The sequence below is a fragment of the Akebia trifoliata genome, chromosome 15 (assembly GCF_017979445.1).
Source record: "Akebia trifoliata isolate Shusen 1 chromosome 15, ASM1797944v1, whole genome shotgun sequence".
Lineage (NCBI taxonomy): Eukaryota > Viridiplantae > Streptophyta > Magnoliopsida > Ranunculales > Lardizabalaceae > Akebia > Akebia trifoliata.
This window is the reverse complement of record NC_141389.1, coordinates 5,483,737-5,538,445: the sequence shown is the minus strand read 5'-3', so window position 1 is coordinate 5,538,445 and position 54,709 is coordinate 5,483,737. Positions and strand designations below refer to the sequence as shown.

At 35.0% G+C, this 54,709-nt stretch overlaps 5 protein-coding genes across 17 annotated transcripts in view; 1 reads left to right on the top strand and 4 right to left on the bottom strand.

The window, feature by feature from the left end:
• The first annotated feature begins 9,439 nt into the window (after positions 1–9,439).
• Positions 9,440–11,442, top strand: ABCG23 (ABC-2 type transporter family protein). Its single transcript, XM_086425987.1, has one exon. It carries the CDS (start codon positions 9,468–9,470, stop codon positions 11,418–11,420), a length of 1,953 nt encoding a protein of 650 aa, XP_086282113.1. The 5' UTR covers positions 9,440–9,467; the 3' UTR covers positions 11,421–11,442.
• Positions 11,443–12,738: 1,296 nt separating this feature from the next.
• Positions 12,739–20,087, bottom strand: LOC147384078 (NADPH:quinone oxidoreductase-like). Its single transcript, XM_086426393.1, has 5 exons — positions 19,925–20,087; positions 19,653–19,844; positions 14,946–15,242; positions 13,079–13,179; positions 12,739–12,999 (listed from the first exon to the last, which is right to left on the bottom strand). The coding sequence occupies exons 1-5, from the start codon at positions 20,034–20,036 to the stop codon at positions 12,805–12,807; spliced, it is 897 nt and encodes a 298-aa protein (XP_086282519.1). The 5' UTR covers positions 20,037–20,087; the 3' UTR covers positions 12,739–12,804.
• Positions 20,088–27,941: 7,854 nt separating this feature from the next.
• Positions 27,942–45,695, bottom strand: LOC147384076 (NADPH:quinone oxidoreductase-like). The gene is made up of 4 exons (XM_086424865.1): positions 45,589–45,695; positions 37,104–37,285; positions 36,846–37,037; positions 27,942–28,261 (listed from the first exon to the last, which is right to left on the bottom strand). The coding sequence occupies exons 2-4, from the start codon at positions 37,213–37,215 to the stop codon at positions 27,960–27,962; spliced, it is 606 nt and encodes a 201-aa protein (XP_086280991.1). The 5' UTR covers positions 37,216–37,285; positions 45,589–45,695; the 3' UTR covers positions 27,942–27,959.
• On the bottom strand, positions 38,407–45,594 carry LOC147384077 (NADPH:quinone oxidoreductase-like). The gene is made up of 3 exons (XM_086424864.1): positions 45,403–45,594; positions 45,145–45,336; positions 38,407–38,872 (listed from the first exon to the last, which is right to left on the bottom strand). The coding sequence occupies exons 1-3, from the start codon at positions 45,512–45,514 to the stop codon at positions 38,568–38,570; spliced, it is 609 nt and encodes a 202-aa protein (XP_086280990.1). The 5' UTR covers positions 45,515–45,594; the 3' UTR covers positions 38,407–38,567.
• Positions 45,696–54,514: 8,819 nt separating the features above from the next.
• LOC147384075 (clustered mitochondria protein-like) overlaps positions 54,515–54,709 on the bottom strand; it is a 6,161-nt gene continuing 5,966 nt past the window's right edge. For all 13 annotated transcript variants that reach the window (XR_015172898.1, XR_015172897.1, XR_015172895.1 and 10 more), the window contains one exon: positions 54,515–54,709. This exon is cut by the window's right edge and continues 101 nt beyond it. The gene's annotated coding sequence lies outside the window, so the exon portion shown is untranslated.

The following is a 54,709-nucleotide window of genomic DNA, read 5'->3' as shown; positions in this document are numbered from 1 at the left end:
CCATTATGAAATTTCTAACCCCATGTTTATAGGTTGAGTAATCATGGACCGTCCACTTTGTATAAATCAATTTTGAATAGGGGTGAACTTGATTCGATTTGAAGTCAAATTGAAATCAGAAACAAGTCAACTTCCATTACTGAACTAAAGTCGATTTGATTCGATTCGGTTCTATGGATTACCAATAATCTATAAATTGAAAGTAATATTTTTTAATGAAAAAACAAACATATAATAAATATAAATTTTCATACAATAATTATTAATCTATTCATAAAAACTCATTAATTTATTTACAAAAAAAATACTAATCATGTCCTTACTCTTAAAATAATTTTTAATAATTATTATTTACATAGATATATAGTATTTATTGCATAGGAGTTCAGTTCTTGATTTGGTTCGATTCTATACAAGCTTGATCCGAGAACTGAATCAAATTGATCGGTTCTCCATTTTCGTAATTCGGAACCAAACCACAACTTATTCCAAACCAAACCACTCCAAAGCTATCAATTTGGTTCGGTTCTCGGTTTGAATCGGATCAAGTTGCACCCCTAATTTTGATGGGGTTAGAAGTTTACTAAATGAGGTATTAAGACACCATGCAAAACTTAGGGGTTATATAAAAAGAAACTTTAAGTATTTTTTTTCGTTAAAGAAAGCCTCCTTTTTATGCCTCAACCCGGATCGATCATTCTTGTAAAAAGTCAGATTTTACACATAAATTCATCAGATCAATTGCCTAGAGGTTGATAATTCTAAGAAAAAACAATAAGGTGCTTATTTAACGATACATTGCATATCCAAACTTGCCGACTTTTGAATTGTATTCAAAATCTAATTAGTTTCAATCGGATAATTACTAATCTTGATCAAGGATTTGAATTCTGATAATAATAAGATTTAATCATGTAATTGATTTTGAATCAATTCTCTCTCTAAACCAACCAATAATGTGTTGGATCAATCAGTCCCAAACTTGCTGATGGATCCAACTCACCAATTCAACTTGGCAATTGTTGAGTCAAATCATCAATTCAGCTGAGTCAGCTTGAAAAAGTGTCAATTCAGGTTGGAAATGTGACCGAGTTATTTGGTTAGATCTTATATGTATGGTAATTTTGTGATGAGTTGACTCAATTTGGAGATTATGAGGCGAGTCGAGTCAAGTTCTGAAATTTTAAAACTATGACGTGCACACTTTATGTTTCAAAGTTTAAATTCTCAACTTGAATGGCAAGATTCATGAATTTAGGTTTTAAAAAAGATTCCCTTTTTTAATGAAAACGTGGAACATGGGACTAACGTGAACATGTGACCGACTTTTTTTTTTTTTTTTTTTTTTTTTGAGAAGGGCAGACTAGTCCAAAATTTTGAATTATTTAACTCATGATCCCGTTGACAGAAAAAACGTACCATTTAAGGCCTTCTTTCTTAAATATTGTCCAAATAAGAACCTTTGGAGGTTTTGTTTTTAATAAAATACCAAAACACTTTTAAAGAAATATCAAATGATTAAAGCAGTCACCTATCCCTCCACGTTTTGGTGAAGGAAACCATATCACACTTGTCCCTAGTCCCAAATGTTTTAGTAAATATTTGATATCCTTATCATAGACTTATTTTCTTTAACATATTTCGAACACCTCAACACTAATTTGTCTTCTTTCATTAGGTTGGGGTATCAGTACGATACCTGTGAAAAATCCTCCGACGTTCAAGTTAGAAATTATTGATTATTGTGGAGGTTTTTTACAAGTTTCACTTCTCGAAATTAGATTGGTACCTCGATGAAGATAATGTTGATGATGATCTTGATCGACAAGTCTTCTTTACAAGGCTTCAATGGTTTAAGATAATTGAAGGAGAAAAAGGAAGAGGGCCTGTGGTGCCTATCAAAGATCCTTTAAAGATTAAGTTAGTAAAAATGATGATGGTAAAAAAAAAATTAATAATATGAAGAGTTAGATAAAGAAGAAGATGAATAATGAAAATATTGGGTAATGTTCTTAGGAGAAAGTAGGGTGATAATTTTTCAACCCCTTCTCAATCTTTGAGTGAGAGGTTTTATAGTTTAAATCCAGGGATAGGTATTACCACATTATTTGTCCAAATGTAGTGTCACATGAGACATGAGTTGGATGAGAGCTGATGACTCTATCCTTGAACTTTGTGTCCATCCTTTATTAATGCTTATACTTGAGTTTGATTAATATTGTATCAAGTCAATTAATACTAAGTTAGTATAATCAATTGTTTTGGAGTAGGTGAGTCAGAAAATATCACGCCCACCTCAGATTTGATAAACACTCTTAGATATTATAATAAATGGAGAGATTTGGCATATGAGAGGGTTCAGATCACATTTTATTCTTTTTCATATTTGAATATTCATACTAAACCTGATTTAGTATTTTACCAACCCGATAGCTCATTTTAGGCTTATTCTTATGCATTGATTTGAGATCTAGCTTGTGCCTTTATTCCAATCAGCTCAGTTTTTAGCCTCGACAATCTTTGATTGTGCTCCCTATGAATAATACCGAGCTAATTTATTGAAAGTAACATCATCGTTCATGTTGTTTCCCATTTGGTTTAAGACGTTGGGTGATACTTTACTGAACACCCTATATGAGAAGTGTTGACTTTGAGTCCCCATTGGTTCTAGATTGGTATTTTTGACTAATATTTGTTTTCAAGGACAAGTATTCCTATCTCAATAATATGTCCAAAAAAAAAAAAAAATCTCATTCATTTTTTAGGGTTGTTTAAATTCGTTCGGTAGATGAAGGTGGATCATCATGTCATTTCAATTGCAGCCGATTGGAGTAAGGACCGTCTAACTTGAGTTGGTTCACCCTTATCAAGAAGGTAGGATTGTGGGTAGTGGAACGCGTGGCATCTTTTTAATTTTCGAGAAGACAATGCAATTAATGCGAGTTCAAATTCCCAAAAGTAATGATGGGAAGTTTGGGTAAGAAAATTAATCTTTATAAATACCCTTTCTTCTCTCTTCCATTTTGATGTTGAAGTGTTGTTTCTTTACAAGGTGAAGGAATTTCACATCTCAAGAGTCATTCTCAGGGAAAATTTCGACCAACTTTCTAGCGTTTTAAGAGAATTAATGGTCAAATATTTCAACCTCACCTTTCTAAACTCATCTTCTTAACCCTGTCTCTGATCTCTTGTTTTACTTGTTCCCCTTTATCTTCTCTATTTTTTGAATTTTGATTCTGGGTTTGGTTTCATTTTCTTTTTTCTTGTTCTTCTCAACTTTCTTCATTCAGTTCATTTTTTTTTCCCTTGTCTTCCTTCCTTCTTTGTCTTCAGGGTTTATGTCGTTTGTTTCAATGTGATCCTTCTTTGAATTCTTTTATTATGTTTGTCTAGGTTCTCAACATTTTTGGGTTTATCCACCTAATTTTCCTTTCAATTTACACATTTTATGATTCTCGAGAATGGATTCAGATAAAGTTAGATTGATCGTTCCAGACTTAGTTGAGGTTAAGGAGTGTTTTGAAATCCTGAACGATGTAACCCTTAGGTGGTCTCACTGTCGTGAGGAACCTACCTCCTCGTACCCCTTTGGGGTTGAGTGTTGTCTAGGTCAGATATACGTCGATATCATATTTCCCTTGTCTAACCTTTCTAAAGACCTATTATGTTACCTTAGCCCTACATTTTTCCAAGTCAACACATTTTTTTCCAGGTGCATAGAAGATCTAAATGCTCTATATGACCTTAAAATAGGTTTTGATATAGTGTTGCACCTTGATATTCTCTAGAAGGAACCTAGGCAGCATGACTTCTTCTACCTAAGCCCAAGGAACAACCAGTATGCCTTAGTTTACAAGGTAAAGGATATTGACAAGATGTGGTACAAATACCTCGTGATTGTTTTGTATGAGTGGAATCCATTCACCCAAGATGGCCCCGATCGGTAATTCCAATGCCTTTTTTCCTTTTGTGTAGGATCCCAATTATTCAAGAAATTTCTTCTTTCTCCCAAGAGAAACAAAATGATGGACTGAGCATTGTGCCTCTCTAAAGTTTCTAGACAAAAACTTGATTCATTTACTAAAGTGTCTTAGACCCATAGTGTTGAAGTAGAAATAGAGAGGTTGAGATCACTTCGTCTTGGTATTTTGATTGCCGTCTCCTCTTCTTTCTCTATTATAAAAGTCCACCTTCATTTTCGTGGAGAGATCAATATTGACCCCTTGGATTGTATTATAATTAGCATTTCTTCCAATAGAACTTCTAGTATATCTAATAGTGTTCACTTGACTACGTCGGTGTTTAACACAAAATTTGACATGGCTTCTTCCTACCAACCTCCTAATCCGTCCTAACTATTGGGTTCCATCCTGAGTCTTGTCATTCCCAAAAAGTACAAGGCATGCGAGCCTTTCAAGCAAAGAATAAGAAACTCACAAAAATATCAGTTAAACTTGCTCTCATTCCTTAGAAGTCTAAAGACAAGGACAAGAGTTGAACATGAAGATGGTCGACGGTGGTAGTGTGGTTGAGCATCTAAACGAATTCAATACAGTCACAATATAGTTGGAATCCTTTGAGATTATCTTTGAAGATGAAATCAAGGCCCTATTGATTTTATTTGGATTATCAAATAGTTAGGATAGTCTGGTAATGGCTATGAGCAATTCTTCTGGTTCCGAAAAATTGAAGTTTGATGATGTTGTTGGCGTCATCCTAAACAAGGAAGCTCGTAGAAAATCCTTGGGATTAGCTGATACTTCAGGGAATACATTGAGTGTTGAGGAAAGAGGAAGGAAGTCCAACAGAGGAAACCAAAATAAAGGTCAATTAAGTTCAAAAAGGGCAAGTCCAAAACACCACAGGAAAAAGGAGATGGCTACTAAAATTGCGGAAATAAGGGTCACTTCAAAAAGGGACTACAAATCTGTAAAAAAAACCTGCAAAGATCGAAAATCAAGAAGGTAAAGAATTTATTAACCTTTCTGATGGTAGTGATTATGATGTTTTGATCTTATCTATTGCTACACACGATGACAGATGGGTAGTAGATTCTGGAGCATCATTTCATACTACTTTCCATAGAGACATTTTATAGAACTATGTACAAGGTGATTTTGGTAGAGTTTATCTCAAGGACAATAAGCCTTGTAATATTGTTGGTAAGGGTGATGTGTAGATAAATCTGTCGAATGGGACGTCTTTACAGTTGAAAAATGTAAGACATGTTCCACAGTTAAAGCTGAACTTGATTTCAGGAGAAAAACTTATAGAGTTGGGGATACTCACCATGTTCTTAGGTGAGTCCTGGAAGATGATTAAAAGATCTATGATGGTAGCTCGTGACAAGAAAGGGGGGACCCTTTATGTTACATCTAGGACCTACATTTTTATAACAATGACTTCTACAAGCGTGAATGCTAATACTTGGCGTCGTAAGCTTAGACATATAGGTAAGAAAGACATGAAGATAATGTATTCCATGGGTAAATTATCTGGCCTAAAGGAGATAAACTTAGACTTTTGTGAAGACTGCATCTTTGGAAAACATAAGAAGTCGAGTTTCTCAAAAATTGGAAAGACTCTAAAATCAGAGAAATTAGAGTTAGTTCACACTAACGTGTGGGGGTCAGCCAAAGTTTCTTCTCTTGATGGTTCTCGTTGTCATTTTCATTGATGACAACACAAGAAAACCCTGGATTTGTTTTCTAAAGAAGAAGTCTGATGTATTTGGCATGTTTAAGAAGTGGAAATCATTGGTTGAGAATGAAACTAGGTTGAAGTTGAAGTGATTGAGGTCACACTATGGTAGAGAGTATTATAGGGATCAGTTCGAAGACTGGTGTGTGCACAGATTGAGATTAAAAGAAAAAATATATTCCTAAGAAACCTTAATAGAATGGCATCGTAGAACACATGAATCAAACCATTGTAGAGCACGCCAGGAGCATGAGAATACATGTTGGGTTGCCTAACTCTATTTTTGGGCAGATGTTGTGAATACTACTGCATACCTAATCAATAGAAGACCTTCTGTCTCTTTGAAGTTTGGTCTATCAGAAGAAGGTTGGGCAGAAAAGAAGTAAATTTATCCTATTAAAATTTTTATTGTTGTACCTTTTTTGTCAACAATGATTTTGATGAAAGGAGCAAGTTAGATCTTAAGTCTAATAAGTGTGTTTTCATTGGGTATGACATTGATGAATTTGGCTATCGATTTTGGGATCTAAAAAATACAAAAAGTCATTAGAAGTAAGGATTTCATATTTAATAAAAATGTAATATATATGAAGAATGTGGAAAAATAAAATAAGCTCATACAAATTTCAGGGATGATGGGCATGATGAGTTTGATGATGCACCATCTAGGGATGTGTTTAGGTTGGTGGATGAAAACAGACAAGAGAAACTGAAGACCCTTTTACTCAGGTTCCTCTATTTGAACTTAGAAGATCTATTAGAGCTACATAATGAAAGACTCCAGCTTGATGTATTTCTTCTATATGTTATTTACTACTGCTGACAGACAATTTTGAACTAGAGTGTTATGATGAAGCTATGCATGTTGAAACCAAGGTTAAGTAGGAGTAGGCAATAGATGATGAGATTGACTCATTATCTACGAACTAAACTTGGGATATAGTTGAGCTATCCAATGAAAAGAATTCTTTCCATAATAAGTAGGTTTACAAGCTAAAAGAAGAAATGATAGGACCAAGAGATACAAGGCCAGATTAGTTGTGAAAGGATTTCAGCAAAAGGATTTCAGAGGTTTTTTTCTCCTATTGTGAAGTTGTGTACCACCAGATCTGTTTTGAATATTATTGCAGCAAAAAATTTACATTAAATGTGAAGATAGTTTTTCTTCAGGGTAACTTGAATTAAGATATTTACATGAAGCAACTATAAGGATATGAGGCACCAGGAAAGGAAGAGTTAGTATGTAAGTTGAAGACAAGTTCATGAGTTGAAATAGGCACCTAGACAATGGTACATCAAGTTTAAGAACTTTATGTTTGGTAGTGGGTATACAAGGTGTAATGCTAATCATTGTTGTTATTTCAAGAAGTTTGATGACTTTTACATCATTATTCTCTTATATGTAGATGATATGCTTGTTGTAATGCTAATCATTGTTGTTATTTCAAGAAGTTTGATGACTTTTACATCATTATTCTCTTATATGTAGATGATATGCTTGTTGTAGGATCAAGCATGGCTGAAATGACAATGCTGAAGGAATAATTCTCTGAAGAGTTTTCTATGAAGGATTTGGGTTCATCAAAACAAATTCTTGGTATGCGGATCAGCAGAGATAGGAAGAACATAAGATTGAGATTATCTCAGGTACAATACATTGAAAGAATTCCGAAGAGATTCAACATGGATCATGCAAAATTAGTGAGCACTCCTCTATCAAGTCATTCTGTACTTTCAAGAAGGCAAAAACCAATTATGGATGAGGAGTAGGAATACTAGTCAAAGGTATTATATGCTTTAGCAATTGCTAGCCTTATGTATGCTATGGTTTGTACTAGACCAAACATTGCATAAGTAGTGAGAGTTGTGAGCAGATTTATGAATAATCCAGGCAAGGAGCATTAGTAGGTTGTACAGTGAATTATGAGATATGTAATGGGTAGCATAGATCTATCTTTATGTTATGATGAAGCAAAGATCAATATGCAAGGGTATGTTGATTCAGATATGGCAGGAGACCTAGATGGCAGAAATAGCACTACAGGTTATGCATTTACATTGGGTAGTGTAGTAGAACATTTACAACTGCAGAAGCGTGCAAGAAAATGATATGACTTCAATCTCTTTTGAAGGAGTTGGGTAAGGTGCTGGATGATTGCAAGTTGCATGGTGATAGTCAGAGTGCAATTCACCTAGCGAAGAACTCAACATTTCATTTGAGAACGAAGCATATTGATACCAGGTATCACTTTATACGTTCAGTTCTGAAGGGTGGGTGTTTACTTTGCAAAAGATTCACACAAGTGTGAATCCTGTAGATATGTTCACCAAGGTAGTTACTATTTAGATGTTAAAGACTTATTTAGCTTCTCTTGGTCACCAAGCTTATAAGACATGGATGATTCATGTCAAATTTATTATCGAGGCATTACTTATCAAATGCAACATGTTTAGTGGGAAATATTCTTGATCAGTTTCCAAGTGAGAGATTGTTATGGTTTGTGGAGTCTGATAGTACTGATCAATAAGGAGATATTGTAAATCAAGCCATGCCTTTACATTGGTTGAGCTCGCTGAGGGGTTTGAAGGGAGTTCGCGGGTAAAGTCACGGAAATAAATTTTTCCAAAGGTATTTTTGTAATTTCACTAATATTATGTAAAATCTTAGTTAGGTTTCTTAGGGTATTTATATATCTCATTTTGATGAAATGGTGTAATCTGTAACTGCGAGTATTCACTTCATAGTGGAATTGATGTGATCCGTGAATGTACCTCAACCTAAAGGGAATCACATAAAATCTCTATGTTTTTCTTTGTGTGATTACATCTTGTATTTTATTTTTTCGATTTGTTTTCTTGTTTTGATTTCACTTGTTTTCTTAACACCAAGATTATAGTCATGACTAGGTCATCAAAATTGTTGATATATTCTCTTTTTTTCCTTTTTGATTCACAGAAAATATAAAATTGCTGTCCGGAAAATATTTGGCACCAAACCCAACTGGAACAATGCATAAAATAAACGTCTCACAATACTCATAATAAAATGGTTAATGTATGAGGAGTTGGTTGTAAGGATGGTGACACGATGGACCTCCCACATACTATCAGTCTATACACTCTGTGGGCCACCCCTTAAAACATAACACAAAATAGGTTAACCTTTTGGTTTGTATGTTAGGTCCAATGAAAATGATGGACGTTAGCATTAGAAATTCTCCATAATTTAATTAGAGAGCTGCTATTGGAACCCCAACTTTTACTCATTACACCCCAAATTAAAATTTATAAATAAATTTAAAAAAAAAAGAGTCAATGGCTGAGAATAAGTAAAAATTGGGGTGCCATCTTCAGTATCTATTTGTTAAAGTTCGGATTTTATATGAGCCTAATCCTATCTATAAACTGTTGAAATTGTATGAATGCTTTATAATGCCTTTTAATGTTGAGGTAATACCTTCAACCAAGCTTTTGTAGTGTTTGAATTATGTGTTTTAATCTTTAATTAGTGTTTTATAAATAATTTAATAAACTGGGGTGTAAGTAGTAAAAATTGGGGTAAGCTTGGGTGACAAAAACCTGTTTACAGTCAACCTTTCTGATCACCAAATTGCTACCAAACTCATCAGCCATCTTTAACATTGGTAGCTGGATTTACCACTCTCAACATTCAACTTGGTTGGTTCAACCTCCCATCTTCCAAACCTGAACTTTAACCTCTGAACCTTCAAATATCTTCCATCTCAAGAACAAACTAAGCTAAAACAATGGCAAACTTTCTCCAGCAAACACACCTCGACGATGATTCAACGATACTCTACTCGACCTCCAACTCGCCACATGAGTCCACTACCCCATCTTCTTCATTTTACCACTCACCATCTCCATATCATCGATCCCTTGTAACATACAAACTCACAGTAAGAAATCTCTCTTACACCATTCATCACAAGAGCCCCATACTCGCTTCATTCTATTGCCCGGCGCAGAAGCTTAAACCCATTAACATACTCAAGTCAGTCTCTTTCATCGCACAAAGCTCAGAGATCCTTGCAGTTGTTGGTCCAAGTGGTGCTGGGAAGTCCACCCTTCTTCGAATAATCTCTGGCAGAATAAGAAACAAAGAATTTGACCCGAAAAGCTTATCACTTAATGATCATCCTATAACTAATCCTACTCAATTACGGAAGTTATGCGGGTTCGTGGCACAAGAGGAGAATCTACTTCCACTTCTCACCGTAAAGGAAACATTGATGTTCAGCGCCAAGTTTAGGCTTAAAGGGATGAATTCAAAAGAAATGGAAGATAGGGTTGAGAGCCTAATGCAAGAGCTTGGTCTTGTAAATGTGGCGAATAGTTTCGTTGGAGATGAAGAGACGAGAGGTATTTCGGGCGGAGAACGAAAACGGGTTTCGATAGGGATCGATGTGATCCATGACCCACCGATTCTACTTCTCGATGAGCCCACTTCGGGGCTTGATAGCACTTCGGCCTTTCAAGTTATCGAGCTACTTTCCTCCATGGCAAAGACGAAGCAAAGAACCGTAGTTCTTACGATCCATCAACCAAGCTATAGAATTCTTCAATACATCTCTAACTTCTTGATTCTCTCTGGTGGTTCAGTAATCCACTATGGTTGCCTTGAATCACTCGAGGAAACTATAACCAATATAGGATTCAAAATCCCTGTCCAACTAAATGCTTTAGAATTTGCCATGGAAATTATCGAACCATTGGAAGATTCAAATTCTAAAGGCTATTTGTTGGCTGAAAATTCCAAAGAAGCATCTTCTTACTCGATATGGCAACGAGAAGAAGTTGAGGTTCGAGTTCAAGATGTCGATAATAATAGACAAAGAGGCTTTTTTTATTGTCGGCGACTTGTTGAGATAATGTCTCTTTGTTTAAGATTTTCAAAGATTATTTATAGGACAAAACAGCTTTTCTTGGCAAGAACAATGCAAGCACTCGTTGGGGGTTTTGGGTTGGGTAGTGTCTTTCTAAAGGTAACGAGAGATGAAGATGGAATCGCAGAGAGATTGGGTCTATTTGCTTTCAGTCTTAGTTTTCTACTCTCGTCTACAGTCGAAGCGCTTCCGATATACCTTCAAGAGCGACATGTTTTAATGAAGGAAGCTTCGAGGGGGGCCTATAGTGTTTTCTCGTACATGGTAGCTAACACTATGATCTTTGTGCCATTCTTGCTTGCCGTGGCAATTCTTTTCGCTGTCCCTGTTTATTGGCTTGTTGGTCTTAATCCTTCCTTCACCGCTTTCGCCTTCTTTTTGTTCGTCGTTTGGCTGATTGTATTGATGGCTAGTTCTCTAGTACTCTTTCTAAGTGCAGTCTCTCCTGACTTCATTTCTGGGAATTCTCTCATTTGTACAGTTTTAGGAGCTTTTTTCCTTTTCTCTGGCTATTTCATTCCTAAAGAGAACATCCCAAAGTATTGGCTCTTCATGTACTATGTTTCTTTGTATAAGTATCCCTTGGATTCCCTACTAATCAATGAATATTGGAGCATGAGAGGAGAGTGTTTTTCTTGGCAAGATAAAGATCGTTTGAATTGTTCGATTACAGGTAGAGATGTTCTAAGGATCAGAGGACTAGAGAAGGACACGAGGTGGATGAATGTCGCGATCATGTTTGGGTTTTTCTTGTTTTATCGTGTACTCGGTTGGATTATTCTTGCCCATAGGGCGTCAAAAACAATGCTGTAATAGTGTAACATTTGTAAGTAATCCATCATCAATATATATTGATACACACATGAAGGTGCCAGTTTGCTACATTGGTAACAGCGACCTACGCTCAAAAACCTGCATTCATCCACTAAACCGCACACGTATCTTTAGTATTACAATTGAGAGAAGGCAGAGTAAAGTAGTTCGACATCAAAATTTGGATTTCACAAATGCCCCCACCTTTACATTGGAACTCAATATAATCAGGGTCATTTTGATCAAAACGAAAAAAATTACAACCTTAGTTTTCAAAGTTACAAAAAAATATCATTTTTGTATTACTTAATTTTCCAAAACCTGTTAATCAATATTTTAAATTACAAATAAACTCTTTTAATACATGTGCATCTGCACATGCCACCTAGCATATAATAAAACACAATGGTTGTCCTCCCAATGCTTTATCTCCCTTTAAAGAAGGGGTCAAATTCAATCCTATACGCATTTCGAGAAAAACTTTCAACTTTATTATATTTTCTCCTCTTCCTTCCAAGGATATCCCTCATGGTTTTAAAACTCGGTTTCACATATCGTCTCATCCATGCCTAATACCGAGTCGTCTCGGATGAGTTTTTCAATACATTTGAGATGTCTCGTCCAAAATTTTCAAAAATGAATGTGAGGTATCAAATCTCGTTCGAAAAATTGACTTGTGCGTCCATCTCGTTCATGCTTGATACAGAGACGACTCGGACGATACGTCTCAATCTCTAACGAGTTTTGAAACTATGATATCCCTTCAACTTTCTACATCATCGCTTTTCCTCTTTGCTCTCTTTTCCAAATACTGTCCCTCTAAGTTAAGTGTCTTTCCTTTTCTCCCCCTTTTTTCCAATCATACCTCTCAAACTTCATTGCCTTCCTTCTTCTACCCCTTTGACACAAAAGACAATGCCCGTGCCAATAGGCACAAACAAACTCTAGTAGATATAAAGACAGCCCACAATACAGTGCTTAGAAACTTGGCTTGTTTGGATCAGATCCTAATTCCTCTCCTAGGGAGAGCTGAAGGATGTATGAGCTTATAATAGTTGTTAGGATGAGCTAAGATCTGTTGTTGGGCTAGAGTGGCATTTGGGAACCATTATGGAGAACTACTGTATGCAGAATCTATAATTATTTATTGGTAAAAACAATTATTAGATTCTAGATTATGGAAATATCGCAAAATGTTCTCTTCTAGGCAAAATGAAGAACCAGTCGACATATTTTGCACTCCTGTGGCAAATATTATCTCTTGAAGTACATTTTTGGGCCTCACTAATAAAATAATATTTAAAAACATAATTGTACATTAAAATTAAGAAAAATATATAACAAAAGACAAAATCTGACATCCAAATTAAACTACAAGGTATCTCTATTTCTGTAAAATAACAACAATTAACAGGAAAAATAAAGCTAAGATCACAATAAACATTACAATATTGCATCCAACCGATGCATATATCATGTATCTATCCCTTCTCTTTTCCTGGAGCATTTTCTTCATATATTTAGCATCAAATTCATTATTTACTACCACATCAGCCCATAAAAATGAATCAGCACGACTCTGTAAACAAAATATCTTTATTAATAACGATAATTTATTAATTGAAAATTATTCTAAAAAATAAATAATTTATTATTACCTGCCAGGATGGGTACTTGTAAATTTTTTTGTCTTTGTCATCTTTGCTTGTCTCAGTGACTAATGTCATATCTTGCCCACACGAATGATGTTCCATTTTGACTGGATTATAATTTTCAACAAATTTAGTGTGAATAAATTAAACCCATAAATTAGCAGAGAATCACAACTTAAACTTAACAAATAAAACATTAATAGATATAACTAATGAACTGTTCACATCCCCACATGAGCACAAAGCTAAAAAAAAAGTGGAGCAAATCTAAAAGTTACTTTAGGTTCAACTACTTCTAACATTGTTACTGAGAATGCATTTTTTCATAATAGATAATATAGCATAAAGTAAGGAATAAATAATAAACAAAAATTACATAACAAGCAAAATCAACATAACCTTTCCACGTTGGATTGATAATTTGGTAGTTCACGATTTTATTCTTGAGATAATCGCAATGATGAAAAAGAGTCCCTCAAGCAATCACCAAAGGGAGAAGAGTAAGGCTTGAGTTTCCGATAAAGTAGGGAAATTTGTTATATTTCTTAAGTGATTATATTGCACATTGAATTGAAACTATAGCCCAAGCCTACGTTTGCAATCCCAGAGTTTGTTCTTTTTCTCTTCTAGGTCTACTCAAACTCTTATAATCAATCGATACTAGTTATTGTCATTTGGATTTCCTAAATCTTCTTGGTTTCAGGTTCTAGTCATCAATAAGCTCTAAAGGTGGTAAATCCAATCTTTGTTTCTTGATAGTTCTAAAAGGGGTTACACTAATGCTCACCGCCTACGCTTCAGATTCCCAAACACCATATTAATGTCATTCTTTGTGTGCTTGGGTGATAGCTAGTACTATTGTGGAAAGAACAATAAAATGCAAACTAGATAATGTGCAATTAATATGAATATTATTAGATAACAAAACACTTCTTCACTACTAAATGTGCGTAGAACTGTTAAGAAAACAGGGGCAATAGAACCAAGTAAACAAATCAGAAGAAAGAAAAATAAGGCGTAAGCACACACAGAAACACAGATTTTACGTGGTCCCCTTAAGATTGAGGTATGCCCATGGATCACACTGATTCCACTATGAAAAGAAAACTCGCAGTTATAGATAACACCTTTCAGGGGAATAAGCATCCATATATAATCCCTTTGAACTGTTGCTAGAAAATGAAGACACCTATCATATCTTTAAACAATTAATTACTTCGATGTGCGTTCACAATTAGAGTAATAAATATCAAAATACGCATAACGCAAAGCCCTATCCCAAGTATTTGGGGTTGGCTAAATAAATCTTATTCCTCCATTCCACTTCATCAAATGTCAAGTCTTTGGTTATGTAGGTATTGATTATAGGGGCAATGACCATCTATGAATGAACGACTATAATGAGAGAGAGAGAGAGAGAGAGAGAGAGAGAGAGAGAGAGAGATGCCAAGTCTTTTGTTATATATGTATTGATTATAGGGCCATGACTCATCTATGAATGAACTACTGGCTGAATGTGTGTGTGTGTGTGTGAGAGAGAGAGAGATGTATGTCAAGTCTTTCATTATATATGTATTGGTTATAATGGCCATGACTTGTCTATGAATGAACTACTGGCTGAGAGAGAGAGAGAGAGAGAGAACCCATCAGTTATAAACACTAGAAAGATTGTAAAAAACTATAATATACCAAAGGCATGATAAGATCAAAATGGCATTAGAGTCCTAAATAATTGCCCTCTGGGTCACAGCCAAAGATCTTTTAAGAACCGCGAAATCAAATGGCATTTGATATGACATTCACACATAATGGCATTGCATAATGCAAATAACAAATAATGGTGTCCGAGTTGCACAATTCGTTCTAAACTTACCATTTTGAAGTCTCAGAGTAAATGCTTGCAGCGACAAAAGAACTTGTTTTAACTGTTCCTTGGTTTCCAAGTTGATTAAGTTTCCATCACGATCGAACTTCTTTGGAGGATTGTATCCATATACAAACATTTCTGGAGTATTTATGAAGTGAAGGTCAAGACAAACCCCAATTTGGCGCAGATGGTACTGCGACCGTGCTCCACCTAAATCATATCCTATGCTTATAATAGCAGCTGTCTTATCAGCCCATACATTTGGAGGGCAAGATGCCCAATCGATGGCATTCTTCAGTAGGGCTAACATCATGAAGCCGGAAAAAAAGGGAAGGAGTTAGTAACAAATCCAAGCCACAGAGTTCATATGCTACCGATACAGGATTTTATCAATCAAATGTTCTAAAATGGAAACCAAAACACAATATAATGAGAAAAAGGAAATGAAAGTACTAAGATTTATCTTTATCTATGCAAGTAAATTAAAATGTTTGACATATATGGATCCTAAAAAACCGTATACTCCTATAAAAAAATCATTGTTTGGCAAATTGGACATTATTTAGTATTTATAGGATACACAAATAGGACATTATTTTGTTTTGTTTCCCTCCTTCGATGGAGAAGCTCAGTTTGGCGGGATCAAGAAAGCTACATAAATTTAAACAACCAAAAGGAAAGTTCTACAATATTTGCACCCATTAACACCTTTAACATATATGTTTATGTTTGTGTCATTAGAATGGCTCTCTATTTTAGTCAATGGCAGTCCAATATGCTTTTTTAGATATTCTACAGGGTTAAGATAACCCACCATGTAGAGACACTATGTAGATTTATCTTGATGGCTGAAGAGGGGAACCAGAAGGGTTAGGTATAAAGGAAGGAGACCCAATAGTTACACATCTTCAACAGGTAGATAATACATTGGGGTTCATAGACGCATTATTAGGGCAGCTTAGGTATTTGAGAGACATACCATGTTGTTCAAGGTAGTATCAAGACTTAATATTAACCACTCAGGAGATAAGGTGTTCAAAGTGGGAGACACAGCCAAACATAGTTTATTTGCAAGGTTTACAGGGCTAAGGAGAACTTTCCATCCTTAAACCTAGGAAGCTCCAATGATCAAGTTAGTATTCAGGTGAGAAGGAAGAAGAGATGAGGAAGAATGTGAATAATAATATCAGAGAGTAAAATTTTTTGAAGTTCAATTTAGGAGTGAGTAAAAATTTTTAAACCCTACTTTAGTATTTGATTTGTATATTTATAGGCAGATTTTGGAGGACAGGCGTCACCTTATGTATTGTCCAAATATCTCATAAGCTGAACTATAAATAGAAAAAATTGATATTTGAAAAATACGTAAATGGTTTACGGAGTACATCCATCACATGAAATGTGGATACTTGAATTTGAAGTATAAGGGTCTCAGATCATTAATACGATAGAAAGAAGATATTTTATTTAGAGGCTTCTTGATAGAGAATGTCCAATGGTCTGCCCCTTAAATATATTTTTTAATGCCCTTAAGCTATCTTCGAGAAAAAAATTTAGTCCCTCCCTTCTAGTGCCACATCAATAGTATTGTAAACCGAAGATACCATGTTAAGATTACTAAAGCGCATTTAGAACTCCTTCATTTTGGAAAAAAAATATATTACATGAGACTAATCCTAAGCTCGACGCTATACTTGGAAACATGGTAAGACAACTTCAAAGAGAACTTGCTTCTTCTTTATCAAGTCCTTTAACACTCAAATCTCAACATTTAATGATAAATAACTAAGGACTTGTCAAAGGAGTAGAAAATGCAACATTCTCTATCAAGAAAACTCAAATTAAAATATCTTTTTTATATCGCATTTAATGGTCTGAGACACTTATACATCAAACTCAAGTATCTAGGACTAATGTGATGGATACACTCCATCAAACCACTTAACTTTTTTTCAATTACCCATTTGTCCAACTTATCAACTAACTCATAAGACATATGGATCATACATGTGTTGACACTTGTCCTCCAAAATTTATCTACTAAAGAAGGATTTATAAAATTTTATTATTTCTTTGTTGAAATAGAGTTCAGATAATTTTACTCTTTCTGATATTATTGTTGAGTTTAGTCTCACATCGAACACAAATTGCCTTGTTTCTCTCCTTATAAACTCCTGGGCTTCTCCACTCATTGTCAATTGATTTTGAGTTAGACCCCCAAATTTATTATGGTATCAGAGCGAGCCTTTCTCTCCTTTAAGTCACCCAGTCCATATCTGCACGTGCTTTGACCAAGTCTGGCCCACACGTGGGAGAGTGTGTTGAGTTTAATCCCACATCGGACACAAATTGCCTTGTCTCTCTCCTTATAAGCTCCTATGGCATCTTCACTCATTGCCAATTTTTGAGTTGGACCCCCAGATATATCAATTATTGTTCAAATTCTTCCTTATCTCTTCTTTTTTTTTTCACTTGAATAATAGCTTCATCATCAAAGCTCCCTTTGGCAAGCACTACACTAATGTCTCGCTCCCACATTCTCTCATTTCCTTCTTGATAACAACTAGAAGATTTGAAATCTTCAACCATCTCTTTAAAAGTATTTAATGAAAATGATGATGAAGCAACTCCTAGCAGCTTAATCAAGTAAAGAGTGTCCAATCTATTAGTCTTGATCTCAAGATGTGTGTGGAACAAAATCATCCACAATTTTCAACTCTACATGGATAATGTCCACAGAAGATGCCACGATCTTGTTGATTGGCCTACTCAGGCAAGGGACAGGGTTGTTGAGATCAAGGTGTTGAAGTGGAACTATCATGTATGTCGGATGGAATGGCAAGGGAAGTTGTTAGTTTATTCTCGCATCAGCTGGGTAGATGGTCAAAGCCTAGGCTATAAAGGCAAGCTTAACCCTATCTTGTAGAACACGTTTTAAAGTTGTGCACAAGGTTTAAAATATCGTATCGATTGAATGTGTCAGTTACTGAAAAAACTGATACAGTATTGACCAATTCAATTGATACAAAACCAATAACTTTTGATACTTTCCTGAAACATTCAATGTTTCGTATCGATCTTGGTGATACCAATACGTATCGAATAATACATTTTGATATTTTTAACTATGGCCCTGCTGGGTAAAACTCAAAAAGAACAATATCTTACAAGTGTGGGTCAAGGCATAAAAAATGGTATCAAAGCCAAGGATGGCTCATCCTATTGGGTGGGGAGAATGTCACGATCTTGCTGGTGCGCCTATCGAGATCAAGCAAAGGGTTGATAAAACTGGAGGTTTAAAGTGGAATTGTTTTATGACCTGGATAGAATGGTATGGAGAGTTGTGAGTTTAGTCCCACATCGACTGGGCAGAAGTTTAGAGCCTAAGATACAAAGGCAAGCTTGACCCTATCTTGTAAGATGCATTTTAAAGTCATTTGGGGTAAAACCCAAAGAAGACAATATCTTACGAGTGTGAACTAGGGGGTGCTATAGAAGAGTCTGTAACAGATGGCCATGTGTTTTATACTCACAAAGAGGACTCGTCTTAATCATCTTTGGTATAGTAAACTAACAGATGGCCATGTGTTTTATATTCACAGAGAGGACTCGTCTTTAATCATCATTGGTATAGTAAACTATCTGTATACCACCTCTTAGCATGGTTTTTAAACTCGTCCGAGACCGAGACGTATAATCCGAGTTAACTCGGTATCAGAGCTGAACGAGACCAACTCACAAAGTCATTTTTTGACCGAGATTTATGACTCGCGTTCATTTTTTTATTTGACTCACGAGACCTCTCAAACGTATCGGAAAACTCGTTCGAGACGACTCGGTATCAGGCCTAGAAGAGACGAAACGCGAAACCAAGTTTAAAAACCATGCCTCTCAGATTTCAAACTATCTCATGAGACAAATGAGAGACAAGTCATCTCGGTCTTGGACACTATCAAGACAAATGGATACCACATCTTCACACTATCTCTTGAGACAAACAAGATGAATCGGACGGCATTTTGAAAATCTCAATAAAACTCGGCCAAGCCACCTACACCCTGGATTTTATATTTTTAATTAAAATAATTATATTTCTTATAATTTTAAATAAATAAAAAATGTTATGACTAAGCATATTTTAATCCACCTTATTTTACTAAAATAATTACAATTGTTTGCATACAAATACATATTAATAAATAATAGTAGACCATTAATAATTTATCTCGACGAGTCATCTCGTCCAAGGAACTCGGTCTCCTCCATAAACGAGATAAGACATCCAAACCAAGATTTGAAACCACAACTTCCACCCAATAACCTTAGCAAAAGAGTCAAATTTCTGAACCATTTAAGTTCCACTTAATAAACTATATTAATATTAACCTATTAAAGATTCTTTTAAGAAAAATACCCGAAATACCCTCTTTAACAACTTTACAAAGTGGTTTTATCTAAAATAAAAAATAAAAATTGTTAGACATTAATAGGCATGAGGATGTAGGTGGCCGATCAACAGGATCACCAATCAGAAGGATAACCCCAGATTAGACACGTAGGTGAGAAAACACCGTCTGTGCAGAGAAGAAATCTACACATGAATTGCAGAAAAAACATTTTCCCACCACTTTCTCTTTTAGATAAAATCAAGATTTAAAAAAAGAAAAAAAAAAAAAAAAAAAGAAAAAAAAAAAAGAAAAGAGGAAAACGTACGGGCGACGGAGAAATTGTACTCTGGGGAAGCAAAGAGAATGCTGTCCGATTCAAGGATCTTATGGCGAAAGGCCTCGACCACCGGAGGATAAGTCCCGTCTACCTTGAGATCTGTGTTGATGAAAGGAAGAGACTCGATGTCTACGTATTCTAGTTGTATACCGTTGATGGACTCTTGGCAGAGCTTGATTGCTACAATCAGTAGTACCAAATCAAAACCCAAAGCACAAATACTCTAAACTCTAAAGAAGAAGAAGAAGAAGAAATGGTACCAGAGCGAATGAGGCCGCGATGGAAGGAAGATTTGCGGAGGGACCCACAAAGAGCTACGATCTTGATCATGGGTTTTGCTACAGTTACTGCTGCTACGTTGCTCGCCTCCATCTCTCTCTCTCTCTTTTAAAGCCACTAGTTATTAGTTTGAGAAGTCGAGAACCTTCCAGGCCCAGGATGGTTTTGATGAAGAAATTTTACTGGGCACACTAACCTTTACTTTCAACACACCAATGCTTTTGAAATTTAATGAAAGTCAACCTATAGATTGGTGTGTTAGAAGTAAAAGTTTGTGTGTTAATGGAAATTCTATTTTAACGAGTGGAGTAACTAATTGCAGATCACTTGAATCGATTGCACTCCATCACTTCAAAAACCCTCCTCCGTGCACTCCCATCTTTGATTGGACTCACCATTAGCTGACTTTCTCTGTCACGTGGCCCTTCTCTCTTGAAGCTAGAAGGTGGAATGCCCAACATGTATCTAAAGGGTTTAATTTGTAATTTAAAATATCGTTTTTAAGGAAGATTTTGAAAATTATATAGTAAAAAATATATTTTTGTAATTTTGAAAATTAACTAATATGACTTTAGGATGGGCAATTACAATGTTCTTGATTTTTTATCAAAATAACTCAAATTATATTAAATTTAAATATTAAGGTGGGGGGCATTTTTGGAGTCTAAGTTTTGGTGTCCAACCATTCTACTTCACCTTCTCATTATAATAATAGATAGGACCAACCAACATATCACAATTTGCCCTTTCCACCCTAATTTGCAAAAAAAATCCTCTCTTTAATCATTTTCACATTTTAGTTTTCTACTTTTTTGGGTAGTTATTTTTGGCAAGACCTTGTGGAGGACCTTCCCAAAGTCTTAGGTTCTAATCCCTTCAACTCGTTCTTATACTAATATGTTAATTGTTAACAACTATCGGTGGTGATTCTTCAATCATAATGATTGGGTCTTGATAGAGTCATGAATTAATTTATTTTAATTCTTGTTCATTCTTCTTAAGTTGTCAAACAACCTGAGAATCAACTATTTCTTGAAGAAATTTATGTTTCAAAAGTGAGTAGACTTAGATAAAGGTCGAGTACAGATGGATCATCGATCCATTAAGAATCGCTATTAGAGAGAAAGAGAAAAAGAAAGATTAACGGACTGTATGAACTCAGGGTCTGTAGATCTAGTCCATAAGAAGCTTTGCTTAATTTTTCAGATGCTCTCTTTTGATGGATTTCTTCAAATTGAAAATTAGAAAATAATTTAAAAGAGGAAAATTCATAAATCAGAATACATCAAAGATGAAGATTGTGATGTTGATGATAAGATCTATACCACTTTTCGACCAAGAGATGCATGATGCACCCCAATTACTGAAAATGAGAATCAAACAAAGAGAAATCGTTCTATAGAAAAACAAGTTTTTCTTACTTTCAATCAAGAAAGAAAATAAAGGGTGATAAGATTAGTGTAGACACGTGATTTCGTCATTACGATGATCACATCTACAATGGTTTGGAGTCGTCACCATTCATTTTTGTAAGTGGGTGTGAATGGTCACCCGATGTGCATTTTTTAGAAAATGTGACATTTTTGGTGTTTAGTGACTCTCGATGGATAGGAACTAATTGAACCTTGAGATTCGGGGTAAGCGGCTCGGTTGGAGAAAATGGAAGGTGTTAGGCACCTTTTTCTCCCCACTAAATAGTGGTAACCTCAACTCAACTTGGTTATTTTAATTGAAAATACAATAATAAAAATGATGTGCCACGTGTTGATAATGTGTACCCTAAGTAGGGATTTATTTTTTGTTTGATTATAGGATCATCCGATTGAAGGGGATGATCCTTATAAACCTTTACCTTGAGAAGAGAGGAGAGGATAATTGAAGAGGGAAGAGGAGAGGGTAGAGAGAGAGAGGGGGGGGAGATTGCCTTGAACCCACCTTAAAGCTTCTTTCTTCTTTTCTTCTTCTTCTTTGATGTCTTCTAAGGTCCTTAGTATTTAGGAAAATGTTTTTTTTTTGTGTAATTGAAGGAGTAGAGAAGAGATGAGAGAGGTAAATGGAGTATCGTAATTTTTTTGTGAGACTTGGAGGAGAGAATTGGGAGTATTTTTGTGGTGAGAATTGGAAATAATGGTTGGTCGTAAGCGTTGGGGGGAGAATTTTTGTAGTGAAAAGTTGGGGCCATTTTTGGAAGAGGAAGGAGGGTATTTATATATGTTGAGAGTTATTTTAGGGATCTAAATGGGGTGAAGTAAAGAAAAATGATAGAATAGTTATGAGTTTGAGAGAGAAGTGAGTGTAATTTAGAGGAGATTGAAGGGTATTTAGGGAAGGATGGTTAAATGGGTGAGTTTTGACCCAAATGATTTGGATCCTACCCAACCCATTTAGGTGGAGTGTTTGGTGAGGTGAGTTTAAGATGGTGGTTGTGATTAAATGATTTTTGATTTAAGAGAATAGAAGATTTAAAGAGGTGGTTGATGATATTTTGGGAGGGTGAGGGAGATGATGCCATGTGTCAAAGTGGGTGAAAATGAAGGGTGAAGATAGGTTGATGGGAGAGGTTGAGTGTTTGACTTGAGGGGATAGTGTAGGTTTAGGTTGTAGATGTGGGTTTTGTAGGGAATGATGAGGGTAGATTAGGGGAGGTATAGGTTAGGGGTGGGTAAATGTGTTTGATTTGAGAGAAAAGGTGATGGATTGATGTGTGGGTAGATATGTTTAAAGCAAATTAATGGGGTAGGTAGTTGGTGCAGGGGAGGTGAGATGGGTGCTGACATTTGTCATCTTCGATTATCAAGATGGTGATTGGTTGATCTGGGTAGTGGTTGATGGGTTAGGGTTGTGGGTTGGATATGCATTGGATATGGCTTTGGGCTTAGGGGCTTTGGAGTGTTTTGGGCTTGGGTTATGAAATAGTTTTGGATTTTAGGAATTGGTTGGGGGTTATTTTGGAATGGATTTTGAGGGTGTAGGTTGGTATTAGATTTTTAGGTGATGTGAGATTGAGTTTAGGTTAGGGGGGAGGTGAGAAAAATGGATTTTGAAGAATTGAGGGTTTGTGAGCCTTAGGTGGGTTTAGATTTTTTTGGATTCGGAGATGGAGCGGTGGAAGGTATAGGAGGTGGTAGGCATCTCAAGTCTCGTTTTTTTTAATTTTATTTATTTTTTTAAAGATTTTTGAAATCATTGGTTTGATCGAGATGTCACGTGTTGGCAAATCGGGCTTTTTAGGCCCGTTGGTGAACTTTATCGAAAATTTGACGTTTTTTTTTGAAAAGCGGAAGCGTGAATATTGGGAAAGCGTAAGGTATAGGCCGAGTCCTTTTGGTGGCCTCCTAAACCATTGAGAGGTCTTAGGGGCCTCGGTTTGGTCAAAATATCACTTTTCAATAACTTGGGCCCTAAGGCCCGTTAGCACATTTATTTGAAAATCTGTATTTTTGGGCCTTTTCGAGTAGTGGCCCGTTCAAATTGGGGTATCTACAATTAGGGTTTTGAATTTTTTGTTGGGGCTTATTAGCTTAAGCTTTTAGGGATCAAGAAGAAAGGGAAAGGAACGAAAAAGCGAGAGAGAGGAGAGATAGAGAGAGTCTTTGGTTCAACTTCAACTTGGTTAGATTAACGATTTAGAAAATTCTTAAAACAATCGAAGACGAGGTTAGAAGGGCAAACGAATTGAGATTGTTAGGGTTAATTATGCGAATTGAGATTATTAGGATTAAATAATGCATCCTGGCCATAGGTTTGAGAGTTGATCCAACGTTTCACATAGAAAATTGTTTAGACGGCTCAAATCTATCCCAAAAAATGATTGTATATACATGTCATAATAACGGACAAAAGTGCGACATAAAACTACTCTCATTAAGTTAAAAATGACTATTGAAAATAGTCACAGTCAATGATGGATACAAACAGTCATTTTTAGCGCAATATTATAGTTGTTTAAAACACAATTTGAGTGTATTGAAGATAAAGTCTTTCCCGTCTTTTATTACGGGGTCCATGAGTCGATCAAAGTGGCACCTTCATTTGTGAGGCTATGTTGCTCGTCACTTAAACTATTGAAGCTAGGTTTGGGGTACAAACACTTTAAAGGCTTGACCAATTTACAAAATAGACACCTCCAAAGAATTGGTCTATTTGTTATCCTTTCCTAGTTTTTTCAAACTTGCTTTTCAAAGAAAAATGAATCTTAGTCTTAGTTGGAGTCTGAAAAGGGAAAAAAGAAGGCCAAAAAGATATGGATTTGAAGTGGTAATTCATTTCATCAAAACAACCCTCACAATATGAAAAAAAAAAACCTATATTTGACAACCCAAGGCTGACGAATTTCATAAAATTCGACGAACCAAGGTGTCAAAATTTTCATTGTCAATTTTTTTTTTCGACAGACCAAATCCGTCAAATTAATGGAGGATGGCAAAATTTTGATGGCTCTAAGCCGTTAAATTGGGGAATATCAAAAATTTCAACAGCCATGGGCTGTTAATTTTCGGTTTCTAAAATTTATGGGCTTTGACGAGTCGATTTTTGGTACACGTGGCGATTAAAAAAATCAAATTTCTTTGATTAAAATGTGTGGGTTAACTCACTGATTTTGGTGCACGTGACGATTTCAAAAATCAAATTCCTTTGATCAAAATTATTGAGTCAACTTCACTGATTTTTTGTGCCCGTGACATTAAAAGTCGATTTCATACTTTTCAAGATATAATCGAATCAATTCATTAATTGTTGAGAAGACTCACTGATTTTGTATACATTGAAAGTTTCAAATTGAAATTTTCTATGAAATGGGCATATGAGTCAACTCACTAATTTTGTGTGCATTAGAAATTTAAAATCAAAGTTTTCTATGAAATGGGCACGTGAGTCAATTCACTGATTTTGTGTATATTGAAAGTTTTAAATCGAAATTTTTTATGAAATGGGCATGTGAGTCAACTCACTGATTTTATGTACATTGAAGGTTAAAAACATGTGAGTTGACTTACTGATTTTAATACACGTGGCAATTCATAGAATTAAGATTTATTTGATTAATAATTTGTGAGTTAACTCACTGATTTTAGTACACGTGACAATTCAAAAATCGAATTTCTTTGATTAAAAATGTGTGAATCGACTCACTGATTTTATGTACATTGAAGGTTAAAAACATGTGAGTTGACTTACTGATTTTAACACATGTGGCAATTCATAGAATCAAGATTTCTTTGATTAATAGTTTATAAGTTAACTCACTGACTTTAGTACACGTGGCAATTCAAAAATCGAATTTCTTTAGTTAAAAATGTGTAAATTGACTCACTGATTTTAATATACGTGACAATTCAAAAAATCAAGATTTCTTTGATTAATAATTTGTGAGTTAACTCACTGATTTTAATACATGCAGCCATTCAAAAAATTAAGATTTCATTGATTAAAATTGTTAAGTCGAGTCATTGATTTGAATACATGTGGCAATTCAAAAATCAAAATTTCTTCGATTAAAAATGTATAAGTCGACTCATTGATTTTAATGCACGTGACAATTTAAAAATCAAATTTCTTTGATAACAAATGTGTAGGTCAGCTTATTAATTTAGTGCACGTGGCGATTCAAAAATCAAATTTTCTTTGATAAAATGTCGTTAATGAGTTAATTCATTAATTTTGTGTACATAACATTAAAATTTGATTTTGTATTCTTCTAAATGTAACTGAATCGATTTACTAAATTTTGGTGCCACGTAAACCTTATTAAATTATGGGGTTCCACTACGCAAAATTTGAGAATCCATGTAATTATTTTAGCTGTAAGATTTGTTTAGTAAATCATGTGCAATTTGATGATGATTGGATCCTAATTTGACCTTTAGTCTTTAAATGTTGACCATATGATATTTTTGGATCGTAGTTGAGACTGATCATTTTGATTAGGCGGGTTCGATACCTAACACCTTCCAAAACCCGTAATCTGACCCTTTACCCATTACTTATGGACCAACCCAATCCATTTTAGAATTTTCTATGGTTCCTAGACTTAAAGTAGGTGGTGACTCCTTATTCTTTAAAAATCTCCGATTGGTGTAATCAGACCCCTATCCGTTATTTAGCGGCTGCGGGAGGTCGAGGCAATTTTAGTTATGTAACTATATTGTATACATTTTCCATTTAATGAGAGTGACCGGAGGTTAAAATAATCTGGGTATTTCACATTATCTTAAAAGACCTAGTTGTTCAGTTATTTTGAGAGTCTTAATAGACTTACCCACTATTATAAGTTTACTAGAATTTGCTTAGCATCATAACATTCCTATCTGAAGTTAAGGGGATAGAAGAGGAAAGGAAATAGAGTTGGGGCAGAATATTATTGGAAAAATGATAGTAAATGAAAGACAATAAAATTAGAATATTCTAAAAAATGAAGGTAGAAGAGGAAATACAATAAAGTTAGAAGGACATTCTTGAAAAGAAAGAGAAGAGAAAAATAAATAAAGATAAAAATTATCCTCAAGATTTGTAGAGATTACATCCTAACCCCTCTTGAAATGCACCATGTTGAGTCAGAGGCACGATATTTGATGAAGGTATTCGATTATTTTTAATAGTTTTTGATAAACAAAAAAATATATTTTTTTCTTAGTTTTAGAATATTTTAAAATAATTTTTGTGGAAAATAAACTAGTAGATCACGGTCAAGGAGATTTTATTACAAGTCAACCATATTCCAATTGCACTGAAACTATTGACTGTTGGTTGAGGAAGGGAAGTAATCTTTCAAAATGCCTCCGGTATGTGTTTCCTCACTCTTAGACCACTAAATTAGATCGAAACTGATCCAAGCTTATCTAAACTGTGACTATTAAGGCAAAAATTCATGGTTACTATTTGGATCATATTAGAGTCATTTATAATATAAAGTTATGTACATATACTCATAAAAAAAAACAAAAATAAATAAATAATAAATAAAGATATAAAGACACATACAAAACTTTACCAACTAAGCCTTGGCAAATTTTACCCACATAGAAATAGAGAGTTTCTATTGCCACACTAAATTTTACTTAGAACACCCCAATTCATATGATACCAATAAAGAAGGATAATCATAAAAGTACCCGTAAATTAATAAGGGCAACCCACACTATAGGCGAATTATTGTCTTATATAGGTTAAAATTTTTGGAATGAGATGATTTTTGTTGAGAATGATCTCTATAGTGAAGACATCATCTTTACCAAAAATCAGCCCATTTTGAAACCTATGACTCCATCAAAATTAGTTTACAAAAAAATAAAGGATGATTTATAGTTCTTGAACTTTTTTTTTTATGGGGTTAGAAGTTTCAGAATGAGCTGATTTTTTATGAGAATGATCTCCTCATCATAGCGATCGTCCTCACCAAAAATCAACTCATTTTGAACCTTTCAACCCATGTAAGACAAAACAATTCGCCTATGGTGTGGGTTGCCCTTATTATTTAATGATGTGCTTTTATATTTACCCAATAAAGAATTAACACACAACTTAGGTTGTTTTAAGTAAAATTTGATGTGACAATAGAAAATTTATATATAAAAAAATTCCTTATTATTATTTTCTTGTACTTTATAAGATTGAATTACATGGGCAATTCTCATATTTTGCAACATTATAAATTATGATCAAGAGATTGTACTTGTTGTGTCTTGAGAGAACAATTTGTTGGAACCCTTTCCCAATCCCAAGCTTAAGTTCATTCTTTAAGTAGGAGACGAATAATGTTTCAAAGACAACATTTACGAGATGCATCATTTATTTCTTTTCTTGTATTTTTTTAAATTATATTTTTGAATTCTGAACATATTATTCTCAACATATAATACAATAGAAGCACCATAAGATCAACTTATAACTAGAGTTCTATTTAATGACTATTGTCATTGAAGTTACACAAAGGACATAAATCTTTTTAAGAACCATAAAATCCAACGGTACACAGGAAAACCAATATTGGAATTGTAAGTTGCAAGAATTGGCTCATCACTTACCATGCTTGAGTCTGAGAGTAAATGCCTGCAAGGATAAAATAACTTGTTTTAGCTTTTCCTTCTCCACCACATCGATTAAATTTCCATCGCTATCGAACTTCTTAGGATATTGGAATTCACGCACGTTAAATTCTGGCTTATTTATAAAGTGAAGATTAAGAAAAACTCCGATTTGGCGTAGATGGTATTGAGCTACTCCACCAAAGAAGCCTCCTGCGCTTATAATGGCTGCTGGCTTATCAGCCCATACATTTGGAGGTCTAGATGCCCAATCAAGGGCATTCTTCAGTGGGGCTAACATCAATTGGAGCCAAAAAAGAAAAAAAACAGAAAAAAAGGAGTGAGTTAGTAACCAATATCTTGTTTATCAGTTGAATGTTTCCTAGTTTTAACCATAGTTTTATTACTTGCCGAGTCAACTCGAAATTATGATTAGTTGAATTGATTGGATTTCGAGATAACACGAAGCATAAACAAGATAAAAGAAAAAGAAAAAGAAAAAGAAAAGTGCTTAGTTGGTAAAGTCTTTGGGTGATGATAATACAGACCTGGGTTCATATCCCACCAGACCTGGGCTCATTAAAAACAGACTCACCGATTAAAAAATAATAATAATAATAAAGAGATTCTATTGCCGCATTAACTTTTACTAATAGCACACCAATTCATATCATATCCCTTTGCTCTTATGCGTGTGGTTCATATCAATGGCTTCTGTCTTTGCCATAAGTGGTCTTTTAGCCCATGTCCTCGCTGAAGGTGGTGGGAGTTGCATCAACTGCTACAGGTGCTTCTTCTTCGATCAGATCCATACCCATAATTGGTTCCAGGCTTTGACTTTCTAATTGCTAGTTATTGATCTTTGAAGCTTGTGTTCTCAGTAAAACTTCTTGTGCAATAGAAGTTCTAAAAAACACGACGACTCAATTATGAAAAGCTGAGTCAACCCATAAACTTAATGAGTCAATTTAAAAATGCACTAAGTTGGGTTAAAAACTAATTGAGTTATTTGGTTTTATACAAGAGAAATTTACAACTAATGGACAAGACATCTCAAAATGACTGGGAAAGTGCACATTCCAAAATATTTACCAAATCAAGTTTTTATTTTTTTTATTATAGCTTTTATGGTATTTATTTATTTTTTAAAATAGTACAATATGAGGGGAAAAATCGGTATTTCACCGAATTAATATCATGGATATTTACTTTATTAATTAGTAGTATTTTAACCATTTAACAAAAAAACATGAAAAAGTATTTTACTAACTTTGTAAGTAATTTGGCATTGTGAAAATCAACAAGAAAAAAACAAACACGCAACGCCAAAAAAAAAAAAAAGAAGAAAACAAAAACACAAACACATATTACCCTTTTTATGGGCTACGTCCTCCTCGGAGGAGAACGATCTTCTTCACTATATCAAGTAAAGGTTACAAAGGAAAAACTCCTCTGTTTCCTCTCTCTTAGACCTATTTTCCTTCTCAACAAGAAAAACCCCATGTCGAAGTTATATATTTGTATCTCGACCTGATTACAATAATACCTTCGAAATCATAAATAATTCGTATTATTTCCCTAAAATTTCAGTCAGACTCCCACTCGTCCTGACAACCATGGTCATTTGGAAATCCAATGCATGTGCAATAATATGCATATTGGGATCTCAGTCACAAAATCCAAGACACCTCTGCACAACATTTGGAATTTGTAAAATGCTACTAAATAAGATGATTTCATTTCATGTTTTGGTAACTTACCTTTTATATAGTGGTTTGTTGTAAAATGAGATAAGTATTTTGATCATTTTAATTTATTTTTGACTTTCCAAGTAAATTCATGAATTCAAGACTTGACTTAACCCATTGGACTTCCATGTTGAGTTTTAAAAATAACTAAGGTTCTAACTTACCGACAGCTTGTATGTGATAAATAATGCACTCAGGTTATATGTGATGGCCATAACAGTACATACAGATGCATATTATCATAACTTATACTCTCTTCCTCAATCACCTTTCTTACTGTTTCTATTTTAGTAATGATTTCCTTTATTTTTCTTTCTATAATTGTAAAGATTGCCCATGATTCCTTCTTGTAGGAATTTTATATATACAAGACAATACAGCCAACATTGGCACAAGATTCAGATCTAAAACTTTCTTTATCAATTTGTGACATTTTAGGCCATAATGTAATGAGGAAAAAAGGAACAAACAATAAGATCTATCTGTATTGATATAGAAGAATCAATAATTTTGGTCATATAAGGGTCCTGAAAAATTGAATTCCCAATCATTGATTACCAAAACAAACATTTGGAGTATCGATTGTAGATACATGAGGCTCAAAACTTTTCAGAGTTTTGATCTAATCTATGTGAGTTAAGGAGTAGCCACCATTCAATGAGTTTGCGTGTGAGTGGACACCACAAATGAGTTTTAAAATTCTAGTTTCTTGAGTTATGGTAACACACTTATTCAAAGGATAAGGGAAGGTCTACCTAAAAAACTAGACAAGGAGATCGATTGAGGGACAAGGAATGTGTTAGGCGCCTTGTCGCACCCATCCAAAGATGTTTACCATTATTGGCCATAGGTGAAGTAAAAAACTCATTTTTTGGATATTGAAGATAAAGGGGATTATAGAGAGAATTAAAAGAAAAATCGGTTATAATTCTGCTTTGAGAAATAGAGAAATGAAGTCAATAAGAGAGCCACCACTAAAAATAAGTGCTTGTTGGAATTTTTAGTGGGCTTGAGACTTTCTGGAAATGCACTTGAATTCCTTAATTTTGAGCCCTTGAGTCTTATTAGAAACTTATGTGCTCACTTGGGAGTATCTTTCTATTGATTTAGTCTTTAGGAGACATCCATGAATTAGACACTACCATGGAAGAACTAGTAACCTTTATGCATGGATTTTGTCCCAATAAGATTGTTTTGTTGGCCAAAGGAGTTTAGATAGGGATCTATGGAGATCCACACCTTAGCTCATAGCCTTTTAGAATGTAATATGTGTATGATATGTATGCATGAATGGACTTGTAAATACCTCATAAAGGATATACTCTCTAGCTCTTAAGCCATTGAAACAAAAAAAGAAGTTACAACTATGAATTTAAATTGCATAAAACATGAAATGAAAGAAAACAAATACTAATTAGAAATTAAAATGCTTTCATGGAACTTATTAAGGACTTATAGGGGGGGAGATTACCTCACTAGAAGGGATTACTCTCTACCCCCAAACCTTAAACTAAGGAAATTAGAAGTCTACATTACTTAAAGGTAAAAGAGGATGAAAGTAAAAATATTTGAATAATAAAAGAAAAGGGTGAGATAGAGGTGGGGAAGTGAGAGAGGGTTTATTGCATAAAGAAAAATAAAAAATTAAATCTTTTTCCCACCTTGGTCTTTTTTTTTCTTCTTGATTTGAGCTCCTTGGAGGTTTGAGGAAAGATTTAGATAGAGTTTTGAGAGGCTAGATAGCTTTAAGGAGGGAAATTAACATAATTTTGATATGACTTGAGCTCATCTTCATTTTTGCCTTAGATATGAATCCTATTTATAGGCTTTTAGAAGATGACCTTTGGGGATAAACTTGTTCAAAATCCTAAAGTTCCCAATATTCCCAATAAAATCACATAGAAAGACCTCACTTGCCCCTCATCAAATAGTTTTTTATTATCTTTTACATTCCTATGAGTCTTAGAAATCATGACGATTAAATGATAAGATTGTAAAGACAACAAGTTTCTAGAGAATTCTTGAAGTTGATTAAAAGAGTCCAAGGACCTTGGCTATGAGTCAAACTAGAGAAAAGTAAGCTAAGTGGCATGTAAATTTAATTATTGATTTTTAGATATTTTGGTTAGTTAGCTTTACTAGCTCTATAACAAATTGAGGATGTAGATACGCAAGCTTCAAAACCTTTGGGAAGGTTTGAGCTCACCTACATGGGCTTTATGAGTCATCACCATTCAATTAAAGTGTGAATGGACACTATAAAAAGCATTTTCTTGAAATTTGTTGTTTTGGCTTGTAAAGACTCACATATCCAAAAGATGAAGGGATTGATCTACCTAGAAATCTATGGTAAGGAAGTTCAATTGAGGGATAAAGAAGGTGTTAGGCACCTTGTCCCACCCATCCTAAGATGGTTACCAATATATGACCATAAGTGTGATTTTGAAATAGTAACTTGCTTTTGAACACAAAAGAAATAATGTAAAAAAATTAAAGAAAACCAACTATAGTTTTATTTTGAAAAATGGACAAATCGATATGATGAGCAAGCTTTTATTAGAAGTAAGTGCTTGCAGGAAAGTTTTTGTTAGCCTAGGGTTTAGGTGGGAATCTATGAGGATTTTGCTTTATTTTGGATTCAAATGATGTTTTTAAAAAATGTATAGTCTAATTTTAGAAGAAAAACAAAATGAGACAATGTGCAAGCTAAAATGGGAATGTAGCTTGTTGGAATTTTTTATGAGCTTAGGATTTTGATAAGAAATCATAAGGATTTCATCCTTTTGGGATCCAAATACTGTTTAGGAAGGTTATGTACTTACTCGGGAGCATTTTTATTGTTGGTTTAGCCTTTGGGGGGTGTCCATGAGTTGGACACCATCATGAGAAGGTTAAAAACCTTATGTATTCCATGTGTCCATTTTGGACTATTTTTGTTAGTTTAGGGATTTAGGTAGATCCATACCATTAAACTTAGCTATTTTAAAAACAAGTTAGCGTGTGCAACGTGTATGCATGAGATAGACTTATCAAGAGAAGATCATCTCCATAGAGGGTTTACTCTCCAGCTTTATTGCCATAAATAAAGCAAAATAAGAAATATTAGAAAACTTAGATTGCAAGTAAAATAAGAAAAGTAAAGCATCTACATTATGAAATTAAATTGCATAAAGATAAAATAAGAAAGGAAAAAAACCTAATCTAGTGTTCTTAAGGAGCTTATTGAGAACTTATAGGAGGAGATTGCCTCTATGAGGTCTTACTCTCTATCTTTTAGTCTTACAAAATAAATCTAAAATCTACATTATTGTAAAGAAGGCAAATATGAAATAAACTTGCTAGAATGTAAATAGAGGAGGGGGGGTTTAGATAGAAGGGAGGAGTTTAGAAAGGGAGAAAGGAGGGCTCAACTTCACATTGGTTTTCTTCTTCTTCTTTCTCATTGGTTAGAACTTCTTTGAGGTTTTCAAGAGGTTTGGAGAGAATAGAGAGCTTTGGGAGAATGTGGGCAGAATTTTTTATCACCTTTAGCTCTTTTTCCTTAAAGAGAAATTTGGATTCTTCTTTTTCTCCTCTCTTTTTGCTTTGAATGGAGATCCTTTTTATAGAAGTTTGGGAGACCTTTAGGGATGAACTTGTCGTAATCTATGGGATTTTCAAGATTTCCAACAAAATCTCTATAAAAAACCCAAATGACTTCTACTCTCCTTGGACTTAAGGAACTTTCACTCACCTAAGGTCTCACCAATCATCATGATAAAGAGGGTAGGATTGTAAAAGGTTCTAGTTTCTAGAGAATTTTTGAGGAGGATAGAAGAGTCTTAAGTCTTTGGCTTTGGATCAAATATTAGAGAATTAGGCTAAATGACATATAATATGAATGAGGATTATGGGTATTAAGATCATTTAGCTCAACTAACTCTCTAATAACGTAGGGTAAATGTAGTCTTTGCTCACAAGTTTTAGAGAATTCTATGGGTTGAACAAAATTGTCAACACCTCTAGTACTTGGTCTAATTATATTGACTCTCCTAAGTTGATAATAGACTTAGGGGCCATAAGTGTAAACTACCTAGATTATGTTCTAACAACTTGAGGTTAGGGTAGTAATTATACTCATGTGAGGACCAAATTGACCAAGAGTTTATGTTAGAAAAAGAAGGAAATTTACAAGAAAACCTTGGTGGTGGGATTGTTATGAAATTAAACTAATGGTAAGAAAGTAAAATGAGAGGATTCTTTGAGGGAAAAACTGATTAAAAGGAGGTTAAAGGGTAATTAACCCCTAACAAATTCAAATGCATATGGGACCTCCTAACTGTCCAACATAATTAGCCTTAGGTGACTAATAACCAGTGCAAAATTTCCTTCTAGCCATTGGTAAAAATTTCCTTCTGGCCATTTGTAACTTATGGCCAGGCTAAAAAATTAAGCCTAGCCATAGGATACCTCCATATTGTGCAAATTATTTTTTTGGCCAATGGTAACCTATGGCCAGGTTAAAAATTAAGCTTGGTTGTTGGTTACCTCCATACCAGGTCAAAATAAAAAATGCAATTAATTTGTTGGCTCCACGGGGGGCTCTCACGATCATTTGAAAATCAAATTGAGTTAAATCCTTTCTTTGAAGGTCTTTTGGTGCTTTCGGGCTCAATCTAGGCAAAAACGGGATGTCTATAGAGGATAAATGAGTCTTTGAACTCAAATTCTAGAGCTTTCTAAAGATTGGACAAAAATTTTAATGCTCTTTAGAAATGGTTAAATTACATTGACTTCCTCTGAATTGAGGATAGACTTGATGGGCATAAGAGTAAATCACCATACTTAACTCTAACAATATGGGGTTAAGTTGGCAATTCAACTCAATTGGGGACCAAGGAAGACTTGGGGTCAAAGTTGGGAGAAATGCTGAATTAATAGAAGAACTTGGTGAAAGATTTATAAGAAGGTTAATGGGATGATAAAACAGTAAAAGAAAGGGATTTTCTTAAAGAAAAAAAGGTGCTTAGGAGGGGTTTAGAAGGTAATTTCCATAAGCAAATCCCATGCGCACATGGACCTGTAACTGCCCAATAGATTGGTCATTGGATGATCCATGTACTGCACAAAATTATCTTTGGCTGTGGTTCACGTCCATACCAGGCAAAAATAACACTAGTCCATGGGTGAGGCAAGGACTAGGCCAAAAATGGCTTGTCCTTGGGTCACTGATGGCCAAGCTTAGAATTTAGCATTAAAAAGCCTTCTTGAAAAATATAATTGATCAAGCCCATTTTCGAAAGATTTTTGATGCTCTTGGACTTGACCTAGGCAAAAATGGGTCATTTACATCGATGATAGGATACAAACTAAAATGGATAGAGATAATGAAAGCAAAGATAAATTCAATTGCAATAACAAAAGTTTGACTTTGGATAGAATGAAATAGAGCAACAAAAGGCATTTAGTTGATCCCAAATCTTAGAGACAAAGCTTTGTTGTTAATTATACAAGATACAAAATAAGAAGGTTTTTCTTAATCTTTGTTTTACTGTATTTCCCTCTTTTAGTGGAGAAGCCCAAGTTTTCCATTGATAAGAAACATAATAGAGATAATTGTGAGGGGATAAAACCACTCCCATATTGCACCAATCAACATGTATTTTGAGACATATCATTATGCCACATGGCCTTATTAAGATTTGATCATGTCTAATCTAGAAAGAATCTCAATAAAAAAAGATTTTTCCTTCATGGATAACTACTATGTTTAGATAAAGATGACTTTGACAACTAAAATCTAATTAAATCATTAAGATGAGGATTCTTTTATAGTGTAGGTTTATTTATTTATTATTATCTATTTTATCGTCTAAAATCCATTGTAAAGAGAGGTAAAGAAAAATTATGTAACAGGAGAATGTTTATAATGAAATGACTCCTGAAGCTTGGGAGAGTGTTTTGATTATGTCATGTGGGGGAGTTAGAAAGCCATCTCTCTTTTATCTTAACCGACTATTTGATGGACAAGTTCAACTGTTGGTTGAGACTAGAAAAATTCGAAGAGAAATACTTTCCTTACTAATTTAATAAGATTTTAAGCGTTATTAAGGGTCTTTTTGCACAAATGGATTACCAAATCAGCAATCCAACACCTCATCCCGCTAGATTTCATGGAAAATCTTAGATCCAAAACAATATTTCAAAAAAAAATTTCTTTTGGATTTAATCCAAAGTTTTGAAAATGTACGGAAAAAATACTAAACTTCCACCTATTAAAACGAACATATATAATATATATATATATATATATATATATATATATATATAATATATATATATATATAGGATCAGGTTCAAACGACACCATATAGACAATGCGTTTTGTCTTATATGGGCAAAAATGTTTGGAATGGGCTGATTTTTTGTGAGGATGATCTCTGTGGTGAGGAGATCATCTTTGCCAAAAATCAGCTCATTATGAAACTTTTAGACTGTCCAATTTTTGTAAATCAATTTTGATGGGGTTAGAAGTTTTGGAATTTGATGATTTTTTGCCAGGATGATTCTCCTCATCACAGAGATCATCCTCACAAAAAATTAGCCAATTCCAAACATTTTTGCTCATATAAGACAAACACTTGTCCATATGTGTGTCGCAATGTGTGTTGCAGGAACCCGACCCATATATATATATATATATATATATATATATATATATATATATATTCAAAGTTCATAAAATTTCTTCCTCTACAACCTTGAAGTATCAGATCATATATTTGAATGTCACAAAATAAGCCCACGTACCCATGGTAAGGGTGAATCCTAACTGACTTGGTAAGGCTAGTTGGAATCAATATTTTTTGTTTTAAACATTTTGTCCTCGTTAAGAGAAAAAGTAAAATTAAAGTAAAAGAAATCGAAACAAAAAAGCAAACATCCATGATTCAAGGAAGGATAATAGGATATAGGCATGACCATCTACGTGGCCATTTCAGATCGGACACGTAAGCATTCTACAAGGTGAGAAAACACCGTCTTTGCACTGAAGTAGCCTACACTTCACGTGCAGAAAACATTTTCCACCATTTTCATCTGAGATATAAAATCTTGCAAGAAGAGAAAACTTGAAAAGAGAAAGAACGTACGAGTGACGGAGTAGTTGTAATCTGGTGAAGCAAAGAGAATGCTGTCGGATTCAAGGATTTTCTGACGAAAGGCCTCCACCACCGGAGGATAAGTCCCGTTCACCTCGAGATCTGTGTTGATGAAAGGAAGATATTCGATGTCCACGTATTCTATTTGTATACCGTTGATGGACTCGCCGCTTAGCTGGATTGCTGCAAGCAGTAGTACCAAATCAAAACCCAAAACACAAATCTATACTAAAGAAGAAGAAATAGTACCAGAACGAATGAGGCCACGATTGAAGGAAGCCTTGCGGAGGGACCCACAAAGGGCTGCAATCTTGATGATTGGTTTGGCTAAAGTTACAGCTGCTCCGCTGCTCGCCTCCATGTCCTCCTCTCCTCTCTCTCTCTCTCTTTCTCACAGCCAACTCATCGATTATAAATATGACTTTTCTGACCTCAACTGTGGGTTGAGACTCATCGATTATAAACATGGTTTCTCGAGATTTGTACTTTTCCTAGGGATACTTTTCATGGGAATTTCTATGAATCTCAACCGTCTGTTTGATAGATTATCTCAAACCAGAGTTGTGGCTAGTATATGTGGTCCAAAGAAAAGTCGGCAATGAATAAAACATTGCTATTTATGATTCGAAGTTTGACTTCTTAACTTGAATCACAAGATTCTGGGCAAATACGACATATTTTTAAAACTCGTTGAGTCAACTTAAAACTCGGTCTGACTCATCTTGACTCAAATGGTTTGTAAAGTTGTTCGACTCCCCAAATTTGATGGAACCAATTTTCCTAATCAACTCAGAGGAATCAAATTGGAAATGCTTAGAAACTCGCCCGAGTTATGGATTAAGTGGTATTAAAATTTAAAAACTCGACTAAGTTATTCAACTGTATAGAATACTATATTGAAAAAAATATTAATTTTTGATTTATTAAAAGTTATGTTTTAATGTATTTTAATTTGATTTGTTAAAGTCGACCTGATTGGATGATCCATTGCGATGAAGATCTTATTTGATAGAGTCATGATATTCTAACTAGAAAAAACCTACTCGGACCGTATGCGATGGTTGACATGGCAAAGGCACAGAACCATACATCATAGAGATCATCCTCACAAAAAATCAATTCATTCCAAAACTTTCAACTCATGTAAGACTAAACAATTCGCCTATGGTGTGGTCTGCCCTTATTAATAATTACCCAATAAAGAATTAACACACAACTTATGTTGTTTTAAGTAAAATTTGACGTGACAATAGAAAATTTATATAAAAAAATTCCTTATTATTATTTTCTAGTATACTTTATAAGATTGAATTACACAGGCAATTCCCAAATTTTGCAACATAATAAATTATGATCAAGAGATTGTACTTGTTGTATCTTGAGAGAACAATTTGATGGAACCCTTTCCCAATCCCAAGCTTAAGTTCATACTTAAGTAGGAGATGAATAATGTTTCAAAGACAACATTTACGTGACGCATCATTTATTTCTTTTCTTTTTTTTCTATTATATTTGCGAATTCTGAACCTATTATTCTCAACACATAATACAATAGAAGCACCATAAGATCAACTTATAACTAGAGTTCTAATTAATGACTATTGTCATTAAAGTTACACAAAGGAATGGACCCATAAACCTTTTAAGAACCATAAAATCCAACGGTACACAGGAAAACCAATATTGGAATTGCTAGTTGCAAGAATTGGTTCATTACTTACCATGCTTGAGTCTGAGAGTAAATGCCTGCAAGGATAAGATAACTTGTTCTAGCTTTTCCTTCTCCGCCACATCGATTAAATTTCCATCGCTATCGAACTTCTTAGGAGATTGGAATGCACGCACACTAAATTCTGGCTTATTTATAAAGTGAAGATTAAGAAAAACTCCGATTTGGCGTAGATGGTATTGAGCTAATCCTCCACCAAAGCCTCCTCCTGCGCTTATGATGGCTGCTGGCTTATCAGCCCATACATTTGGAGGTCTAGATGCCCAATTAATGGCATTCTTCAGTGGGGCTAACATCAATTGGAGGCAAAAAAATAAAAATAAAAAAAAGAAGAAAAAAGGAGAGAGTTAGTAACCAATGTGTTGTTTATCAATTAAATGTTTCCCAGTTTGAACCATAGTTTTATAACTTGTCGAGTCAACTCAAAATTATGATTAGTTGAGTTGATTGGATTTCGAGATGATTCGAACCATAAACAAGATTAAAAAAAAAAAGAAAAAGAAAAAGAAAAGTGCTTAGCTTGGTAAAGTCTTTGAGTGATTATACAAGAGATTTGGCTTCATATCCCACTAGCATATGGTTACTGAACTCATTAAAAGCAGGCTCACTGATTTTTAAAATGAAAGAAAAGAGATTCTATAGCCACATCAACTTTTACTAATAGCACACCAATTCATATGATATTCCTTTCTCCTTATGTGGTGGTCCATAGCAATAGCTTCTGTCTTTGCCATAAGTGGTCTTTTAGCCCATGTCCTCGCTATCAACTGCTACAGGTGCTTCTTCTTCGATCAGATCCATATCCATAATTGGTTCCAGGCTTTGACTGTCTAATTGCTAGTTATCGATCTCTGAAGCTTGTGTTCTTAGTAAAAGTTGTTGTGCAATATAAGTTCTAAAAAACACGACGACTCAACTATGAAAAAATGAGTCAACCCATCAACTTAATGAGTCAATTTGAAAATGCCCTAAGTGAAGTTAAAAACTTAATTGAGTTATTTGGTTTTATACAAGAGAAATTTGCAACTAGTGAACAAGAGATCTCGAAATGACTGGGAAAGTGCACATTCCAAAATATTTACCAAATCAAGGTTTATTTATTTTTTTAAATAGTACGATAACAGGGAAAAATCGGTATTTCACTGAATTAATATCATGGGTATTTACTTTATCCATTAGGAGTCTTTTAACCGTTTAACAAAAAAGCTTGAAAAACTATTTTACTAACTTTGTAAGAAATTTGGCATTGTGAAAATCAACAAGAAAAAACAAACACGCAACGCAAAAAAAAGAAGAAAACAAAAACACTAACACATAGATTTACGAGGTTCACCCTTTTTCTGGGCTACGTCCTCCTCAAAGGAGAACGATCTTATTCACTATATCAAGTAAAGGTTACAAAGGAAAAATTCCTTCTCTGCCTCCTCTATCTTAGACCTATTTTCCCTTTCAACAAGAAAAACCCCAGGTCGAAGTTATATATTTGTATCTCGACCTGATTACAATAATACGTTCGAAAACATAAATAATTCGTATTATCTCCCTACAATTTCAGTCAGACTCCCACTCGTCCGGACTGTAGGGAATTCAACCCGAAATTCCCAACCTGTGAGAAACAAAATATAGAAAAAAAACACACGTCGAAAAAGAAAGTAATCACACGCACAAAACAATATTTACGTGATTCTGCAATTTGCCTACGTCCACGGAGTTGCAGGGATATTATTGAGAAGAATTACAAAGTACGGCTCAAGTCCTTAAAACACAACCAAGACCTTAAAAAATCGTAATCACCAAAAACGGCTTTTATATACTGCACACAGAATTCACAATGGGGTTACAAAACAGGCCTAAAATTTTTTCCTGAGGGCATGAGAGCTCCGATAGGCCCAAGCCTCAAAAAATCTCCCATCAAAATACCACACAAACATTGTTCGCGTAGGGTCGTCAACTGAATCAAACATAACTAGGCTCCACAAAGCCCAACATGGACATCCACAGTCATTCAAGAATCCGATGCATGAGCAATAATATGCATATTGGGATCTCAGTCACAAACTAAATCCAAGACACCTCCGCACAACATTTGGAATTTTGTAGAGTGCCACTAAATAAGATGATTTCATCTCATGCTTTGGTAACTTACCTTTTATATAATGCTTTGTTGAAAAAAGTGATAAGTATTTTGATCATTTTAATTTATTTTTGACTTTCCAAGTAAATTCATGAGTTCTAGATTTGACTCGACTCATTGGACTTCTGTGTTGAGTTTTAAAACTAACTAAGGTTCTAACTTACCGACAACCTATCTGTGATGAATAATGCACCCAGGTTATATGTAATGGTCATAACAGCGCATACAGATGCATATTATCATAGCCTATACTCTCTTCCTCAGTCATCTCTCTTATTGTTTCTATTTTTGTAACAATTTCCTTTATTTTATTTTCTATAATTGCAAAGATTGCCCATGATTTCCTCTTGTAAGAATTCTATATGTACAAGACAATACAGTCAATATTGGCACAGGATTCAAATCCAAAACTTTCTTTGTTAATCTGTCACATTTTTGGCCATAATATAATGAGGAAAAAAGGAACAAACACTAAGATCTATCTGTACGGATATAGAAGAATCAACAATTTTTGACATATAAGGGTCCTGAAAAATTGAATTCACAATCATTGATTACCAAACAAACATTTAGAGTATCAATTGTAGATACATGAGGTTCAAAACTTTTCGAGGTTTTGATCTAATCTACGTGAGTTAAGGAGTAGCCACCATTTAATGAGTTTGGGTGTGAATGGGCACCACAAATGAGTTTTAAAATTATATTTTCTTGACTTATGGTGACTACATATCCAAAGGATAAGGGAAGGTCTACCTAAAACACTAAGCAAGGAGATCGATTGAGGGATAAGGAAGGTGTTAGGCACCTTGTCCCACGCATCCAAAGATGTTTACCATTATTGGCCATAGGTGAAGTAAAAAAGCTCCTTGTTTTTTTGTTGAAGATAAAGGGGATTGTAGAGAGAGTTAAAAGAAAAATTGATTATAGTTCTTCTTTGAGAAATAGAGAAATGAAGTTAATAAGTAAGCCACTACTAAAAGTAAGTGCTTGTTGGAATTTTTAGTGGGCTTGGGATTTTGGTAGAAATACACTTGAATTTATCTATTTTAAGCCCTTGAATTAGAGACTTATGTGCTCACTTGGGAGCATCTTTTTGTGGATTTAGTCCTTAGGAGACATCCATGGATTGGACACACCATGGAATAACTAGTAACATTTATGCATGGATTTTCTCCTAATAAGACTTTTTTGTTGGCCAAGCGAGTTTAGATATGGATCTATGGAGATCCGCATCTTAGCTCATAGCCTTTTAGAATGTAGTGTGTGTATGATGTGTATGCATGAATGGACTTATAAATACATACTCGCTAGCTCTTAAGCCATTGAAACAAAAAAGAAGTTACAACTAAGAATTTAAATTACATAAAACATGAAATGAACTAAAACAAATACTTATTAGAAATTAAAATGCTCTCATGGAGTTTAGTAAGGACTTATAGGGGGAGATTACATCACTAAGAGGGATTATTCTCTACCCTCAAGTCTTAAACTAAGGAAATTAGAAATCTACATTACTTAAAGGTAAAAGAGGATGAAAGTAAAGATACTTGAAGAATAAAAGAAAAGGGTGAGATAGAGGTGGGGAAGTGAGAGGGGGGTTATTACATAAAGAAAAATAGAAAATTAAATCTTCTTCCCTCCGTGGTCTCTCTTTTTCTTCTTGATTTGAGCTTCTTGGAGGATTGAGGAGAGATTTAGACATAGTTTTGAGAGACTAGAGAGCTTTCACGAGGGAAATTAATAGACTTTTGAGATGACTTGAGCTCATCTTCATTTTTGCCTTAGATAGAAATCCTATTTATAGGCTTTTAGAAGATGACCTTTGGGGATAAACTCGTCCAAAATCCTAAAGTTCTCAATATTCCCAACAAAACCACATAGACTTTGATTGTCTTTTACATTCTATGAGTCTTGGAAATCATGACGATCAAATGATAGGATTGTAAAGACAATGAGTTTTTAGAGAATTCTTGAGGGTGGTTAAAAGAGTCCAAGGACCTTGGTTATGAGTCAAACTAGAGAAAAATAAGCTAAGTGGCATGTAAATTTAATGATTGATTTTTAGATATTTTGGTGCTTTATAACAAATTGAGGATAAATAGGTCTTTGCACTTAAATTCTAGAGCTTTCTTTTTGTCTGGACAAAATTTTTAATGCTCTTTAGAAATGGTCAAATTACATTGACTTCCTTTGAATTGAGGATAGGCTTGACGGGCACAAGAGTAAATCACCATACTTAACTCTAACAATATGGGGTTAGGTGGCAATTCAACTCAAGTGGGGACCAAGGAAGACTTGGGGTCAAAGTTGGGAGAAATGTTGAATTAATAGAAGAACTTGGTGAGAGATTTATTAGAAGGTTAATGGGAGGATAAAAGAGTAAAATAAATGGATTTTCTTGTAGAAAAAAGGCACTTAGGAGGGGTTTAGAAGGTAATTTTCACAAGCAAATCCTGTGCACACATGGACCTATAACTGCGCAATAGATTGGTCATTGGATGATCTATGTATTGCACAATATTATCTTTGGCTGTGGGTCACCCCCACACCTGGCAAAAATATCACTAGTCCATGGGCAGAGGCAAGAACTAGGCCAAAAATGGCTTGTCCTTGGGTCACCGATGGCCAAGCTTAGAATTCAGCATTAAAAATGGCCATTGGGGCCTTGTGCTAATTAGATAATGGATTAAAAAGCCTCCTTGAAAAATATATTGGGTCAAGCCCATTTTTGAATGGTTTTTTATGCTCTCGGACTCGATCTAGGCAAAAATGGGGCGTTTACATCGATGATAGGATACAAACAAAAATGGATAGAGATAATGAAATCAAAGATAAATTCAATTTCAATAACAAAAGTTTGGCTTTGGATAGAATGAAATAGAGCAACAAAAGGCATTTAGTCATCCCAAATCTTTGAGACAAAGCTTTGTTGTTAATTATATAAGATACAAGATAAGAAGGTTTTTTTTAATCTTAGTTTTACTGTATTTCCCTCCTTTGGTGGAGAAGCCCAAGTTTGCCATATTTAAGAAACATAATAGAGATAATTGTGAGGGGATAAAACCACTCCCATCTGGATTGTTCATATTGCACCAATCAACTTGTATTCTGAAGCATATAATCATGCCACATGGCCTTATCAAGATTTGACCCTATTTAATCTAGAAAGAATCCTAATTAGAAAAGAATCTGTCCCTATGGATAACTACTATATTTAGATAATGATGACTTTAACAACTACAATCTAATTAAGTCATTAAAATGAGGATTCTTTTTTATTGTAGGTTTTATTATTATTAATATCTATTTTAAGGTCTAAAAGCCATTGTAAAGAGAGGTAAAGAAAAATTATGTACCAGGAGAATGATTATAATGGAATGACTCGTGGAGCTCGTGGATGAACCATGCAAAAAGACCTATGGATTGATCTAGCACATGCCACATCAAAAGAGTATTTTGAGTATGCCATGTGGGGGAGTTAGAAAATCATTACTCTTTTATCTTAACGGTCTATTTGATGGAGAGGTTCAATTGTTGGTTGAGGTTAGAAAAATCCAAAGAAAAACACTTTCCTTACTAACTTAATAAGATTTTAAGTCTTACTAAGAGTAGTTTTGCACAAATGGATTAGCAAATCAGCAATCCAACACCTCACCCCTCTAGATTTCATGGAAAAGCTTAAATCCAAAAAAATATTTCAAAAGACAATTTCTTTTGAGCTTAATCCAGGGTTTTGAAAATGAATCGCTACTAAACTTCCACTTAACTTCAAGTTTAAAATTAAAATTTAATGTTTAAAAAGAATATTTTAAAAAATATATATATTCAAAGTTTGTGGAATTTCGTCCTCTACAACCTTGAAGTATCAGATCATGTACATGGACGTCACAAGGTAAGCCTAAGGACCCTTAGTAAGGGTGAAATCCTTACTGACTAGTAATGCTAGCTGGACTCAATATTTTTTGTTTTAAACGTTTTGTCCTCGTTAAGAGAAAAATTAAAATTAAAGTAAAAGAAATCGAAACAAAAAAGCAAACATCCATGATTCAAGGAAGGTATATAGACACGATTCTCTACGTGGCCAAATCAGATTGGACACGTAAGCATTCTACAAGGTGAGAAAACACGGTCTTTGCGCTGAAGTAGCCTACACGTCATGTGCAGAAAACATTTTCCACCATTTTCATCTGAGATGTAACAGAAATCGAAAACAAAAGCAAACATCCATGATTCAAGGAAGGTATATAGACACGACTCTCTACGTGGCCAATTCAGATTGGACATGTAAGCATTCTACAAGGTGAGAAAACACCGTCTTTGCACTGAAGTAGCCTACACGTCATTTGCAGAAAACATTTTCCACCATTTTCTTCTGTGATGTAAAATCTTGCAAGAAGAGAAAACTTAAAAAGAGAAAGAGAACGTACGAGTGACGGAGTAATTGTACTCTGGTGAAGCGAAGAGAATGCTGTCGGATTCAAGGATTTTCTGACGAAAGGCCTCCACCACCGGAGGATAAGTCCCGTTCACCACGAGATCTGTGTTGATGAAAGGAAGAGATTCGATGTCCACGTATTCTATTTGTGTACCGTTGATGGACTCGCAGCTTAGCTGGATTGCTGCAAGCAGTAGTACCAAATCAAAACCCAAAACACAAATCTATACTAAAGAAGAAGAAATAGTACCAGAACGAATGAGGCCACGATTGAAGGAAGCCTTGCGGAGGGACCCACAAAGGGCTGCAACCTTGATGATTGGTTTGGCTAAAGTTACAGTTGCTCCGCTGCTCGCCTCCATCTCCTCTCTCTCTCTCTCTCTCTCTCTCTCTCTCTCACAGCCAACTCATCGATTATAAATATGACTTTTCTGACCTCAACTGTGGGTTGAGGCTCTCCATCAAACCAACAGTTGAGAAAAGAAAAGAGAAGATATGTAATGGTTTCTCGAGATTAGTATTCTTCCTAGGGATACTTTTTAATGGGAATTTCTTTGAATCTCAACCGTCTGTTTGATACATAATATCAAACAAGAGTTGAGGCTAGTATATATGGTCCAAAGAAAAGTTGGCAATGAATAAAACATTGCTATTTATGATTCGAAGTTTGACTTTCTTAACTTGAATCACAAGATTCTGGGCAAATACGACATAGTTTTAAAACTCGTTGAGTCAAGTTAAAACTCGGTCTGGCTCATCTAGACTCAGATGGTTTATAAAGTTGTTCGACTCCCCAACTCAGAGGAATCAACTTGAAAATGCTTAGAAACTCGCCTGAGTTATGGACCGAGTGGTATTAATATATATTTTTTTTTTTGATAAATAGCATTATATTCATGAAAAAAACAGAGCTAAGCCAGTCGAAATGACTAACTTTGCAGGACCTTACATTAGATGCTATCCACTAGAAATACACAATATCCCATCCCAATTATAGATAAAATCCTCGAAGAAGATCCCTCTAAATTCTTTGAAAACTTTGGACCAATAAAACAAAAGACCCAAGATGGAAATAATCATTTCTGTGCTATCTTTTTGCTTTCCCTTAAAAATACGGTCATTTCTCTCCCGCCACACCCCCCAACATATTGCGAATGGTGCAATACTCCATAGCAACCTCTTCACGCCACCAAACGAAGAACCACTTGACAACCAACATGTGAAGAAGTCCTTTATTGTTTTGGGCAAGCAAGTTAACAATCCAAACAACTTAAAGAAATGTACCCAAATTCCATACGTGAAATTGCAATGAAGGAGAAGGTGATCCAAAGATTCTCCATTGTTCATACATAGGACACAACAGCTTGCCCCATACCACCCACGCCGCATCAAAAAATCCGTCGTTTGGATCCTTCCTAATGAAGCTGTCTATGTGAAAAATGCGACCTTACTTGGCACCTTTGGGCCCCAAATTGATGCGTAAGGGAAGGAATTATCACCATCATAACACAAGGAATGGTAAAAAGACCATACCGAGAACCTACCATCCTTGCTTGCCATCCACACTCTCTCATCCTCCCTTCCCCTACGGAGCTCAATGCACGAAGCTACATCGATTACTCTTCCAACTTCTACCAAATCCAAACCATCGAGACCCCTTCTAAAACCAAAGTCCCAAGCCCACTCGCCGTCTACTAACCTTCGGAAAGATGCGATAGGGAAGCTTTTTTTTTCAGAAATAGAATACAAAGAAGAAAACACCTCCATAAGGGGCTGATTACTGCACCAAATATCCTCCCAAAATCTTACTTTGTTCCCTTGACCCACTATAAATTTAAGTCTGGACTTGAACAGAGAAATGGTCTTCATGATGCCTTTCCACATCCCACAGTCGTGAGGGTGTCTAGTTGGACTACTCTCCCAGCCCGTTCGCCTAGCACCGTATTTTCCTTCAATGACTTGTCTCCACAAACTGTTGCTATCAGACCCAAACTTCCATAACCACTTCCCCTTCAAAGCCAGATTCATTATCCCGAGTCTTCTAATCCCAAGGCCACCTTTTTTCTTGTTCGAGCAAACCTGTTTCCAATTAACTAAATGATGCTTCCTGCCCTCGTCCCTGTCATGCCATAAAAAGTTAAGAAACAACTTATCTAACCTTAGCTCTACACTGCAGGGCCAAGATAATACAAATAGAAAATAAATTGGAATATTAGATAGGACGCTTTTAATCAAAGTCAATTTGCCTCCCTTGGAAAGGTAATTTGCTTGCCAAATCGCAAGTTTTCTTTGGATTCTCTCTACTATCGGCTCTCAAATCTACACCATCCTATATGGGGCCCCGAGCGGAATCCCCAAATAAGAGGAGGGCAGGCTACCCACTTGCCATCCCAACGAGGCCACAAGTAAGGAAACACACCTGACCAAACCGACCGGAAGTACCTTGCTTTTTCTCATATTAACTGGGATGCCTGACATTGCTTCAAAGCAACATAACAGTCCACCTAATCTTCTTGTTTGCTCCATGGAATCCTCTAAGAAGACTAGTGTATCATCTGCAAATTGAATATGAGAAACAGTAACATTGCCTGCTCCTACTGAAAATCCCGTAAAAAGGCCATTCGCCACCCCTCTCTCCATCATCTTCCCGAGAGCTTCTGTCACAATGATAAAAGAGGGATAGAGGATCCCCTTGCTTGAGACCTCTAGTGCTCTTAAAGAAACCACGGGGCGTCCCATTTACCAAAATCGAGAAGGATGGAGAAGACACACACATCATAATCCAAGAAATCCATCTTCTACCAAAACCCATTTTTCCCAACATGTATTCCAAAAATTGCCAGTTGACGTGGTCATAAGCTTTCTCAAAATCTACTTTACAAACCACCCCCGCTTTACCAGACTTCAATCTAGAATCAACACATTCGTTTGCTATTAAGACCCCATCAAGAATCTGTCTCCCCTTAATGAATGCACTCTGATTATGACTTATCAGTCCTTAAATGACGCCTTTCAATCTTTTTGCAAGGAGACTCGTTATGATTTTGTAACTAGTGTTCACCAAACTGATGGGCCTCAGATCCTTGATATCTTCTGTCCCTACCACTTTAGGGATTAAAGCGATGAAAGTACAGTTTGAACAGGGGTCAATCACTCCGTCTCTGCAAAACTCTTCTATGACCGCAATGAAGTCTCTCTTGATGGTCTCCTAATATGTTTTGTAGAATTCTACAGGAAATCCGTCCGGCCCGGGTGCTTTATCGCTCTTCATGCTTGAGATGACCCCCCAAATCTCCTCTTCTTCAATCGGTCTTTCCAACCAATCACGTTGCAACTCAGTGACTCTATCAAACTGTAATAAATCTGGTTTTGGTCTGATATAGTTTTCGTCAGAGTATAGCTTCGAGTAAAAGTCTACAATTCCTCTAGCAACCTCCTCCTCCCCTTCCATCCATTCTCCGTTCACCTTTATTTTTGTAATGCGATTATTTCTATTGCGAGCATTAGCCATACTATGGAAAAACTTTGTATTTCCATCTCCTTCTTTAAGCCATGTGGATCTTGATTTCTGTTTCCAACTAATCTCTTCCATAAGAGCCAACCGTTGGAACTTCTCTCGAAGATTGATTCTTGTTGCCTTGTCGCTCATAGAAATTGAATTCAACTCTTCGATTCTATCCAACTCCTCGATTCTTAACAGGGCGTTTTTCTTTTGAACATCTACCCTTCCGATTGATTCCTTGTTCCACTGTTTTAGAACCTCCTTTAGAGCCTTTAGCTTTTTCCTGAACACTTCCCCTACTGTTCCTACAAACGCAAAGCTCCTCCACCAATCTGCTACCAATTCCTTGAATTCATGTTGTTTCAAACACATAACTTCAAAGCGGAATGGAATAGGACCCCTACTAAACGGCCCGGCTTCCAACTGTATGGGGCAATGATCGGACGCTGGGTTAGGAATGGCCGTCTGAGAAATTTGACAGAATAACTGAACCCAATCATCTGAAACAAGGAATCTATCCAATCTGTTAAGGGTGGGCACATCGTGATGATTGGACCACGTGAATCTTCTACCTTGAAGGGGAATGTCCACTAAATTGTTCCGGCTCACAAATTCTCCAAATCTTCTCATCTTTGATGTCATCCTTGATCCCCCTTTTTTCTCACAAGTGAATCTAATGATGTTAAAATCTCCCCCAAACACCATGGACGGTTCCAATAAGTTCCTACATCATCCAATTCTTCCCAAAATTGCTTATGTTCCCATTCTTTAGTAGGACCGTACACCCCCGTGAACACCCAGCTATCTTCCTTCCCTACACACCTGCACAAAATTGAAACAGAAAAAGCTCCCACTGGGGAGTCCTCAACCTCAATCAGCTTCTTGTCCCATAACACCCAAACTCCCCCTGCTGTCCCATTCGCTGTTAAGTACTTCCAACCCATGTTTCGAACACCCCAGATATCCCTTAGCACCGCCTTATCCACTTGATTCAACTTAGTTTCTTGTGGTATTAAAATTTAAAAACTCAACAAAGTTATTCAGCTGTATAGAATACTATATTGAAAAAAATATTAATTTTTGATTTATTAAAAATTATGTTTTAATATATTTTAATTTGATTTGTTAAAGTTAATATGATTGGATGATCCATTGCGACGAAGTTCTTATTTGATACCGTCATGATATCCTAACTCGAAAAACCTACTCAGTACGTAGGCCGCGGCTGACATGGCAAAGGCACAAAACCAAAGATCTTTTTCTTTGTAATCATTATGGAGGAAAAAATTTACTCTTTTAGAAAAGAGGACTTTTTTTCGCTTTAATTTAAATATGTTAATTCTAGAAATAGTAAAAATTATCTTATTTTAAACAAGGGTTTTGTTAGGGCACACATAAAAGTGCAATTGATACACTTTTGAAATCGGAATTTGAGGGTATTTTAATAAAAAAGTAATTTTTCAAGGATATTTTCAATACAATATTCAATTTTCAAAATGTATTTATTGCACTTTAACAGGTGCCCTTAGGGCTTAACAAGACCTTTTAAAATAATAAAAATTTTACACATTCTAATTTCAATAAATAGTTAATTTTTTTATTTTACATTATATATAAAAAAAAGAGATTTCCCGTTTCAAGTGAAATGTTTTAATTCAGAAAATGCTAACTTACAATTTTTAATAATTATAAAATGAATAGTTCTTTGAAAAGGAAATTTCTCAATTTTCACCACAATTTTAGGTAAATCAACCAATTATCAACAAATATATATATATTTTTGCTCACAGAGCTCAAGAAAATTTGGGATCCACCAATCACATGTACTCACGTGTATTGAATTGCATTCTTAATTTACAAAAGTACTCTTGTTAATTATAAAACTATCCTTGTATGCTTGACATGACAAGCACTGAAGAGTATGTGAGTCAAAAATGACACGTTATCAATCAATCTTATCTTAAGGTAAACATTGTATATTCAACGAATATGATTTTTTTTTATGGGACAAATATCATCCATTTTACCTAGTCATATATTGTGCATTGAGAATTTTGTTTAGTTAAGGGTGTGCATTTAGAATTTTTTACTTTTTGGCTGTGTCTGTGCTGAGTAAGTGAGCACGTAGAGTGAATTTTGTTTAGTTAAGGGTGTGCAATGAGAATTTTTTACTTTTTGGCTGTGTGTGCTGAGTAAGTGAGTACGTAGAGTACTCTTGGTGTGTGCAAATAGACACGCCCTAATTAAAATCATACCATGTATAGATTTGACCTTAACAGTTTTCCATGTAAGCATCGCATATAGCAAGAAAATCGTGTCTTAATAGGGTAAAAAGTGTACACCTACAACTCAGTCTACTATTGTTTTACCTAATTTTTTTTTTTTTTAACTTCAATTTATTATTCTTGGCGTGTACGACTTTGGGATTGAATAAGCATTTTACATAGTTCAATAGTTTAAGTGACGTTAACAATTGTCATGACTCTAACAAAAACTTGATTCTGGAACAAAAGATGGTCAGCCATCAATTGGAGACTAACTTTATTTGATTTTGTTATGGGGCTGCTTATTTGTACACGACTCTTTGTGACTAATATTTTAAATTTTTATGAGGCCTGATAATATGACTTGCCAGGTGGCATACTCAATTGACTCTATGATGTGGATAAATTCTGGAATCATAGATCTGTACGTCTTGGGATATAGAATTTCCTTGGGATACACTTCTTATGGGGAAGTGCAATCGTGCATCTCAAGAGGTACAGATCTACAGTTCTTGAACTTGTCACGTCAGGGAGTTGATTGAGTACGACACTTGGTGAGTCATATTATCACCACTCAATTTTTATATATTATTGGTAGGTGGCATGTGCAAACACACATGTATTGCAAAAAGAACAAGAGAGATTACTTATCGGTTGCAATTTTATTAAAAAAATTTGTTACTGAACAAACCTTACTTTTTGAATTAAACCAGTGACTAACTTGATAATATTTTAAACCTTAGTAAGGGTTGTTGGGCCTACATGGATTATAACATCGGCATTCCAACGCAAAAGCCTTAAATTCAAAAAAGCTTCTAGACTTCATGTAAATACTCACATTCAATAGAAAAAAAAAAAATATTCAAAAAAACTATTGAAGCCCCAAATTTAAAACTAAAATTCAATGGTGATTTTTTTTCAAAGTTCTTTAGAGTAATCCTATGTCACTAGATTATGTTTTTGGATGACACAAATTGAAGTGGTTAGGATCCACTACAAGGTATGTTGAGTGACAAATTGACCGCATCAATTTGAATTTTATAACGTAGCAAATCCCTACTCCAAGGTTTGTTGGGTAACAAACTTGATAAAGTAAGGTTTGGTGGATGTTCATAAAGTAATGTTCCCTTGCAGTTGTTAGAACTCCAAGAGAGTTTTCATAATAAAGGCCCTGTTTGATATCATGTAAAAGACAGAAAAACATAGAACGTTATGATTAGAGCCTGGTAAGTCATTTTCAAGGCCTTATTTACAGAGACTTTGAGGATAATTACATGCTAAATACACTTATTAGATATACTTGCATTCATAGTCAATGTTATTTAGTATTTTCGAATTAATTATGATTTTTGACATAATTTTGGTCGATTAGTTGTGATAGGATCAACGACAAGAGAAATAGAGAGGAAAGAAAAATATTTACAAAAGCTTACTGCAACTAAGGACCCAAGACAAAGATCCAGGAACATTGGACCCTCCATAGCCGTGGTACGATCTTGAACCATGGCAGTTTAGTGAAGGTAACGGACCTTGCCTTGGGATTTGCACTGAGCGCTGTCAATATGATGACACACGTAATGGAATAGGGTTGGATTCTCTTAATGTACATTGAAACTATCGACTCAAGAAACCCTAATTTGGTTCTATAAAAGGAGACCAGATTAAAGCCAAAGGTTCATCTTCTATTTTTCTTTTCTTTTCTCTTATTTCTCTCTTCTTTTATTAGTCTAGGTTAGCTTTTTAGTTCTTTTCTTTTGAAAGCATTGTAATTAAAGGAGGATAACATTTCATTCAAGATCAATACAAGCATATTACTTCTCTTCTCTTCTGTTTTAGTTTTATTTTCTTTTATTATGCTTTTCTTTCTTCTTGCAATGATCCATGGCTAGACCTCCATTAGAGAGGTCGAGGAAGCCAGAGCAAGATGATAATGAATAGATAATTCATGTTTTATCCATGCTAGTTTTAATTGTTGTATGTGATCTACTTTTAATTAATGGTTAGTGTATAGGGAAATAACTGCACAGTTATCTAGACCGTACACGTGTCCAAACCGATTGAGTAGTATCATGTGCAAATCAGCATACGGGCAGGCTAAGGTAGAAAATGTCTGGCCTGATCAAATGGATAGCGCAGCACTAAATAAGAGTTGATTTGCCAAGCAGGTCAGACCCAATCAAAGAATAACCGTAACGCTGGCTTGCACACGTTAAGCCCAAAGATCTCGGAGGAGATCTCTCCAGTACAACATATCCAATCTAGAAGATCCCTATTCTATTTAGGATCAGAAGAGTTAGGGGATTCTCCGGATCATCACCCATGAGAAGGGGAAATCCTGATTTGAAAGAATGGTTTATAAATAACACTATTTGTACTGAGTAAATGATCTTCTTTTGACGATTTGGAAGTTTAACCAGTTTACTTGTTTATTCTTCTTCTTCTCTAATTTGAGCGTCGAAGAATTTTTGGCAGGTACCATGCCGGTATTAGTAGGGATGTGGTAGAAGTGACTTCGGATCTGTGAGGTAGAGTCCATCAACATCATTTACCAAAATTTGACCACACAAAATTGGCGTTGTTTGTGGGAAGCCAATAGTATGTTAATTTCAGTCAAAACAATGGGAACATCCACTAAAACCACCGAAGTTAATGCATCTCCACCTACGATACCAACTGTAGATGCTCAACTTAACTTTTGAAGATTTTACGATTCGGACTCACTGTTCTTTTTAATTATCAAAATGTGAATGGTAACAAATTTGAAGATTTTAAAAGTGACTATTTCGTAGGTTTAAAGTGACTATCTCGCTAAAAAATGCGAAACCTGCGAGATAGTCACCTTAAAACCTCCGAATTTGTTACTGTTAACATTTTGGCAATTAAAATGAACAGTGACCCAGAATCATAAATTCGTCAAATTCAGATTACGAAATGGTAATTCACCCTTACAAAAATAATGGTGAACATTACAGCTGTCGGGTTGGACCTGAATATAACCATTTTTTCGATTTTATGAGGGAGTTTGCAAAAGCATTTTTCTTTTTCAGGCTCAGGGATGCATGTAGATTTCATTATGATGCATTTAATTTACATGATACCAATTAAATTGGAATTGGAACCGGAACAGAAATCGGAAACCTCATTAATTCTGGATCCCATTTTACTAGAACCGATTAGAATCGAATCTCTTGGAACTGAACTGATTGAACACTACAACAAATATGGCAATTAGGAACGGTTTATTACCGTTCCCAATCCACTATGAAACGGCTCGCAGACCGTCTTTAATCGAGGCGTCGTTAATGAGGTTAAATGGCTGGAAGCTGTTCTATATTTCATGATTTGGAACGGTTAAAAACCGTTCCAGATCTCTGAATTTGGAACGGCTTAAAACCCTTCCTAATCTGCGTCTTTATATAATAACGTACATTACCCTAATAGATTTGAGACATCGGATTTTATAGAACTGATGTGCTAAGTCTGAAACTTTAGACATCAGTTATAAACCGATATCTAAAATTGTTATAAATCGATATTTAAAATTATTTATTTTATTTATTTATTTTTCTATTTGCCTATTACCCACGGTTAAAATAGATCCAAATAAAGAACATCGAAGTTCTCTATCACATTAATTTATACACAAAAAGAGTTGCAATGAGTCATAATTTACAAATCCAAAATTACAATGCATCGATAAACCATTTACAATCATTACACAAGCACAAGTCCTACAAGGAAGCAATGCCAGCACTCCCATCCCTCCCTATCTTCTTTAAGATCCCCACAAT

Coding starts and splice junctions, on each gene's coding strand:
- LOC147384078 (XM_086426393.1), bottom strand. CDS start 20,036: ATGGAGGCGAGCAACGTAGCAGCAGTAACTGTAGCAAAACCCATGATC. Junction 19,845..19,924: donor TCGCGGCCTCATTCGCTCTG/GTACCATTTCTT, acceptor TACTGATTGTAG/CAATCAAGCTCTGCCAAGAG. Junction 15,243..19,652: donor GTACAATTTCTCCGTCGCCC/GTACGTTTTCCT, acceptor TCATGATGTTAG/CCCTACTGAAGAATGCCATC.
- ABCG23 (XM_086425987.1), top strand. CDS start 9,468: ATGGCAAACTTTCTCCAGCAAACACACCTCGACGATGATTCAACGATA.
- LOC147384076 (XM_086424865.1), bottom strand. CDS start 37,215: ATGGAGGCGAGCAGCGGAGCAGCTGTAACTTTAGCCAAACCAATCATC. Junction 37,038..37,103: donor TCGTGGCCTCATTCGTTCTG/GTACTATTTCTT, acceptor TACTGCTTGCAG/CAATCCAGCTAAGCGGCGAG. Junction 28,262..36,845: donor TTACAACTACTCCGTCACTC/GTACGTTCTTTC, acceptor AATTGATGTTAG/CCCCACTGAAGAATGCCCTT.
- LOC147384077 (XM_086424864.1), bottom strand. CDS start 45,514: ATGGAGGCGAGCAGCGGAGCAACTGTAACTTTAGCCAAACCAATCATC. Junction 45,337..45,402: donor TCGTGGCCTCATTCGTTCTG/GTACTATTTCTT, acceptor TACTGCTTGCAG/CAATCCAGCTAAGCTGCGAG. Junction 38,873..45,144: donor GTACAATTACTCCGTCACTC/GTACGTTCTCTT, acceptor AATTGATGTTAG/CCCCACTGAAGAATGCCATT.